The 72,089-nt window shown below is 35.5% G+C and overlaps 1 protein-coding gene across 1 annotated transcript; it reads right to left on the reverse strand.

Annotated features, from left to right (window-relative positions):
* Positions 1 to 18,227: 18,227 nt before the first annotated feature.
* On the reverse strand, positions 18,228 to 51,048 carry LOC140630716 (glutamate decarboxylase 1-like). The gene is made up of 16 exons (XM_072821782.1): positions 51,043 to 51,048; positions 47,767 to 47,797; positions 45,977 to 46,042; positions 45,117 to 45,359; positions 42,306 to 42,396; positions 39,308 to 39,420; positions 38,860 to 38,975; positions 37,205 to 37,284; positions 34,695 to 34,749; positions 34,063 to 34,179; positions 33,013 to 33,077; positions 32,832 to 32,910; positions 28,283 to 28,432; positions 22,982 to 23,089; positions 20,803 to 20,892; positions 18,228 to 18,856 (listed from the first exon to the last, which is right to left on the reverse strand). The coding sequence occupies exons 1-16, from the start codon at positions 51,046 to 51,048 to the stop codon at positions 18,683 to 18,685; spliced, it is 1,584 nt and encodes a 527-aa protein (XP_072677883.1). The 3' UTR covers positions 18,228 to 18,682.
* Positions 51,049 to 72,089: the final 21,041 nt, after the last annotated feature.

Here is a 72,089-nt window from a genome sequence, read left to right on the forward strand (position 1 = left end):
TTTTTTTTAACCTATTCCCTGAAGAGCAACTGCCCTGAGGAGAAAACCTCCCAGTGTCTGGGGCATTTCTTTGTGCCTGCCTTTTCTCCAGAAGCTTGACTCTTCTGATATGGACATAAGCCATGACAATACCAAACTCCAGCTTTTATGTGTTAGCTCAGTGTGATTGCTCAAAAGTCTGATGACTTCTTAGCTGCCCCCACCTATTCCAAGAATCATCAAATGCTCCTCAGACAGAAGTGAAATCCTCATTTTGCTCTCACATCAGTGAGATTCCTCAGGTCCTGGCTACCTCAGCAGCTCGTCAGTGCTTCCAAGGAGAATGCTTCGTTGTAATCTATCCATGGTTTTTAGTTGGTTTTGGTAGGTGTTCAAGAATATTAGTCTGGTATAAACTACCACATAGTAGCTTAACGTGGTGGTGTTTTTTCTTTAACTTTTTAAAAATAGAGGCAAACTTTCATACAGAAAATGCGCACAATGTTAAGTTTATAATTTAATGAATTACCAAGAATGGAACACAAGCTTATATCCATCCTCCATGTTAAGAGATAGATCTTGTGACATTTTAACAGTTTGTTATTGGATCCTTTAAATGAAATCCTCAAGAAACCTATGCCATTTGTGTAGGAAAAGCAAAAACATAAGATTAAAAAATAAGTCATAGCCCCTTGTGGGGAGAGGTCAACTGAGGCTGAGATGTCAAAATGCTCTCACCTAAGATGATTATCCTGTGCTCTACTAGAGATATCAGAGAAATTTAGGCAATGTGGCATACAATGAACATTGTTAGTATGAATTAAACTGGACTCTTTGTTGAGTGGGTGTCCACCTCTATGTTACCAATGAATTTCACAAGGTTTCTCTAAATGTCACAGTCATCACAACTGCCATCAGTAACCTTTTAATTAACTCAAAGGCAGAAAAATACCTTGAGAACAGCTCCATCCACTTTCTTCATGTGAGAAGTCAACACAGAGAGATTTGAAAATTTACAGATATAAGATTGAAACCTATATAACATACACAAAAGATAGCAAAAAAATTTGCCTATAATGGAGTCAGAGGTTGCCATTTTTATCAGTGCAAAATTTGGAAAGCAAATTGTACCTCATATAAAGTTTTGTCTTAAGGATGCCTGGGTGGCTCAGTTGGTTAAGTGTCTGCCCTCTGCTCAGGTCATGTTCTCAGGGTCCTGGGATCCAGCCCTGCATCAGACTCCCTGCTCAGTGGGTAGTCTGCTCCCCCCTCTCTCTTTGTCCCTCCCCTTTCTCATGCTTGCTCTCTCTCTCTCTCAAATAAAAACATAAAATCTTTAAATAAATAAATAAATAAAGCTTTGTCCTATATGTGTGCATATAATAAATGGAAGTGTTGGTGTTGATGCTGATGAACTCCAGAGAAGAAAATGTGTTTCAGATGGAAGGACAGCTTTGAGGGTCTGATAATCTAAAAATCCCCCAAACTGATCATTTAAAATGAATGAGTGAATGAAGAACAGCCAAAGAATAAAATAACATATGGGCTGTTTAAACAAACCAGTGATACTAACAAAGGCAGAGGTCCATGGTAGCTAGCTAGTATCTCCAGATGCTGATTGGGGGGGCTTTGATTAAAACTGGGTATTAGGGTGTATTAAAAGATAAACTGTTAAAAATGTTAACATTTTTAAGAGTTGACCTGAGGAAAACCCCACTGCAATTGGACAGTGCCAAACCAGAAGTGGTTAGGAGTACTCCAGCCACAGGAGCACTACCTACCCACCCGACGCCCCTGCCCAACAAAAGGAAATTATACATGGAGTCATTATATTTAGACAATTGAGGTGTTTGACCTAACTCTGATTTTGATACTTAAATATTTGACCTCCCAATACAAAATGCATTTATCACTACCTTGCCTTTTGCTGACATCTGCTGGCACTTTTATGAAAATATATTGATTTGACTTCTTTTAAAGTCATCCCAGAAAAAATACAGGCCTCTATCATCAGGCCTGACTGGGTAACTGGTACTGAGCTCACCCTAAGGTCATATTTAACTATCAAATGGGGCAGCACCAGGGCACCTGGGTGGTATAGTGGTTGAGCATCTGCCTTTGGCTCAGGTTGTGATCCCGGGGTCCTGGGATCCAGTCCCACATCGGGCTCCTTGCAGGGAGCCTGCTTCTCTCTCTGCCTTGTCTCTGCCTCTCTCTCTGTGTCTCTCATGAATAAATAAATAAAATCCTAAAAAACAAAAGGAAAAACCTGGAGTCTGTCCAAGCTTGGTTTGCCTTCTGTTGAATGGAACCCAGGACACATGTACTGTTTTCCCACAGGGATGTTGGAATTGATGGGCATTTACCATAAGTGAGTGAGGTTGGATTGGAAATGATAAACATGAAGAGCTAGTTAGCACATTCCACTGGTGATACCATCACAATTGCCTCTTTGGGGGATGAGCAGGAGTGGGTGGGAGCTGTAGTCACCTACATGACAAACACAGGCTAACTGATAAATCCAGCAAAAATGTAAAGCACATTGAACTTGCTGGGAATTACCCAGGTTGGAGTGGCCAGGGACATTGCCACTGGGCACCGAGGGGCACAGGCTGTGTGCCTGACCTGAAACCACATATCTATTCTGGTGGCTATATATATAATGTATAATATTAATACTAATATATAATATATTTAAATATTTGTAATATTTTTATTCATAATATACAATATATATTATATATATTTAAAGATTTTATTTATTTTTTCATGAGAGACACAGAGAGAGAGGTAGAGACATAGGCAGAGGGAGAAAGAGGCTCCCACTGGGAGCCTTGTTTGGGACTTGATCCTAGGACCCTGGGATCATGACCTGAGCCAAGAGCAGATGCTATACCACTGAGCCACCCAGGTGCCCCAAAACCTGAAATTTTGACTGCTAAGTTATAGAGACAATTATACGCTGAGGAGGGATGATTAAGTCAGGTTTTCTCACTCTCAGCTTAACGCCGTCAACTACGTCAAAGTGGATTTTTAACTGAAGTTATGAAATGTTTCAGTCGTATAGATGATTTCACAAATATTCATTCACCCATCATGTAGATAAACGAACTTTCTATTTTGTTTGCATTTGCTTGAGAATACTTCAAGAAATGTGACTGTCCATATCTTGTTGGATGGCCATTTTAACTCTTTCCCATCTCACTGCTCACCCTCTCTCTCAAGAAGGAAATTATTAATTCTGAAATCTGTATGTATCCAGCTTGCTCAAGTTTTCCCTTTTTTCTTACGTGATGTGTGAACTCTCACTTTCAGTTCTAGTCACCTCGGGCTTCATTGATCCGCCCCCGTGCCAGCACCCCAGTGTCTGAATTACTCCAGGTTTGCAGAAAGTTTGGTAGGGAAAGCTCTTCCTTACACCTCAGACTGCCTTTGATTATTCTTGGCTCTTTATTCCTGTGAGCAGTTTGAAATCAGGCTGTGGTGTTTTGAAAAGGATGCAAAAAAACACCTGTCGAGAAGCTGATCAAAATTGCTTTGATCTTAAAGATTAACAGAGCATTCTATTTTAAGATGTGGAGTCTTTTTTTAGATGTACATACACTGCAAAATATGATTTAAGAGTATTTTGTTTAGGATATTCGTGTCGGTGTTCACAAAGGAGCTTGGCATCAAATGTGATCTTATTATACTGTTTTCTTCTGGTTTTATTAAAATCATTAGAATACACATGTAAGGTAGATTGAGAACTGCCCTTTTTTCTCATTCTGTGATAAAGTAGTTTGTATAAAGTCAGAATTCTCTGTTCCTTGAAGGTGTAAACCCATCCATAAAACCACCAGGTCCTGATGTGTCTCTATTCATAGTGCAGCAGTTATTAAATCAATTCCTTAATGTTTTCACTTTCTTCTATGATTCTATTTCTTCTTGAGAGAATTATGGTAATATATCTTTCAAAATTGCTAGCATAGGGGTTTTCCTTTGAATTTTATTATGGCTTTTTAAAAATCTCTGTAGAATCTATATTAGAGGCCCTACTTCATGCCCAGTGTTGACTCATTCTTCTGTGTTTTATTGATTATTTTGCCTGACGTTTGTTTTACCTACTTATATCTGGAGGATATTTTATTTGACTCGAGAATTTCATTTTTGGAAATAAATATTCAACGTGTCAGCAGCAGTACTGAGGTTGAGTACTTCCAGTACAGCAACAGTACTGGAAGTTGAGTAGTTTTGGAGGTCAAAATTTTCATGTAAATATTTCCTTTATCAAAGTCTGATTTTTGAGTTTTGACCTTTTGATGGAGGCAGATTACACAAATTTCTATTTTCTCCAAGTTAGACTCATTTCTTATGTTTTGAAAATAAAAGGATGTTTTTCTAATAAGCTCCTCTAACTGTATTTAGTCGAAATCAAAGAATGAATTAAAGTAGTTTCCACTCAATTCTTTCAACTGGTCAAAATGGCTCAGGGGTAAGAGACTGAAGGGATAGACAGCTGTCTCATGGAAGAGTGAACAGCTCTCAGGTACCCACAGCTAAGTCAAAAGAGAGAGACAAACACCTATCTAGGGGACGCACTGAGGTGAGAATACAAAGAAATATATCAATTCTAAGATACATGCCTGGAGATGATCTGTGGATGAAGCTACTTACAGTGAACTGTTGAAATAGAATTTATGAGGAGCTTACTAAGTTTTTAAGAGGTATACTGACAAAGGAAGAGCCAACTTGCATTACAGACAACATGTGACTACCTGGCAATTAAATTAGCCTTGGGTGCTCTGGCATCTGTAGACAGGAAATGGTCTGAGAAAACCATTCATCTGCAAGGAAATCATAGTCTGCAATTTGTGGTTCAGCTGTGGCAAGGTAGGGAATGGAAAGATAAAAGCCTCCAATTGGCAGAGCCAGGAACTCTTGAGAACAGTAGGTTGGGGAGTCAGAGTGATGAATCAAAGGGGGACCAAATCAAAGGATATTCCCTGCCCTCATGGTAGAAGTTGCTCCTGACATTTTCACAGTGAAATTTTGGAATTGCTATGTACTAATAACAGCTAAGTGTCTCCTTGTCCTCTTTCTGAAAGGGAGTGTTCACAGTGGTAATCCTGTCTGTTCCATCATTGTGTATTGGGTTTGTTCAGGACACATAATTGGTCTTTTGATTTTATCAGTCTTTGAGTTAAGACATGCCATATCTGGTTCTTATTTATAGACTATGGCTTATCACTCCTTCGAGTACAAATTGCCACACTTTCTTCAACAATCCTGAACTTTGATCTTGATCCTGTAATGAAACTGGGTTTTGATGTTGTTGCTTAACTTCTTGGAGATAGGGTGAGCATATCTTGTTCAAAGAAAGGAGATAGAGTCTAGTTTGGTGATGAAAAGGTCAGATGTGGTAGTAATTAGTGATATTGACCAAATATCTCTGGGTCTTTTCTTTCCAGATACATGTTAATTTTATATTTAGCTGCCCTTTTTAAGATGAGGCATAACCACATAACCTGTTTCAGTCTGCAAATAGGAACTTAAGCAATGTACAACTCCAGGGAACTTTAAGGACCAGTGCATGACTTATCTCTTTTCTGCTACCGTAGTGACCAGTGACATTAGAGACAGTGGTTGTTCTGTCAGCCTAGGCCTAGAGTAAGACACTGGAGACCAGTTACCCTGATAATCTGCAATGGACATGTGGCGTGAACAAGAAATAAAGCCACTAAGATTTTGAGGTTATTTACTATCTATCCTGATTAATATAAAGGATAATTTGACAAGATACATCCTCTAATTGAAGATATAAAACTCCAAGAATCAGCACTTTCTGAGAAGAAAGTTCAGAAAAGGACAAATTTAAATTCTTAATAACTGTGTTAAAATATTGCATATTTTTAATGTACATCCAAAATTTGAGTTTATGAAAATTAAATTACTTGCTTATTAACATTTTTATGGAGGTATTGCAAAGACTCCTGCCATGGAAGATGAGAGAAAAGAACAGCTCTTAGCCTCTATGAAGGAAACTTCCAGACTAATGGTAAAGGCAAGTAGTCCAAAACTAGTAAAATAAAAATATTTGCATTAAGATACCAAGTATATTTTTATGCAAATCACTTAGAGACTCACATTAACTTTTATATGGGGCAGAATGAAAAACCCACAAAAATTGTGTTCTTTTAAATTATACAGTTATTTTTCTAAGTAATGTACAGCACTTGATCCAGAGGTAAGCTAAGCCTCTGAAAACAGCTGTCACTCCCACTCTGCCACAGATAGCCAGTGCCATCTAATGGATAAAATGAGTCCATGAGTAACAAGATGCTCTTGTTTCTAAGAAGAGCAGTAAGTGGTCTTTAAGCCGTTTAAAAAATGCTTTCAGTTGTAGCCAGAACACCAAGTACCAAGTACTGAGGACAGCAATGCCATATTTTCTGTTGGATAATCCCAGGAGACCCCACACCATTCCTTCAGCTCTTCCCAGACTAGCAAGGTCAACCCCTTATAGCTGAGCTGTAGTCTAGGAGGAGTCATTAGCTCTTCTTTTGTTGCTTGCTCTTCCTCCAGAGGGAGAGATAAAACAACCCTGAGGCAACCTTACCTGGTGGGTGAATGGAGTTATAGAAAGGACAAGGAGTGCCATCCCTTTCTTATTCTTTTCCTGCACTTAAATAAATCAATCTTTTTTTTATTTCTTTTAAGTAACTGGTTTTAAGTCTTCTCAGTTTAGTGGATACACGTAAGATATCGAGAAACAAAACAGGCTGCGATCCCTCTTACTGACCTACAAGTCATTTATATTAGACCTTTCAGTATCCTTAAAATAATTTTTGCTTGTATTCTATTGTTTTACAAATGACATGCTTCTTTTTGATTTAGGGAAAGATGTGATCGAAATAATTCTGCTACTTGTATTCCAGAATGAGTAACTTCTCTCAATATCATAAGACCTCTTGACCAATCATATATTTTTCCACCTAAAACCTATATCCACACATCAGATCGTAGTATTAACATATGAAATGCTTAGATAATGAGCACTTTGGTTAATTGGATACTATATTTAAGCTCAAAGTAAATATTTGATCTTTCATCAAATGTTGTGGTAGAGCAAGATACTGGATAAGATAAATGTGTAAATTCATTCTCTCAAGCAACTAGCCAATTTTTTGGTGGCTATTCTGGGACTAGAACTCAGTGAGGTCAGATTTTCCTATTTAATTTAATTGGTTTAAAGACCAGTGATTCAACTTTAACTGCATTTTAGAATCACTAGGGATGCTTTAAAAAAAAACAACAACACAACAACAACAACCAATATTCTGATCATGACCTCAGAAATACTGATTTAGTTCATGTGAAGTAGATCCATGCATTTTTATTATTTTAAAAAGCTCCTCTGGAAAATCACTGGATTGGACAAACATGCAGGGGTCATGTTTTACCCAGAGTAAAAGAACTATAAGAAACAATACAAGGTTCAAACAGCCAAAAGACTGAATTCCAGCCAAGTAATCTTTCTCTAAAAGGGCAGTGTAGAAACCTGCTTAAGGGTTGGGAGAATGCCATAACAACCTTGGCAAGATAACGTGTGGCAAATAATCAGATAAAGTCATTATATTTACAAATTCTGATTTTGCTTCCCTATGATACACACACCCAAAACCTTAGAATTCAGGATATTACATGACTTGTTTGGGGCCATATCCAATTAATGAGAGAGTTAACTCCTGCTTTTATGCAATTTTTTTATATCCGTAGTTGATGTCATATATGCTCTACACATTAAATTATTCTACATTCCTCTATCATTTCTCTACAGTAAACAGGGGATGAGTAATGACACATGTTGTTTAAAGAAATAAAGTAACTCAAATCCCACCATCCTCTAGTATCATCAAAATCCTGAAGCATTTCTTTTGTATCTGTGTGCATGACACTCTTGATAAACTAGGCATCAACGTATTCCCATTATTTCCCAGGACTAGATCAGGACATCATCCCTGATACAGAAGAGGTTGCTTCTTCTGCGAGAGAGCCAGTTTAAGACCCAGTGAGAGAGCCAGTTTGCCAAGCATATTGTTTCAATGTAATGTATTCAGTGTTAGCAGTCGGTAAACATACATTAATTGTATTTTGGAATTTACGTCATTAGCACCGGTTACAAAATGGTATTCAAGAGATAGTCCCTGTCCTTGTAGAGCTAATAATATAACTGAATATAAGAAGTATCTATTATTAAATGAGTCATTATTTGGGAAACATGTCCTACGAGTCATCAACACCTGCGGGGGCGGGGGATATATGTGTAAAGACATTGTTGGAAGTCATAACTCAGCAGACTGACCCCACAGGCCAGTTGAGCAAGGCCTTTCTCTTCTCCTGCAAATGAACAAGCTTCAGGAAAACCATGAAACTCATAAAAATTGTGTACAGGGCACAAGAGTAGCTTCTTCAGTGGAAGAGACTGAATGTGATCTGATTGATAATCATGTGGACCACATGTGGACCACATGATAATCTTTGTGGTCTGAAGAAATCATAGTCTGTGAGGATCACTGGATTAAGGGCAAATTAATCACCAGGCTTTAAAATCATAAAAATTGATGAGATGGTTAGGAAGACAGCTTGCACCTAAAGAGAACCAGATTGAGCCTATGGAGCAGTATTTTGCACTATCATTCCTTGTTAGTTACATCATCCTATCAAACATGTAATTTCTAAAGAGCCATCGTGAGTGGCTCTTTTACCACATCTCTGTTGTCATGGCAACAAATGTAAAAACCCCACTGAGGGATCAAGGATCACTCATTTGAAATTAAGGAGAGAAACTTGATATAAACTTCTCTATTTTCCTTTGCCCAAGCAGAATTACTCAGAAGCCCATTACATGGGATCCTTTTCAACTTCGATTTCTCCCAACTTCTTATGACTCACTGTTATTTTCATGTTATTTTCATACTTCAGATCATCTGTTAAAGTAGATGTTCAGATCTTCTGCCAAAGTAGAAATTTTTCATGTGGCTCTGGTTGTAAAATATAGGCTCCTTTAAATTATATTTTTTTGTGTCATACAGTTCTGTGGGTTTTGACAAAGGCATGGAGTAATGTGTCCACCACCATAGCCACAATACAGAACAGTTCCATCACCTCCAAATTCTCTCATACTGCCTCTTTAGATACAAGCCCTCCTCCAGCCTTCAGCTTCTGGGAACTACTTATCTCATCTCTGTCTCCATAATTCTGCTTTTTTCTACAATTCGTATAAAACTTCTTTCACTTAGTAAATGGATTTGAGAGTCATCTGTGTTATTAACATATCTTTTTCACTGAGAGGGTACAATGGAATATGTACCACAGTTTGTCCATCTATTGGTTGAAGGGAATTTGGGTTGTTTCTAGTTTTTGGTGAAAAAAAGAAATAAACCTGCTATAAATAAACATTTGCATGCAGGATTTATAAGAAAACCAGTTTTTATGCCTGTGAGATAAATACCTAGCAGTGGAATTTGCTAGGTGTTATGTGAGTCTATGTTTCAGTTTATACAAAAGAGTCAGTGTTTTCCAACATGCTTGCACTATTTTGCATTCCCAGAACAATCTCTGAAAGTTACAGTCTGTCTACATCCTTGTCTTGCAAATGTAGGATGGTAATCCAGAAAGCTAGAAAATCCCAAACAGGCTTAGGGAAAAGGCCAAAAACAAAAGTTGTGGCATATCTTGTTATGTTTCAATTCTCCTAGGGAGTCCAGCATCCTTGACATGGTATGGGAAAAAGCAGCTGAAATTTCCCAAGTCCTAAGAGTTCTGCGTAGGTGCTGGATGGATATAAGAATACAGAATTATGGACTTATCAATAACTGAAGTCATGTCAGGATAAGGGCATTAACCTTACTTGCCAATGCAAGAGAAAGGAAGGCAGATCAAATGGAACGAGCAGAGTCTAGAGTACAGCAGGTCAATCATCCTCCCATAGCAGCGGATAGGAGTGGATATAATATTTCCACTCCTAATTAAGATCACTCCCAGAACAAATTAAAGCAGAAGGAAAACTTGTCCTAGCCTAAGTGCTGTCTCACAATACTCAACCAGGAATTCTCCATCATTGATGGCCCTGGAGTTAGGAGGTGAAAGGTAAGCATAAAATGAAAAGAAAAATGATAAAATTTTTCTTCTCACATGAGAGAAAAACAAAACCACCAAAACACTCTTCACTTTGGAAATCAAGGAAGAAGCAGAGACCAAATTTAACAAAGCTATAAAACAATTCTATATAGTTGGCATTTTCACATTTTTGTCTTCCTGGGGGCATTTAGCTTTTCAATACAGTTATTATAATAAGAATCCAAAACTGTTGAATTATCATAATAAGTCATCTGTTCCAAGGAAATTTTAATTTATCACACAGCTACTGAATGCATTTTCTATAATTATACAAAAATCAATCCATAGGATTTGAGAGGGGCTGAGTAATGTTGATTTTCAAAATTATCCTTACATCACTGGAGTAGGGTGCACATGCTAAAGTTAACATGTTGAATGAGGTTGTTGGACTTTTAATTATGCCAATTATTTCCTGAGATATGTGAGCTGGGCAAGGGGAATTAACATAAACTATGAATTATATGATACCTCCAGTTCTTGACTAAGCCAAGGATAATTTGGATATGGCTTCACTCCTATTTCTATTTACCTACAAATGGTTTGACGAATGGGAATGAGGGAGCTGAGACTTGGATTGTGTTTACTATCTGTGAAAGATTAACTGTGGCATGAAATATTCTCAAGGGACTGCAGTGGTAAAATGCTCCCAGACAGGACTGCAGGGTTGCCAAGAGAAAATTTGAAACCATGAGTCAGTTCCAAGTACAAGCTCCAAATACATGTGAGGTTTCTGTAGCCAAGATTATATGGTCTGCCTGGGAATACAGGACCAACCTCAGCAAATGTAATGTTGATTGTTTTGATCCAAGTGTGTTGCTTGCTGTCTTGAAACTCCCTGGGTCTCACGTGATAAGATGCTCAACATCATTCATCATCGGAGAAATACAAATCAAAACTACGATGCCTGTCAGAATGGCTAAAATTAACAACATGAGAAACAACAGGTATTGGCGAGGATGCTGAGAAAGGAGAACCTTCTCGCACTGTTGGTGGGAATGCAAGCTGGTGCAGCCACTCTGGAAAACAGTGTGGAGGTTCCTCAAGAAGTTAAAAATAGGGACATCTGGGTGGCTCAGCGGTCAAGCACCTGCCTTCAGCCCAGGGCGTGATCCTGAGGTCCCGGGATCGAGTCCCACATTGGGCTCCCTGCATGGAGCCTGCTTCTCCCTCTTCCTGTGTCTCCGCCTCTCTCTCTCTCTCTCGGTGTCTCTCATGAATAAATAAATAAAATATTTTTTAAAAAGTTAAAAGTAGAACTACTTTACAATTCAGCAATTGCACTGCTAGATATTTACCCAAAGGATACAAAAATATAGATTTGAAGGGGTACATGCACCCCAATGTTTATAGCAGCAACATCCACAATAGCCAAACTATGGAAAGAGCCCAAATGTCCATTGACTGACGAAAGGATAAAGGAGATGTCTTATATTTAAGAAATAAAACAGATGAACATATGGGAAGGGGGCAAAGAAAAGAGAGAAAAGGAAGAAGCAAACCATAAGAGACTTTTAACAATAGAGAACAAACTGAGGGAGGTGAGTGGGAGGATGGGCTAGATGGGTGATGGGGATTAAAGGGGGCACCTGTCATGATGAGCCCTGGATGTTTTATCTAAGTGATGAATCACTGAATCTTACTCCTGAAAGAAAAGTTGCACTGTATGTTAACTTACTAGAATTTAAATTGAAATAAAAAACTTTAAATTGGTAAATAAAAAAAAAATCCCTGAGTCTCTCATAAATACCTCATATGTCTCATTATATTGGTAAATATTGGGAGTAGATCCTCAAAAATAGCTGTTATTCTTGCTGTTATCTCAGACAGACAAATTATTTTAAATACCTTTCACTTAAGTAACATTGATAATCTTTACATCTTTCTTCTTTTGAAGGTTCCAAATCATATCTTTCTTGATGGTACCATCTACCAAGTTCCACCAAAGCTTGTAGGCCCAAGTACAGACTGTTTGTTCCATATCATGCCTTTGACACAAGTTTTTGCACATGGAAAGGCAGCATGGCAAACTGGAAACAGCATGAGTTTTGAAACATAATAGTGGGAGCCTGGGTGGCTCAGTGGCTGAACATCTGCCTTTGGCTCAGGTCATGATCCCGGGGTCCCGGGATTGAGTCCCTCATTGGGCTCCCTGAGTGGAGCCTGCTTCTCCCTCTGCTTATGTCTCTGCCTCTCTCTCTGTTTCTCTCATGAATAAACAAATAAAAATCTTTAAAAAAAGGAAGAAACAGAATAGTGAGTTTGAAACCTACCTAAAAGAAAAAATAAATAAAAATACTGGTAAAGCTTGTGTTTGTGGTATTAACAATATTAACATGCATTGAGGGCTTATTACATTCCAGACACTGTGTAAAGAATGTAACATATACAAAGTAATTCATTTAATTCTCATAGGATCTGTGAGGAAGTACTATTAGTATTTAGCAGAGAGAGGGGAAAAATGAATACAGAGGGCAGAGAACTTGCCTGATTTGCCTCGCTCTTAAGGGTCAGAGCTAGGGTTTGATCCCAGGAATCTTGGTTCCAGCATCCCAGCTCTTAACCTCTTTGTTATACTCTTTTATTTTCACAGTTTGTGACCATGCCTTCCTTAGAAAACACAATCAGCTAAAAATAGTTATCCCAAGGTGATTTTAAACTGGAAAATGGCTGTCAAAGATCAGGTATTATTATTATTACCTATTATCACATTTTCAACAAATGTTCACAAGGGATATTCTTTTTTTATTTGCACATAGTTGATACACGGTGTTACGTCAGTGTCAAGCGTACAACTTAGTGATTCCGTACGTTCATGTTATGCTCTGTTCATCACAAGTGTAGCTACCATCTGTCCCCATATGGCCTACATCGCTAGCACAGTATCATTGACTATATTCCTTATGCTGTGCTCTTCATTCCCATGACTTATGCATTCCCTAACTGGAAGCCTCTCTCTTCATGAATTTTGCCCAACCCTTAGCCCTGATCTCTCTGGCAACTCCCAGTTTATTTTCTGTATTCATACGTCTGATTCTGCTTTTTGTTCTATTCAGTGTTTTGTTTTGTGCAGATTCCACATATTAGTGAAACCACATGGTATTTGTTTTCTCAGTGTGACTTATTTCACTTAGCATGGTACCCTCTATGCCCCATGTTGTCTCAAATGGCACAGTCTCATTCTTTTATGGCTACATAATATTCCACTGTGATTATACACCACATCTCCCTTATCCATTCACCTATTGGTGGACACTTATATTGCTTCCGTATCTTAGAGACTGTAAATATGCTGCAGTAAATATAGGGGTGCATATATCTTTTGAAATTAGTGAATTCAGTTTCTTTGGGTAAACAGCCAGTAGTGTCATTATTAGTTCATATGATCTTTCTACTTTTACCTTTTTTTAAGTAAGCTCCATACCTTTTTCCACAGTGACTGTACCAATTTACATTCCCACCAGTGGGGTTCCTTTTCCTCTACATGCTTGCCAACACTTGTTGTTGCTTATCTTTGGTTTTACCTATTCTGACAAGTGGAAGGTGATATTTCATTATAGTTTTGATTTGCATTTCCCTGACAATGAATAATGTTGAGCATCTTTTCATGCATCTGCTGGCCATCTATATGTCTTCTTTAGAAAAATGTCTATTCAGGTCTTCTGCTCATTTTTTAATTGGATTATTTGTTTTTTTTTTTGTGTGTGTGTGTGTGTTGAGTTGTATAAGTTCCTTATATGTTTTGAATAGTAACTCCTTATCAGATATATCACTTGCAAATATTCTCCCATTCATTCAGTAGGTTGCCTTTCTGTTTCACTGATGGTCACATCATGCCTTTCAAGGAACAGTTCTGCTAGAATGTATAGACCAAAGCTAATTTAATTATTTTACAATTAAAAACATGTTTTTTTCCTTTTTCAGGAAAATATAAAGTTGTTTTTAACAGGAAATTTCAGAATACTGAGGGGAAGTTGAGAGATAAGACTGAAATATCCAATGTGGTGCAGAATTGAAGGCATGTCTGTGCTTGTTATAAATGGTTCATTAATTTGAGAGTATGTGGATGTGGCTGAATGAGATATCTATTATTCTTATATATAATAACATCGACATAGCTGCTATCAATACTTTATCAAGGAAACTTCTTAAAAAATGTTTTATTGGTGAGAGTACATTCCATGTTAGGAGTGAAGATCAGAAAAATTTAATGTCCATCAACTACTATATTTGCATCTCACATGAGACTGGAGGAATAAGTTTCAATATTCTTGTAAAATACCTGTTGAAGTTGTGCTCACATTCCCATTTGAGTGGGGTTTGGACTAGGAAAAAGATGCAGGAGGAGATACCTAGGGTTGAACCATTCAAGTTGGTACACTTGGGATGGAGAGAATCTAATACCATTGAAATGAACATGAACGATGAAGGTGACAAGTGAGGATTGGTATTCCTGACCTTTGATGTGGGCTGAAGGTTAAGAGTCTGACAAACGGGCCATGAGGAAAAGCAAGGGGCTGATTGTTTGGTCAGAATGAACACTAAAAGCTGTGAACCTAGAGAGAGGACAAATGTCAAAGTCAGATTTTGGCGGGGGGAGGGGAATCCCTCAAACTTTGACCCTTCACTCAAAAGGAGTTAAATGACCAGCTGAGCTGAAACTAAAGCCAGACAGAAAACTGAGGAGTGCAAGCATCTAGAAAAACATGATTCAGCAAAAGAGAAGTTGTTTCTAATTAATGTAGGGCCTCTGCGGCTTTTCTCTATTCCAGGCCCACCCCTGCATCACTGTGCTGGAAATATTTAAGAGCTAACTAGACCAGAGTCTTCAAATATTCCTTCTCAGTCTCTTGGGTCTGATAATCACTGAGATAATACAAAGGATCTGATTGTCAGATCAGACTCAGACGAGCCAAAGATTCTGTCCAGTACAAAGCCTTACTAAGAATCTGGAGGACAGAAGTAATTAATGAAGCACAAAGTAGGGAGAGGTATGGAATTATCCAGAGGATTCTCAGATTCTTTTGTGCTGCATCAGGATGCTCTGTGACTTGCATTAACATATAAAGTCTCTAAGTAATGTATGCTTCTCCATTAATTATGTAGAGGGGAATTTAGTCAATCATGAAATATCTCCACTGTATACTCAGATAGTTACATAGTTTATGTGATATTTTCTAAAGAGCTTAGTCCTCTAAATCCATAAATTAAGGTTATTTACTGTATGCAAGCTAAATAGACCAATGACATTGTGCTAATAATAATAAGGCTCTGCCTTTTGGATTTCTGTGCTACTAAGACCTAAGCAGTCTCTTAAGCTAGAAACGAAATTGAAGGCTTTTTGAATTTTTCTCTTCCCAATACATTTTGGTAATTTACTTCCTAAATAGCTTTCAATTCCCTATTGGTTCACACTGTTAGACCCTTATCCTTCCTTGGATTATTGCAATAGCCTCTAAAACGAGGGTTCTGAGTTCAAGGCTTGTGCCTCCTCTAACACATCCTTGAAACTGCCATCAGAATAAATGCCTATAGGTTGTGCATGATTCTATAGCAGCACCTTGAATCAAAACTACAATTTTAAGAGATGCATTAACTTCTTTTGTTGGTCTACCCCACTGTACCCTAAATTCTGGAGATATAGTCTCTTTGGTAGTCATCTCTGTTGGTTCAAATGAATGACATTCATTGTGTTAAAAACATATTATGTTTGGTAAAAGCTCCAAAAAAATCAACTTGTTAAAATTCTTTTAAGAATTTCATGTTAAGTTAAATCACTTAGCAGCAAAAAAGGGCCCTTTCTTTAGAATTTCTGTAAGTTGTAGAAGGCAAACTCACACATTATTTCATGTAATTCAAGCCTAATGTCGGATGCTTGAGAGAACATAGCCATGGGGAAAGTGGGTAAGTGTTCTGTGGCTAAAATAATTTTGATTGACTTTGAAATAAAAAATAATCCAAGGTCAAGGAGGTAAGGCATGACATATGTTAATGACTACTGTCCTTTAATTTAAATGTCACAAATTTCCAACACTGCATAAAATAGGTATCTGAACCATTGAAAATGTCACATACCTCAAAACAATAGAGAACACTTCATATTAAGTTAGTTGTTATTAACAGGGCACTACTGAAAAAATCAGATTGTGAATCTCTAGAAATGCTACAGAAATATTTGCTTAATTCATAGAATTGATATTAGAAGAAAGCACTGTTCTAACTTGTTTATTTAACCCACACAACATGCACATTATATTGAAACAGTTATGATTTACTTTATTCTTTTTCCAAGTATTTATTAAGCAATAAAGCCAGTACCTACAATTGTAAATATAGGGACAAAGAAACTTGGGGTGCACTCTTGAAAAGGAAATGTTTAATCTCTCTTTGATAACCTTTATGTAATGATAGGCGATCATGCATAATGCATAGGGAAGAAACAGATTTATGTTTCTGAGCCTGACAAACCCGATAACATTTGGAACAAACCCTCCTGTCTAGAGCAGTAATTCTTATCAAGGGATACATTGCACTTAGATAATTAAACTGCCATTCCCTATATCTCACAAAGACACAGCCTATCAAAGTCTGTAGTATAATCAATTTTATGTTTCCTCTGAGGAAAACTTTGGATCTGAAATGTCTTATATATTTGGTAGAAAAACAATTGAAAAGAATCTCTATCCCAATTCATGTGTTTTTCTTCATTAAATACAGAAGTTCTTACACTTTTAACTTGAACAAATGCAACCCAGTTTGGAAAACAGAAAGGTACAATGCCCTCTATCATAAAGAAACGTGACAATATTTGATTGTAACCCTGAATGATTACAATAAAGATAAAACCAATGTTACAGAACTTGATTTTTACTTAGTATATTTTTTAAGTCTCTGGCTCTATTTGACATACTAAAAATGAAATATGCAATACTGACATTAATTATGTGCCAAGCCTATAACAGGCATGCTATAGGTCTCTTACTGGGTCTATCTTCTTCTTTGTCTGTGGGGGAAAGGTAAATTGTCAGACTATAAAGAAGAAGTTACATGTACACTACATTACACTTTTTCCCTCTTTATATTTTTCTGTAGATTCAATACCATATTTCCCTTCATTTTCCTCAGTATGTGATATTGTTTTAAATTTTCAGCTTCCTTTGAAGTTACTGAATCATTTGATTTTTTTTCTTTATTGAGAAAATATCTTAATTTTTCCTGCTTGATTGTGGTATAATTGACCAATTAAATTGTAAGATACGTAAAGTGTCCATCATGATGGTTTGGTATATGTATACATTGTAAAAGGAGAAAACTAACACAATTTTTAAAAATATTTAACAAAACTATTTATTCCAACAAAAACCTGTGGTGTAGCAAAGGCACCATTATTATTCCTATTTCAGAGAAGAGCAAAGAGAACTGCTTAAGTCAAGTCATTTGACAAACGTCTCAAGTGGCAGGTAGTGAATGTTAATTGCAGCAAGGTATTGGGTGGATTCATCGTCATGCACACTTGAGAAGAAACCTACCTAGCTTCAAATTTTGGTTTCATTACTTACCAGCAGCATGATGTTAAACACATTATTTAAATTCTTTAAATCTTCGCCTTCTCATTCGTGAAATGGAGATAATAGATCACTTGAATCATAGCATTAATAGAGAACTAAATGAGACCATGCAAGGTGAAATGCTTAGCATACCATTTGATGTACAGTAAGTGCTCAATTAATGCTAGTTATTATTATCTCCAAAATGGAGCTGAAAAAACGCTAATGACACCATCAATATAGAACGGCCTGATTCCATTTTATGAAATATGGCTGATACACTTTTGGAGAACTGTAAAAGATGTCACTGCAGTGGATCTTTAGAGACATTAAAAATGGTGTTGCAGGAAAAAAATGAATTAAATTATTTCATAGAAACATAGTAGGCCCACAGTCCCTTCTAAATAAAAAGACAAGGATCAAAGGGGAAATAGGTCAGCTGCTGCCATTCCTGACTCTCTGCTCTAAAATACAGAACACTTTATTCATCTGACTGTTTGAAAAAGAGAAACAACCAAAAAAGAAAAAGAGAAACATGCTACGTATGATTTTATTTTTGACAGAGACAATACTACCATGTGATATCGAAAATTATTTCAATTCAGGAAATCTTTATTCAGTTAATTCCAACATGTAAATATATGCTAAGTTACTCAATGCCCACAATGGAGCTTCCTCCTTTACAAGAGGAGGGATTTTTGTCTTTCTTATTTACTGATGTACTCTGAATATACCAAAACAAGTAGCTGACATTTAGCAAGCAGATTTTCAATAATTTTGATCAAATTAATGAAAATAATAAATACATGAAGGAACTTGAATTTAATCTATTTATCTTTGGTGAATTGGCTTCCCTTTCATCATCTTAGATAGCAAAGGATAAAAGAGAATCATAAGTCCTGAAAGAGAGGAAACTGCTTATAGTATTCCTCTCTTATCTTCAGCAGCAGATTTTTTAAGTTGCTATTCACACTTGTATTCAAGCTCATATTGAAGTCTCATAAATCCTTTCCAAGCCTTTCAATTTCATCGATGAGATAGTCAACATCTGCTCGTCTTGTGGCAGGGTTAGAAAAGACCATTCGAAAAAAATTTACTTTGTCCCCACATGGCTGGTAGCTTATCATGGCTGTGCCTTCCTCTATCATCTGTGCTTTAATCTTTGGAGCAATCTGTGTGCAAATGTAAATATTATTAAAAGGTAATTTTACAAGCCTGTGCTCTCCCACACTCTAGATGGCTACATAGCTATCATTAGTACAGAGTAAAAATAGCAAGCAATTTAAAACTATCAGGGATAATTTTTAAGATGTTTAGTACAGGAAAAAAATATATACCCAGCATGTTCTGTATTCATACTGTAGCTCTTGTTACTTCATGATTCACAATGACCCAACTCAAAATAATATGAATGTGCTAGAATGCATTAAAGAAGGTTGTATGACATTTTGCTTATATTTATATGCCAATTCAAATAGAAGCATCTGAGAAAGAGGTAAAGGGAAATAGGCAATGGAAAAATAGTAGCGCAATTTGGCATCATAACTTTCATTGTTTAAATTATTGTACTACACCTTAAGTTTTTCTACTAGGTCACTGTTTTGCAGCAAAACATAGTTTCTTTGTGAGTTTCTCAGAAACAAATCCTGTATGTGTAAATGACAGCATATATGTGGGACCAGATCACATTAATACATTCTTGGGTTATTATTATAGGGCAAAGAGGCACAGGCATTAGGGAAAGCCAGAGGAGGGCATTCTATAACTACTCAACCTGCTGCGCTTCTTGAAACTTTTGCTTCTGCACACAGTTTACTTCTAAAATGCTGCATATGCTATCCATTACTTAATTTCCCCATAAATCTTATATGATGGCAGTGTAGAAGCAAATAGATATATTTATCTACCTTAAAGACACTTCATGTAATGTCCTTCCCTATTTAATATTTTAGTTAATCAAGATGATCATAAAACAATAGATATTAATTATTGCCTGCGGTGTTTTTAAAGAACTGTTTGATGGTCTCCCCCTTGCCTTCTATCCAAGAACATGTCCCTAAGAGGGACAGCTCTCTGGTAAATGCGCTGTGTGCACCTCAGGAGCCAGCTTGCAAGTCTGCATAAAAACATGTGCCTCACTAGCTCTCAACCGTAGTAATTGCCCTAGTGGAAGATCACACATATACTTAAAAAAATATAAAGAGTTTCACTTAATACTTGCCTCAAACCACAAAATATTTAAACAAGTGGTATTGTGAGAAGCAAAAGACAAAACAAAAAAATCTTTATTTTTCACTTAGGACTTACAAGCCCAGTGAAATTTTGGTGATACAAAAAGTTAAAGCTCTTAAACATCGATATCAGATGGTTAGTACTCAGTGTATGCCAGGGTACCTCATAAGGGCACCAACATAAGTGGTTGTGATGTTGGCATAACTCAAAGTAAAATGTGTATATGTGATGCTTGCTTAATACTGGTTAAAAACTTATAAATATATGTGATAAATTGCATATGACGGTAGTGATCTTCTTTAACAATGAAATATGAGCTATCCCCCTTGTTATGAAATTCATTTGGAATTTTTTCCAGTATATTGTTCTTTGTTCTCTAATAAAAGCCCATATCCATGCTCAGGTGATCTTTTGGTAAGTATTTCAAATTTTGTAACAGTTCTACAACTACCTCTTGTATTGTTGTTAGCAATTGTGAGTATTTATATTTTTGTCTTCTCTCCTACTCAGCATTCTTAGCCAACTTACAACTTGGATTCTAATTCATTTTATACCTCGAACTTCTACTGGAATACCTAATATGTATTAACTGATGAATGGATTAAGCAAAGAGTAGGAAACTGAGCATAATGTATATTAAGCACTCAATAAATATTTTTCAATTACATATATTATGACTGGATTAATTTGAAAAATGACTGACATGTTGAGATTGAGTTCATCTCTATATTAAAGTATTGAATCAATGGCTTGGGACCACGTGAGTACCATGTCCTAACAAATCAAACTAACCAGACAGACACATTATTTAAAAGGCGATGTTAAAAACAGCGTGCGCGCGCACACACACACACACACACACATACACGCACACACACACACTTACCTTTTGGAGTTCTTGATCTCTTTCACAACCTTTTGGGATATGTTTAAGTCTTGGTGGGAAATACCAGAAGCAGACATTGGTGAACTCAGGCTAAATTGAGCATAAAAATTTTACAAATATCTTTAAAACTCTACCTAATTTCTTAAGCATTTCAGAGGTATTTTAATGAATTTATATTTAACATATTACATTTATGTATAATATATATTTATAATATACTTATAAATATAAATATATTTAATATTAAATATATTAAAATATATTCTATATATTTTAATCTTTCTCTCTCTATGTATATATATATATATTTGAGAGAGAATGAGCTCACACAAGCAGGGGGAGGAGCAGAGGGAGAGGGAGAAGCAGACTCCCGACTGTACAGGGAGCCCCCTGTAGAGATCAATTCTAGGACTCTGAGATCAAGACTTGAGTGGAAGTCAGATGCTTAGCCAACTGAACCACCTAGACGCCCCCACTTTTAACATATTTAAAAATAGCTTTTAAGGGTATAATACGTGTCAGACTCTAGAAACAGACACAACAGAAATCATCATTGTCCTTACAGAGTTTCCAGTCTGGCACGGCTTTTGCTGTCTTTCTTAACTTCTCCTACCACAATTCTTAATGATGTTCATATCTATGTAAGTCATCCTTGCCGTGCTCTGTTCTCTCAATTTCCTTCAGAGATCTTCAGCTATCCATTCCATGACCATTCCTCAAAATATTTTAAACAATAATGCTAGTTCCAGTTTCATATTTGAGAAAGATCATTTGGGTTGCAATATGGACAATGGCTTAGAGGAGAGAACAAATGAATAGAGAAGAATATTAGATATTAGTATTAGGCTATCATAGTAAGTCAGGAGAGAACAGAGATGACTTCGCTAAAGCAGTGGCTGTGGGTACAGATAAGAGGGTTTACATCTCCAAAATTTCAACAGATATAATTAACCTCTGCTGGTCTTTCAAGATGAATTCAAGTTTTCTGGTTTCAGTGAGTGGCTGTTCTCCACATAGATAAAAAATACAAGAAAATTTTACATAAATTTGATTTCAGGGAGGAAAATAAACTAGTAGAAGATGTATAGTTTTAAAAACAGACTTTGGGGCACCTGAGTAGCTCAGTTAAGTGTCTGACTCTCTATTTCAGCTCAGGTGTTGATCTCACAGTCATAAGATCTAGCCTCATCTGGAGCTCCACACTGGGCATGGAGTCTGCTTAAGATTATCTCTCTCTCTCCCTCTATCCTTCCCCTTCCTCTCTCTCTCTCTCTCAAAAAAAAAAAATTAAAAATTAAATTAAAATTTAAATTTACTACAATTTTCCATTTAAAACTGCGAGACTCACCAAAATTAAGACAATAATGTCGTCAGAGGAAGACAATTTCGAAGACAGACGAAGCACATTTTTTTCCTAACAATTGTTCTTATTAGCATGGCTTCATGCCATTGGATGGTTGACTGGGACTTGGAGAGGAAAATTGACATAATGCTGGCAAAAATCTCAATTTTTTCACTAATACCTACTTAGTGGGTTAATAACAATCTACCAAAGATTATGGTAATTTTAAGTCTACCTTCTCTTATGATCTGCTGTCCAGAAACCCAGCTACATATTATAACATACAAGAAAAAAAGCTAGGAACAATTAAATTACTCTTATTCTGTGCCAGAGAAATCAGAAAAGCAATTTAACCAAATAGTTCTAACTGTCCTAAAAAGGAAAATATTGAAAATCATTATCAATTAAAAGTCTTTTGGACCCTTGGCTTGTAAGACACAGAACTTAAAACAGATTTTAAAACCTGGATGATTTGCATTTAGATAAGATGAACTATTTATGAGAATTGCTAAGCATACTTTTTTTTTTTAAAGGAAAGGTTTTGTTTTTTTTTTTTTAGATTTTATTTATTTATTTATTCATGAGAGACAGACAGACAGAGAGAGAGAGAGAGAGAGAGACAGGCAGAGGGAGAAGCAGGCTCCATGCAAGGAGTCCGATGTGGGACTTGATCCTGGGTCTCCAGGATCACACCCCAGGCTGCAGGCAGTGCTAAACCGTTGCGCCACCGGGGCTGCCCCCTAAGCATACTTTTAAAATTATCTCAGGTAAGAATACTCAGCAAAGTATAAATTCATTAAATTATAAAAAAAAAAAAAGAAAGAAAGACATCTTTACCTCTGCATCAAACACGAGCTTAAAGTTATCTTTTTTCTTCAGAACCTTATAGAAGTATTTTGCAAGTTCCATATATCTGTCGATCTGTGCCTCAAAGCCACAGGTTCCCTGTAATCAAAAAAAAAAAATCAAAGTTTCCATTCAAAAGTAAGTTCCTTTAAATTATATCGAACAAGTTCCTGAAATTGATTAAAATTATTTAAATGTACTTATATAAATAAATAATGTGATTATTATCTTACCACTAGTAGGTGTTATCCATTATCACTTTATTATTTCTAGATCCTCATCCCACTTTGATCCCTACTGTCTGTGAATGTAAGGCCGATTTCTTGGCCTCCTGCACTTGAGTGCCTAGATTTACACACATTTGCTAAATATATTGACATGTGATTCTCATCTGTCTAGTACGTAGAGCAAATTTTTAAAAGTTACATATAATGTTACAAGGAATGAGAGAAATACTATAAATAAAGCCCTTGGCATGCTCGCAGGCAGAATGTAATTTTTTACTAATTAATTAATTTATTTTTAAGATTTTATTTATTTATTCATGAGAGACACACAGAGAGAGAGAGAGAGAGAGAGAAGCAGAGACACAGGCAGAGGGAGAAGCAGGCTCCATGCAGGGAGCCTGATGTGGGACTCGATCTGGAGACCCTAGGACCATGCCCTGGGCCAAAGGCAGGCGCTCAACCACTGAGCCATCCAGGGATCCCCAGAATGTATTTAAACATTAACAACCATTGAAATTCTGCTCCACCACAGGCATGTAGTTCCGTACTGTATACACTTGGTTTAATTTCTCTTAGAAGAACCCTATAAGGTGGGCAACCGAGGCACAGAAGCATTGCCCAGTCTTTGTTTCCACCCACCTTCTTTCCCATGGTGATTTCTGCTTGTCTCGTGTTATTAAGCACTACACGGGGTGACCCTCCCACTTATATTTTCATCTGAGAACTTCTCTTTGAATCTCAGACTTATATACTCAACTGCTCACTCAAATCTCCACTGAGATGACTAATGAACATCTCAAAATGACATGTTCAAGACTCAACTCCTGATCTCTCTACACAAACTTATTTCTGCCACAGTCTTTCCAATCTCAATAATGTATCGATTTGATCCTCTAGTTGCTAAATCCCGAAACTTTAAAGCTCTCATATTCTTGATCTTCTTTTTTTCATAGTCCACATCTAATACTTTGGTAAATTTCATTATGGTTATCTTCAAAATGTAATTAGACTCTAATATACCTTAGCCTATATCCACTGCCACTCTGCTGGCCTAATCACTCTCTCCCACATTATTAAAATTGCTTCCCCACTGATCTCTTTGCTTATGTCCATGCACCCAGAGCCCAAGCTGAGGGTATGCATTCACAGTTATTCTAGGCTTCACAATCGTACTTTAGTGGATTCTCAGTACATAAGCCTTTGTAATTAGAGTTGGCTTCATGAGCATACAACCTGCACAATCACATGGGCCCTATACTCAGAAGAGTTTTCTGCTTAATTTATTCTCTGCCATTGCTATCCTGAAATTCTTTAAAATTTTGCTTTGGACTTGTGTTTGTGAGTCAAGTAAGTAAAGTGTCCCTAATGAGACATGTGAGCTAAGGAGGTATATGCAACTTGCATGTCTTGCCACCCTATTTACGCACAGCATTTGCAATGTTCAATGAGCACAGAATTTCACGGCCCCTATGATATGTGGGAGCTCTGGGATTCTCAATACAATACGGGTGAACACAACTGAGTAAAAAGGGTGCTAAGAGCCCTAAAGGGGACTTTATCTCAAATCAGAACTTGTTTCCAACAGAATTTGTTTCCTTCACTCCTTATCCTTTTCAATGCCTTCAATGTCTTTCTCTACAGGAAATTAACATATATAGTATGTGTTATGTTTATAATATGTATATTTTATATATACACATATATTTGAAAAAACGATTATATGAATACATGGCTAGAACCAACAACTCTCACAATTTTGAACAAACATTCATTTGGAAAAGGCATTGTTAGTATTTGAAATGCTTAAGAATTGGAATGATGGACTAATTTCTTGTGATAACCACGTTATCATCTGATATGCCAGAAGTTTCTCTTTGAAGGCAGTCTGGTTTGGAAGAAGCTATAAACAGTTAAAAGAGGAAGGAGAAAGGCTTGTGGAAAAGTTAATAGAAATTATTGATGAATGATCCTATTTTTGATTCCAGAGAAATGAGGCCAAGGATCATTGAAGTGATTGCCATAGAGCTTACTACTTCCCAGGAATTTTCCATATAGAACTTTTAATGGCATTCATGCATATTGAATTGGCATTTAAAAATATCAAGGTATGTGTCTATATTGCAAATGAATCTTTAAGTTCTGTGAAAAGAATCTACAAAGATTGAATATTAAAGACAATGGCACTTCTAGTTTAAGCTTTAGTGGACTCTGTTCATGCTTTTCAAAAAAGCAAACATCACAATGTGATTAAAGGTGCCAGGATTTTATTAGTGGAAGTACCTGGGTGGAAGGAGGAGCTGGTTAGAGTGGGAGAAGTATCAGACTGTAAATGACTCTGAGCCTAAGTGAAAGAGAAAGGGAGGCTAAGTGGGGTGGAAACTTCCTAGACTACCAAGAAGTCCAAGGAAAATTCAGAAAGGTCACTGAGGAGACCTCACACCAAGTCAGCTGTCAGAAGAGCCTTATGCCTCTCAAGAGTGGGGATGCTTTAGAATCCCTGACAGGCTCAGTCATTGGCTGGGAGAAAACTTTGGGAAACAGCCCCGGGACAAATGCAATTATGAAGTTAAGAAAAGCAGATGGGGTTTTTGGACAATTAAACTCCCTATAGCATTCTCATGGCCAAAACAGATTCATATTATGAATCCACAACCAGTCCAACCCATGTAGAAAATCTACATAAAAGGAAGGTTCTGTATTATATTTGCTTTTGCATATATAGTCAATGCTCGTAGCATCTTATACTATTATATGATTTTTCTTCTTCTTCTTTATAAAATACACAGTATTTTATGTAATTGATTATATTTATAAGTAATATGAATTTCATTAACAATGGCTCCTCTTTCTATCATCAATGAAGTTTTCATTGTGTAATTAGAGCAAAGGAGGACTAAATAGAATTTTTCAATCTTGGAAGTCAAAACCTCCCTGTCGAACCTGCCATGGATATTTCCTGAATTTGATTTCCAGTGTAAGACATGTTTTTTTTATGGGAAAAGCATTTCCATGCCAGTGTATACTAAGTTTTTATGTAATCATCTGCGCCCATTGAAAGGGTAATAAAATATTCCTTATCTCCCCAGGAGTCAAGTGATTTTCATTCTGGGGTAGAATGGGATAGAGACTTCCTTTTCTCCACCCAAAGAGGATTCCTTAGCATTCAGGAGTCAACGTAAGCTCTCTCTCCTTCCCTCCCTCTCTCTCAGGGTGGGTGTGCCAGCTGGTATAAGATTCCTGTTTCCTAATTGCAGGGTCCCTGTCCTGTGATAGAAATCTCCTTTGCACATGGAGGGTGCTGTGATGTGGCCTTGCTAAGTTGCCCGAATGGGGAGTAGGGGAAGGAGAAACTGACACCAGAGATGTTCTCTAAGTAAATAGTTGATCTTCCTCTGATTTGAAAACCTCATGTTTACAGGAAGGACAAAGTAAATAAATATAGATACGAAATATTCATTGGTCACATCTGCTTTATAGAAGGCCAAACAAAGTGTTTCTCCGATGGTCTGGCTTAATCCAGGCCAAATGTGCTTATCTGTATCTTTTGACCTGCAGTTGATAGGTCATTAGCGAGTAATAGAGCCAGTGAAGTGGGTCAGATCAGCTTTTCTTTCAAAGAAAAGAGCAGAAAAGAAAATATTAGAGAATTTCACATTATAAGATCTTTTCCTAAAACTTTTGTTTTAATTACGTGTGTGTATGTATTACTGGGCCACAGCATAAAATGTATTTCTTTGTGTTAAAAAGTTTAAATGTCACCCCTTTATTATATAAAGGAATAGATGAACTATGTGATCCTTTACATAATCTTTTATATATATATACATATATATAATTTTTAAAAATGTTTTGATACATATTGAGCATTTGTGAGTTCAAGGATGCCCCCTGTCAACAAGTATCTAGGTGTAAATACTCATGTAAGGTAAATCGAGGTAGGTATATGCTGTGACTGGCAGCTCAACTTTGGTAGAACTAACAACCTCTTACAGAGTTCAGGAGGTCCCTGAGAATATTTACATAAATAAAATCAATACAGAATCACACTGAGAGATATTTGGATTATAGGTGTCTGAGAGATCTGCACAAAATTTTGAGCTTCGTGTTTGCAAAAATTGGAACTTTGAATAGTTTTAAAGCAAGCTTAACAAAATTTCCAAACTGGATATTTAAAAACCTCCCGGAAAAGAACTTAGAGAATGCCTATCTTTGAATGAAGAAAATTATCAATGAAACTTCACAATGAACTAAATAATGGCTGATTATCTTCCTGAGTCACCAATGTTCTTTTATCAGAGTGTTGACTATATGACAGGATGTTGCTAGGTGACTTTGATGACAAGTGGTGTCTCTGGTTTTGTGGTAATAGATTTCTAACAACAACAAAAGACTTCAAATTAAATAGCAGGGTCAGTAATACATTATAGATGGTGTTAGTTCATGTCATAGCTTTCATCGGCACAGAACCCAATGTCCATCTTTTTATAGAGGACTGGAAATGAAGTAATAGAAACTTATAAATAAGGGGCAGGCAAAGGGTACAGAACATGTTTTATGTTGTCATAATCTTTGGAGAGACCATCTGCTGACCTTAGACGCAAAGGTAGATTGCACATCCATGTAACAAATAAGGGTTCACATCTGAGAATCTCTATCAACTTCAAGTCTACTTGACTATTAACAATTCTAATTAGTAGAGGAAAAAAAACCAGTTTTTTAAAAAGTTGCAGACTAGCTTATTTTCTTAACAGATTTTTAGTCTTACAGTTTGGTAGAGTATATAGTAACAGTGGAACATGCCAGATTTTTTTTTTTCCACCCCAGTTGGAATTTAGACCTGAGAAGCCAAGGTTGTCATCTGTAGTTAGAAATATAGCAGTTAGATAACAACAATACCGTTGTTATCTGTAGTTAGAAATATAGTTTTCTTGAGAGATATTTAGGAAAATAGTGAGACAAAAACTTTGGAAAAGACACCCAGATAGAACTCTAAAGAAAATGGAACAATCTATATATTCTTGATCCAGACAAAGAGGGCCTAATAAAAGGAATGATACATTCCTACCTTTGCTTTCCACATTAACCATAGCTTAAAGACATCAACATGGCGGCCACACTGAATAGTTTTATCCCCTGTATCAAAGTCCACATTGTAGAGTTTATCCGGCTGGAAAAGATACCCAGCTCTCATCTGGTTGCATGCTTCCAGAAGACCCTAAAGAAGCAAGAATATATCTACATGTAGGTTATATACATTTCAATAAGAAACCACCATTATTTATTTCAATTAACTTAGCATTTCTATTTTATATGCACTTTTTTGTTACCTTCATTTATTTATTTTTTTTTTAATTTTATGAAGTTTTGTATTTTAATTCCGATATAGCTAACATACAGTGTTATATTGGTTTCAAGCGTACAATATAGTGATTCAACAATTCTATACATTTCTCAGTCCATGCACTTTTAAAGAGAATTTTGTTTATTTTATATAAACACATGTTACCTTTCTAGGATTTTTGTATATCCAGTTGTCCTTTGGGTTTATCTGGGACAACAGATGGTGTAATTGGATTAACACGATTTCTCTATTTTTCCTTAACTTTTCTCAAAGTCCTTGAAGTTTTGCTGCTCTTTTGAAATCATTTGCTACTATGTATTGAAGTTAATGAGAACTGAGGGCCTCGTTCGCTTAAACTAAACTATCCTATGAATCAGCCTTTTGGGTGCCAGTCAGCAAAGTACTCTGGGAGTCACAGTAGGTAGAGAATAAAGTAACCAGTTCATTTAATTTTGTGTTTCTCACATAAAAGATGTTGAAAACGTTCCTCTTAAGTGTTGAAGAATGGAGAAGCATTTGCTTTGGATGGTTAAGAAGTAATCGCTAGAGAAAAGAAGTGTTTCACCAAGTTAAAGAGAAGATTTTCTCAAAGGATGTGTGCCAAGAGAACACAAGCAAGGCCAAATGTGCGTGCACTGACGGGGTACCGTTTAAATACACACCAAGCATAACTGTTGCACAAGAAGCAAATAACTATATGTTTACTATGTATTTTTTATCAACTGGCCCCTTCACAAGTAGTATATCATTTGAGCCTCACAGAAAACTCATAGCATAGGTACTATTGTTGTATCATGTTTGTAAATTGAGGAAATGGATACTTTAACATACTGAGCAATTTTCAAGGGCACACAACCAACCAGTGACGAATCTGGGATCCGACAGAGGGGCAGTTTGGCCTGGAGTTTGTGGAAACCCCATTTCAAGGGAAAAAAAAAATCACACTCTTTTTTTTTTTTTTTTTAAGAAAGGCTTGTAGATCTAGGCTTAAAAGTGCAATGTGGTGGTAAGAATTGAAGTATTTAGGGAGAAAGGAATAGAAATGATACATTGAAATGAGTACTTTATGTATCTATATCTTAGGAATCCTATTTCTACGTGTAAATATTTTCTCTTTAGTTTACTCCAAACTCCCCTTCTTTATTTTTTTTTTAAGATTTTATTTATTTATTCATGAGAGACACACAGTGAGAGAGAGGCAGAGACACAGGCACAGGGAGAAGCAGGCTCCATGCAGGGAGCCCAATGCAGGACTCGATCCCAGGACCCTGGGATCAACTACTGAGCCACCCAGCCACCCCCTAAATTCCCCTTCTGTTATGTTAGACAGAGTTATAATTAGTATAGGTTATATCTACTCTTCTGATGTGATGATTAAGCTAGTCACATTTACCCACAATCTGTCACACATCGTGCCCAGGCAGTGGATTTGTGGCAAGCAAGGGTGGAAATGCTCTGCCCTACTGACTTTACAATCTGGGTTACAGGAGGTTAGGTGGGTTAGACACTAAACAAAATACGGCATATGAGTGTGAAATTGTACCCAAGATAAACTCTGTGGAGGAGTTTCACAGTGTTGGAATATTGTGCTCTAAGATCAAAGATTTCACTTAGTCTGAAGGTCTAGGAAGGCTTCTGGGTAAAAGTCATTTTCAAGTTCAGTAGGATCTAAACTAGAAAGATGTTGGGGGAGGGTGTGGGGGACAAAGTGGAGCCAGACCCTCATAGGCAGAAGGAGAAACTCCTGCCAAAGTCATAGGGGATGAGCTGCACTGCTTCTTCTGGGAAATAAGAGCAGGTCAAGGGATGTCAAGGGAAGAAAGCAAAAGGAAGCAAATGGTGAATAGGAGAGCAGAGGAGGGTATGGGCTGTACCTCCCAGGCTTTGTAGGCGATGTCAGGGATTTTAATCCCCATCCTAAAAGCAACAAGAAGCCACTGAATGGGTTTCAATTTTGCATTATGAAAAAATCCTTCTGGATGAAAGAGATTAACATGATTAGCACTTCACCTCAAAAACACATGGTATTTCCTTTCCTTTAAAAGATCAAATGAAAGACATTTAAAATTAATTTTATTTATTTTTATTTTTGTTTATTTATGATAGTCACACAGAGAAAGAGAGAGAGGCAGAGACATAGGCAGAGGGAGAAGCAGGCTCCATGCACCGGGAGCCTGACGTGGAATTCGATCCCAGGTCTCCAGGATCACGCCCTGGGCCAAAGGCAGGCACTAAACCGCTGCCTCACCCAGGGATCCCTAAAATTAGTTTTAATTGTATTTTGTGTACAATTGCAGCAATACACACACACACACACACACACACACACACACACATCTATATATATAGTGCCTAATGTGTTTTTTTAGCATCATAAAATATATTCATTCAATACTTAACATACTTGGTTTATACTGCTCATTAAGGCATGAGTCAAAATGGTCTAATGGGCAACCTTAGACACTCAAGTGGTTTAATAGATAGAACCAAATGTTCCTCTTAATTTAAGGCCACACCCAAACAGGCTTATTTTCCAGAGATGACCTTCAAATTAGTGAAAGCTTAGTAGTTTGAGGGTTCTGTTCTACCACCATTGACCATCTATATGTCTTTTTTATACAAAAAAAAAGTATAAAACAAGAAAACAGAAACTTCTTGGAGGAACACATGATATGTGATAATAGAATAAAATGTGCTATTTCAACATACTCACTATGGGTGAAGAAATCAAGGAAGACTGCAAAAAAAAAAAAAAAAATTGTATTTGAGTCCTAAACATAAAGGTATCAGAAATCTGAATGTTGAAGACAGACCTGTTAGCAATAGGAAGAGAGAGCAAACTCAGAAGCTTCTTAAAGAAAACAAATGTTAGCCAAATTATAGTTTCCGGGTATTGGACATGCAGGAGTGGACAGGAAGGGGGGACCTGTTAGCCTGCAGGCTTCAAACACAAGGTGGCTGCCATTTTATTGAATATTTTATTGGATATTGAAGGAATATGGCTGCCATGTGACCAAAGAATAGAATCTGAAGCAGAGCTAAGAAGTGTTCCAGCTTGTGTTGCTGAGAATTGCCTAGGCTAGGGAGAATAAAGGCCCTCTAAAAAGAGATAAAGTGGTCACTGAGTGAGCACTCAAGAGTAAATGAGTTTCCTAAATTCCACATATGAGTGAGATCATATGGTATTTATCTTTTTCTGACTTATTTTGCTTAGCATGATACCCTCTAGCTTCATCCATGTTGTTGCAAATGGCAGATTTCATTCTTTTTTTATGCCTGAGAGAGGGAGGGAAATCAAGAACACCCTCAACTCTAGAGAACAAACTGATGGTTACCAGAGGGTGGAAGGTAGGGGGATTAGTGAATTAGGTGATGGGGATTATGGAATGCACTTGTGATGAGCACCAGTTGTGGTATGGAAGTGTTGAATCACTACATCATCCACCTGAAACTAATATTACACTGAATGTTAGCTAGCTGGAATTTAAATAAAAGTAAATTTAAAAAAAAAAAAGAGTAAGTAGAGTGCCAGTTAAAGCAGTTTGTAGTAAGAGCACAGACACTTTATTTTTATATCCAAACTCTTTGGATTGCTTGTAAGAGAGAAGGAAAACAAAGCTATAAATGATACTACATAAAATTCATTTGCATTTCTGACAAACATGGAGATAAGAATTCTTAAGCTAAAGTTCATCATTATATTTCTCCTTGGAGAAGACCATGGCCTTATCTCCTTATGTAACGTTGCATTTACTATTGTTGGAGATAAAATACAAAAACATATAAGAAGAAAATAATTTCATACAATCCATAAATTTGTGCTTTCTATGCTTAAAATATATTGCAGTTACTCAGACTTATCTACATTTAAAATGAGCAATATTTTTGGCCCTACGCTCTGAGATAACAAATGGGTCAGTGGACCAAATTTGATCCCTAAGAGACATTTTGTTTTTTCGTGGTGTTTTTAATGAGTGGGGCATGAACGGTCAGGTTTTCTATTGATCTCATCACTGCCCATTGTGTCATCCCAGGTCTTATCCATACATTGAGTTACCACTTGTGCTTACAGTCATTTGGTTTTGTGGCACCTCAATGACCCAGTGGCTGCTACTTAAAGATCAAGAGAGAAGGTTCTGTGTAATAGGGCAAACTGTGCTGCACTATGCTAATTCAATGAGGCCATAATTATATTGGTTTTAAATATTCACAATGAAACTAGTCATTACCAAGACATCCATCATGGCACTACTTAAAAATAGAAATCATTTACTTTTTCACGGATCAGGATAGCAGAGCACTGAAGGGGGACACCCATGAGTTTATGTGGATTCCAGGTCACAGAGTTGGCTCTAGATGATAAAACAGCTCCAATTAGTGCTCACAGTCTAATAAAAGAGAATAGAAACCCAAACAGGTTATTTTGCTTTCACCAGCAATGGTGCAGATCTTACCTTTCAATGCCACTGAGTTTAGAGGAGTAGTTTCTGGACAGCAACAATCCACCTCCCCAGGCTGCCTACAGGTACAAAAGATACGTGTTCTTCTATTCTTTCTTTTTAAGTAGCAGAGGCGACTTTTTCCCATGTTAAATTTATTTCAAACATTGATGAAGCTTTAATTGCTGTGTTAGATAATTATAAACTTGGCTATCATTATACTACTTATAAGAACAATGCATTTTAAAATTTCTTCCTATGAATTCTTATTGCCTATTCATGACACAGTAAAGTTTTAGGTTTCTAATTAATTCAAACACCTTCTGTATAATTTCCAGGGACAGATGAAAAAGTTGGCATCAGATTTGGCAATACCACAGAGAAATTAACATATCTACCATATTGTATAACTTTAAATTTATCCAACTTTTACCAAAGCTGAAGAAAGTTTTGCCCAAGGTCACTGTAGTAAATTAATAGTATCAAAAATTATGATTTCCTTAATAGGTATTAATTTTAAAATTTTCATTAGAGTAGTGGGCTAAATCTTTTGATTTAAAATCAGTTTGAAGGGGCACCTGGGTGGCTTAGTTCATGAAGCACCGACTCTTGATTTTGGCTCAGGTCATGATTTCAAGGTCATGGGATTGAGCCCTGAGTTGGGGTCCACTCTCAGTGTGGAGTGGGCTTGAGATTCTCTCTCTCTCCATCTTGCCCCTCCCCTGCCTGACCTCCCCTCTCCACCCCCACCCCACGTGCATGCATTCCATTTCCCAAATAAATAAAAATCAATCAATTAATTAATTAAAATAGAGTATAACTATTTCTTCAAATCGATTTTCTAAATTCTTAGTTGAATAGAGGTTTAGACTATTTTAAACCCCTTGATACATTTATAGCTCTTTCCAGGCTAATATATTGAGTCAATTCTATTCATTATAAAAATTAGTTTCCAGAGAAACTTTCATCTGGCCTACAATACCAATTAAGTAATTTTATGGATTGTTCATGGGATACATTTTTTTAAAGGGGAAATTAGGAGTTAGACTAAAGGATGTGACTTACATCCACATGCATCCAGAGTCTGTGTGTCTCACAAATATCCGCAATGGCGTGGAGAGGGTCAAAGGCCCCAAATACTGTGCTGCCAGCTGTGGCTACAACGCAAAAAGGAGTCTGGCCCTGATGATGACACAAGCTGAATCGTCAGTAGAACCTCAGGAGGTCCCATGGGAAGACTATTGTCACTTCACCATTACTTCTGGGCATCAGGAACCTGCATGACTTGGATAAGAACCTTAAATACCTAAGAACTTCATATATTCTGAGGTACCTCCAGGACTGGGGAGAGTAGTGTAACCATAAGATGAACTCGTATCACTGTCTCTGAGTTTCATTTATTATAGTTCTCTCCAGATTTATTTTTGCAAAATAATACCACAAAAATGGAAATGACCAAATTCCTTTGTTTAATCCATGTGCTGATAAGTGTTCATTTGTTATTTGACAGAAAATTATTAAAGAAATACTGCAGCATTAACTTAATTCTTTCACTTTAATTTTATGAGGAATTTCCCACATTTAGGGATTACTTTATTTCTCTTAGAAATTACCTTAACAGTTGTTTCCCACTAGTGAAAATAAGTAAAGAAAATAAAAATGAATCTGCATTTTAAGTATGGAGTTACAGAACATACCTTTCTTTTAGCTTCTAATATATTTTTCTCTAACTCAGCTGGAATCATCCTTCCCCTTAAAAATACAACAAATTAATTACTTTAAAAATATACATACCAATTCTACCAATGAGAGGAATAGATGATATGTAAAACTAAAAAAAAAATAGTTTTTAGTTTCTCCCTAATGTATTTCTTAGGTAAATATTTAGTTATTAGGTAATGTTCAGTAAACAGATATTAGGTAAATGTTCAGGTCCCCAAAACCAATGGTAAATATCACGTTGAATTAAAGAATCCTTAGTGTGCTATTCAGTCATCTTAAAATTTGTATTACTTTTCTAAGAAAGATGCAGAGGGATAATCTCTCAAGTTATTAAACTTCATTTTAAAGTAAAAATCTCTTCTCTGGCAGATACCCTCACCTAACCCTAGATCTAACCTTAAACCTAGCCCAAGATCTAGGAAAGGACAAAAAAAAAAGAAAGATGTAGTATATATACACTATGAATTATTACTCAGCCATAAAAAAAAACAAAACAAAACACTGAAATCTTGCCATTTGCAAGGACATGGATAGAGCTAGAGGGTATTATGCTAAGCAAAATAAGTCAGTCAGAGAAAGACAAATATCGTATGATTTCACTCATATGTGGAATTTAGGAGACAAAACATATGAACAAATGGGGAGGAGGCAAACCATGAAACAGACTTCCAACTTTAGAGACAAACATGGTCACCAGAGAGGAGATAGGTGGAGGGATGAGTGAAACAGGTGATGGGGACGGCCCTAGTTGTAATAAGAACCAGGTGATGTATGGAAGTGTTGAATCACTGTGTTGTACACATGAAACTAATATTATATTGTATATTAACTAACGAGAATTTAAATAGAAACTTTCAAAAAAAGTAAAAGCCTCCTGACATCAAGGAATAAAAATCAGGAATCCACTTGATGAGGGAGGAAAAAGGGTGGCAAATTTCAGATGGCCTTCACATTTCTTCATAGCAAATATCTGAGAAAAAAAAAGTCAACACTTTTTTACTCCATCTGGGTATCAGATTGCAACCTAGTATGCCTACAGATGATTCACTGGAAGCATTCCTACTAATGTCAGGAATAAGATAAGGATGCTCACTACCATCAGTGTTATAGTATTCTTCTGAAGAAATTATTATTTAAACGTATGATAGAAAGAAAGAAAAGAAAAGGAAAAAAGGGAAGAAAAAAGAAAAGAGGGAAAGACCCTAATGGAAGTATCTATGACTGCATACCTAGAATACCTAAATTTATGCATTAAAAAGCTTTTGAAAATAATAAGAATGCTTAGCAACTGGGTGCTTACAAAATTAAGTCATGTTCCTATTTTTAAAAACTAATTGTTGTGAATAAATAATAGAATATCCCATTCATAATAATAAAAAAGATGTAAAGTATCTTGGACAGGGATGATTCTCAGGAGATGCACGCAGAATATATAAAGAAAATCAAACAACTTGTGAGAAAGTACTGAATAATAAACATAAAAATTTGTAAGATATTTTATATTCATTTATTTTATATTTCAGAATTTCTAAATATATAAAGATGTCTTACAAGCCAATAACAAATAATAAACAACCAACAAAAAGTAGGCAAAGAACATGAACAGATAAATCACGGTAATGTACAATTGGCTGATCAGAATTTTCAATTATAAAGGTATTGATAATATTCAGGTTTAGCATTGTATTGAAGAGCATCAATTAACTTAAAAATGTTTGAAAGGCAAATAAAAAAACTTTATGATACTGCAAATCCAGACATTCTTTGAATCAATAATCTAGTTTCTAGGAATTCATGTGAGATATTCAAACATAGACTCTCAAATGTTTTTATACAATTATATGCATTTAATCACTGCTATTAAATACTAACATCTAGGAGGAAACCCTTAAGTGTCCTTTAAAATAAGATTTGTGAAATTCTGCTACATTTATAAAAGGAAAACTCTGAAGTAATTAAAAAGAATAAAGAAAGTCTTATAATTCATGGGATAAGATTTCTAAAACATATTCTAAAACCAAAAAGCTAAAAAAATAAATAAATAAATAAAACCAAAAAGCTTATGAAAGCAAATTATAGAATACAGCACAGAACTGATGTGTGAATAAGTTTGATATGCATAGAAATGATCTTCTGACTATATGTAATATTTGTAATCTTACTTATTTCTAAAGCATGATATTCAAGGAAAATAGAAAAATATTTTTACTTTGTAGAGTGATAAAGCAGTTGATATTATTATATTTTTATATTTATTTATATTATATGTAATTCAATATATTTAAAATAGGGAAGATACGTGATAGTCCGATTTGGCAAAGAAATTTTAAGAGTAGAATAGGAAAACTTTGGCGCTTCTTAATTACACCAGCTAAAATTTATTGAAACGGGGAAAGTATTCCCTCTAAAAATTGGAATAGGAAAGGATTTTAATCTATGAAGCATAATGATAATAACAATTTTTGAGAATGTGTTAGAAACATACCTTTCATCACATTTTACCTCAATTACATTGTCAGTTCCAATACCAAGTATCGCTGCAGCTTTTTTTACTGAATAATGACCCTTGGGCAAAAATGAAAATAGGCAAGGCATTAAATTCTCTGAAATCAATGATCATTTACACGAGTGCATTTGGACACACATACACATAGTTTTGAATGGGTTTGTGCATGTATAAATGTATATACACATGTACGGGTCTCAAGGCATATTTCTAGACCCTCATCATGACATTTGTTCAGATGAAGAAGGTTGTGACACCTCTTTTAGAAGACACTGTCACACAACTCTTTGCATGCAGTAAGAGTTTGAATACCCTAGTTCTCCATGTACATAGAAAGTTATGTCACTTATAAATCTAGCAACCAGATTCCCCAGTGATAAAATCCTTGCAGGTTCCAGATAGCTGTAACTCTTGCATTATAGATATGTATTTTTTTAAACCATGAGGCTTGGAGAAATGAATTGATTCTTCTGATGCCTGCAATTCTTAATTTTGACTTTGATACCAACCTTGATTTCTTGCCTTCTAGATAGCTATTTCCTTGTGTCATGCTACCTGGTGTAAATAATATCAGTGAGATGGAGGTATTAACCAGGTCAAGATATGAACTTGGACCTAGTTATTTTTAGTTTCCAAGAGAAAATCAGATATATGAAAGAAAAAATGCAGAAATGTAAACCCTAACTATGCTCCATTTCAATGAAGAATGCACCAATTAAATAGGACATGATTTTTTATCTACATTATAGAATTTCAGCATATTTGCTCATTATATGCAAAAAAATTATATGTCAAAAGATAAAAATGACATTTCTAACAAAGTAAGCATCTTAAGTTATGTTAAATGTTATAGCAAATGACATTAAACATGCAGCAGTGGTCTCCAACTTGATAATGTGCATATATATAATGCTAATTTGAGCTTGGTCATGGAAACATACTGCCAACACAGGGACATTTCAAAGAAAACCTGGTGTTGGCAGGCAATTTAAGGTAGAATTTTCAAACTGGTACTACCATTACAAATGTTTTAATATTACAATTGTTGCTGAGGAGAAAAGAAAAAGAGTGACCAGACTTATTATAGGGACAAATCAATTTTTTTTTTAAAAAAGCATTGATGCTGTGCACAAGGTTGGAGCATTAAAACAAAAGGAGACATCAGTGGATACAGTCTCAATATCAGAAACATTTGGCCAGAACATAGTCTATAAAAATAAGCCTTTTCTTTTTAACTGATTCTTTTGATCCTCACTGGAAAAATAAAATATTAATCACATTCTTCTCCTCATTCAATGATAAAGAGAATCGTTAAATTAAGAGTTTAAAATTTTTATACTATGATATTTTTGGTAAAGATATAAGGCTTTATATTTATAATCACATTTTTTGTTAGTTTCTCATATTTTGGAATTAAATTTTAATCCTGAATCATCTGTATTGCTAATCTCTGGGGCCTATATTGACTGGAAAGTTGTTTTTTCTCTTATATCAATATGCAGACCTAGACACAGAGATTACTGAATATATATATATATTGTTAGAGTAAAGCTAATGTTCTCAGACTTACAATTACCTTACAGTTTATCTTAGAAGGTTCTTAAAAGTTGGAAAACTCTAGACTCGATACTTACTTGTTCAGAAACAAATAACACAATACACGGAAGTGCAGTCATGCCTTGTCTTTTTATCTCTGGATATTGTTTATAACGAGCAACTAGTATACCATAGAGATTGGATATACTTCCACCTACACAAGAGAAATAGTGACTGTTAACCTAATTTCAAAAATCAGAAATATTTATTGAAATCATGACAATTTGAGAGCTTTCTGAAACTAAAATGGTGCCAAATCACCAACTTTATTTTTATTTTTAAATGTCTTTCCTTGAAAGTGTTGAGAGAAATACCAAACAACACGAATCATAACTTTTAGATTTATAGAAATTTTGTTTATAACTAACACAATGGCCTATGAACATCTATCTCCTAAAAATAATATCATTTGTTGAAACACGCTTTGAGTGTCTCCTACTATATATTGCATTTAGTTTAGAGAAATTATTTCTTGCTTTTTCTTACCAGGTGCAAATATTCCATCTGCTTCTGTTTCTCCCCAGCCAATGATTTCATACATTTTCTTAAGAAGAATTGTTTCCATGACAGTAAATACAGGAGCTATTTCGTAGGTAAACCTATATTACATACATAGATTTCCACTGTGAATCATATAAATTGGAAAAGGATAAATAAAATCATATGCTAGATAAGGTTATACATTTTTTGTATTCTATAGAAGATTGTACAAGAAAGAGTTAAAACTTATATGCTCCAAATCACCCCTTCCAGATTAAGAATATATTCGTTCTATAAAGAAAGTATCATGTATCATGGACTCCGATGTACTGTGCAGTAACTGGGAATTTCTTTCCCACCGAAAGGAATTCTGAAAGCAAGCCTTAGCCCCTCAGTACATACACAATACTGTTATGACCAGAAAATGCCCAGTTATGTGTGTGTGTGTGTATATATATAAATATGTTCTGCAGAACATTGTCTGTAGTTCTAGAACTCTTTCTAACTTGCCATATATACAGCTACAGACAATGTTTCGCAGAACATGAAATAAGTAGAAAAAGCTTTTTCTCAAAATCAATTGATAAAGATTTTCTACCTAAAGATTCTACTTTGGGCAAACAACCAAAAAAAAAAAACCTTAAAACTATTATGTTTTCCAGTAGTAGCTCAAAGCAAGTAGATGGTACAAAGCAAGATCCGTATGAGACTCATGAACAAGAATTGAAAGCATGGCAATGGGGACTCTCCTTTGAGTCAAACTGTGAGATTAGAGTCCCTTCCACAAAATGAAGCAGCTAAGGTTAAAAAGAAGGCTAAACACCTTTGTCTATACATACCAGGTACAATAAGCAATGAAGTATTTAACAGTACATTCTGAAATCAGAGTTGGTTCAGTTATTTTCAAGAAATTCTTTTATTTGTCCTCAAAAACCTTTTTAAAGAACCCTGTACATGTTCTCGTATAAAGATGTCAGTATCAGACACCAGTTGTGTGCTACTTTAGATGCTCTCAGCTTGCTCTGTCTCTAAAGCCTGTGGATACTATTCAGTCCCAGCCATTGCTGTGAGCACTTTCACTCAGACATACCCACAACCCAACAGAGAATCGCCTCCCACCTACAAGGCAGGCACTGACCTCCAGCCTAGGGGTCTCTTTTTGCATCCAGGCAGGACAAGCCATGGAATCTGCTGGGAGTGCCAGAAAAGTCCCCAGCCCTGGGGAAGTTAACATCCCATAGTGCAGTCCTTTGGCCATAAAAGACCTGGTGGGAAACGAGTGGACTGCCCTTTGAAGCAATTGTTTATAGGAGGGCACAGCATCCCAGAAGATGAAGCCTTTGCTTCTGCTTATCCTAATGGTCTCCAGGTCTAGTCTCATGTTGCTCTTCTTCCCTGTCCTGACCCCCTTCACCTATCCTCAACCCTGTTCTTCAGAATGCCATGGCCTATTACCGTAGTAACATATGTCCTCTTGCTCCAGAGCTCCGCACCGAGATCCAGTGAGGAAATCCATTCCATACAAGAATTAAGATTCTAGTTCTAAGAGGAACAAAGTAAGCAGCAAGCCTTATATGCTGATATTTCAATCAGGCTCATTTCTGCCAGCACATGCTGTGCCAGTTTCAAGGTCTACACTACCTTTCTGATCCTCTCCCAGTTCCATGGGGTAGGTATTATCATTTTCAGACAACAGAGACTTACTAAACTTGCCAGCACTGTAGAATTAGAACTGGAATCCGGTTATTTCCACTCCGCATGTTCCCACTAGCTCAGATTATGGTAAGAGATCTCCTTTCATTAAAAAGGAAGAAACTGAAGGTAAAGAAGACTCTGAAGTCCCTTCTCTCTGCATCTCCCATGTGTTCTTTTCACTCTATTTCTGCTTAAGCAAAGAATCTGTATTTTCCTCACATAGAGAATGATTAAGTCTCATAACAATGGGATTCTAAACAATGGAATAAGATTTATAAATTGAGTTTTCTGTAATCCATTTATATAGCAAAGAAACATATTCTCTCAAAAGATAAAGTTTTTTTTCAAGTAACACATTGCTCTATGCCTATTTTAAGGGCCATAATCAAGCAATAAAATTTTTAAAAAAATTAAAAATAGTGGGTTGTGTAAGCCATTTATGTTTGCATTTCGTACCTACAAAATGCTGATCACTACCACGTACCATGCATCATTAAAACCCCAATGATAACTAAACAGTTAAAGTAAGCCTTAGTTTTTCCACACAGCAAAATAGTCTCTCCTCATAAACATTTAGTCGTTGGTTTTAAAGTTTAAATTCCTACCAGCTCTCTCTTTTGATTGCTAGTTAAATTATATTAACATTTGACACAGACTGTTCCTCTCAATTTCACACCTAATCATTTCTTTCTCTGTCCTTTTAACCTTGAAAAATAGTGCCCCCAAATTAACTTTACTTCCAAACACTGCAGCAGTAGATCTAATTTTCGTATGACAACAGTTTTGCTGTGGCAAAGGTCAAATTTTTAAAGAATCACATTGGAGTTGGATTTAGATTTCCTTTAAAAGTTTACTTTCTTCACCTCTGATTAGATTTAGGTTCTAATTTATATTCAGGCAACTTCCTATACACTTGTGTGTGGGTTTCAGGCTATTGTGTGCAATGGGCTCCATGGAGTAGTGTTTAAAAGATTCCAACACTGGAACTGGACTCACAGTTTGCACATTAGTAATTCAGACTAATCAACTATTACTACTGACTGGGGAATTCTGATCTTGGAAGTTTCTAGAGATGGTCCAGAAGAAGGGATAAACCTCAAACATGTCGCCCAGGGAACATGCAGCAGATTCTTTGCATTTCTCTCAGGGTATAGACTACTTCTTTTTGATACAGCAAGCAAAAATATACAAACTACACCTCTAAAAAAATAAAAATAAAAATAAACAACAAAAAAAACCAAACTACATCTCTACTCTTGTTTACGGGTGTCTATGAGGCTCACCCTCCTTGGCCCAGGAAGATACTCACATGTTGGTATTGGCGGTGGCGGTCAACCATTCCCCAGCAAGTCCAACCACATCTAGCCCACTGGAGAGCTGGTTAAAAAAGCAAGGATGTCCTAGAAAAAAAAAAAGACAAAATTGCAAATGAGCCAAAATAAAAACAGGGCTAAAACATGGTTTAATTTTATTAGCAGTTTTTTTGTTATCAGGTATTCAGGGATCAATCACACATAAACTAATTTTTTCATTCAATAGACATTACTGAGAGCTAATGTATGGAGGGACAGTGCTCAACACTGGGGACATAGTAGTAAACAAGACAGACAGAGCCACTACTGTGTGAATCTTACTGACCAGTGGAAGAAAAAGGTATTAAATAATGACACACATGTGTTCAATTGCAATTCTGAAAAGCACCACAAAGGAAAAGATCAGGATGTCAGTAAGGCCATTCCTCTGAGTCCTAAGGCAGTCTGGGGAGCAGGAGAAGCAATCTTTAGAGAAGGTTTCTTGTAGGATGTGATCTTTCAGGTAAGATCTAAAATTTGCTTCCAGCCAGAGAGTAGAGGAGATGCATCATGGTTATGAGGAGTAGCTTGTGAGAAGTCACTGAGTTGAGAAATTAGTTCTCTCCTTAACTCCCTAACAGATTGTTCTTCGCACTTCTTTTAATACCTATTTCTTTTTTTTTTAAGATTTAATTTATTTATTCATGAGAGACACAGAGAGCGGCAGAGACATGGACAGAGGGAGAAGATGGCTCCCTAAGGGGAGGCCAATGAGGAACTTGATCCCAGGACCCCATGATCCTGACCTGAGCCAAACGCAGAAGCTCAATCACTGAGCCACCGAGAGCTACCCAGGTGCCCCATTTTAGGACCTATCCTAATGATGACTTGCATCACAATTCTTTGCAAACCTCTTTTCCCTCTGGTCACTTACCCCTGTTTGCAGCACCACTCCTCCCATAGCACATGCATAGTTTTTAATGAGTAGGGGCTCAGTTAATGTTCATTAAATCGGGAGGAATGGCATGTCTGGAAGTTGTGGGTTGTTAGAAATGCTTCTTTCTATCATTTACTTTTCGCTTTCTCAGCATCTTTGCTTTTTCCCCTCTGTGCTTAGTACTGGGAAATGCAAATGGAGGGAATGGGTCCCTAGAGATTGGCCTACATTTGCAATGCTGACTAAGGGAAGGATAAAGAACTTGATTTACATCTGTCAGAGTCCTTCCCAATTGCAATGCTGTTTTTCAGAACTTCCTTTTGCTATTTTATTTCCGACTAAAACTTACTTCAACTTCACATTCTCTTTCTATGGTTGAATTTAGTCTTGAAACATGCCTTCTATTTCGGAATCCTGTGAGACTTTTTGTCTTATTCAATATTTTTCTAGTTGTAAATATACTACATGTTACAGAAGTGCCTGAATAGAAGATGATATACACAGAACAGTAATTTTTATGCATATATGTAGAGAAAGTATCTACATAGTTATCCAAATATTTATAATAAATACATTTGGAAGATATAATTTAAGAAAATATTAATTATAAATAGGTAGTTTTATATTTGTGCATGTACATATATACACTTTCAGAGTTTAAAATATAGTTAAATATAATTGATATCATATTGAGCATGTTATTTTGTAGTATGATTACAAAATCATGATTTTATAATGATTAAAATTTTTTATAATGATTTTTATAATGATTAAAATGATTATAATAATGATTTTTATAATGATTAAAATTCTGTGAAAAATTCCTTAGGACTTTAAATGATAGCATTGCAGAGTATCCTCTCAAGGATATCCAGTTTATATAAGATAAATATCAAAATGAGTATACTTTTTTTGGTTCTTGTTATTAAAATTAATGCAAAAATGAGCATTCTTTAATAGAAGTCATTTTTGTTTGTTGGCTTGTTGATGTTTGATCTGAAGATAAAATATTTGTGACGCTTAAAGTTTCTGGGATGTCAAAAATACATGGTCTATTGGATGTCTATCAAATACAAGGCAAGTCATCATATACAAATGATTTCCAGTTATTAAAATATACATGAAATATTTTCACAAATCACATAATAAGAAATGAATAATAAACTGGATATAGATTGTATTTGAACTCTTTTTTGTATACCTCTTTCCAAAGATTATGTTTTACATATGGAACATTACATGTTCCAAATGTAAGTATACATTTGATTTTGGGAAAAGGGTCGATAGAGTCTATTCAAGCAGTATTAGCTCCTGGAAGTATCACTGCTTTAAGTGGTTAAGAATAAAGTTATGATACAATTAATCAGAAAATACAATTTCTAAAATTATGTACATATACATAATTATACATATAATTTTATGTCTATATATTTTATTGATGTAAAAGGATAATCAGGAGAAGCCCCGGTGGCTCAGCAGTTTAGCACCACCTTCAGCCCACAGCCTGATCCTGGAGTCCCGGAGTCCCACATCGGGCTCCCTGCATGGAGCCTGCTTCTCCCTCTGCCTGTGTCTCTGCCTCTCTCTCTGTGTCTCTCATGAATAAATAAAATGATTTTTAAAAAATGAGTATGACCAAATAAAATAGATAAATGGAAATAAGTAAGTTAAAATTATAATTAGTTGCCATTGGGATATAACCTCCCAAACCCAAACTATTTTATTTACTTCTCTTTGTTAATTAATAAAAAATTCATACGTGATAACACCAATTTGAAAATAAACTAGACAAATGTTTTAAACAAAAATGAGTAAAACGACCATTTTCAACATACACATAAACTCAAGACTATTCAATCAGTTTCCATTTCAGATGCATCAATTTGAATACCTGTTTTTACTCCATATTTTAAGGTATCTGTGCAGTCAACAAGTAACTGCTCCAAAGATTCAGGGTGGTCAGACAGTTCTAAGTTAAACCCATCCAAACCTTCAAGAAGTTGATGAGGATGATGAAAGTCCAGTATTTTAGTTTTAACATCAAAAGTTTTTTTGATGTAATGAAGAAGGATATTTGCCACTTGTAGCAAAAAACATTTTGTTAAATCTTTACTGTCCTTGGATGGCAACAAATCTAGAGGGAAAAAAAAAAAAGAGATAAACAGCCAGGTCAAGTAACTAGAGTATCAAAGAAAATGACCATGGGGATAGAGTTTTGATCATTGGAAATTAAAGTTATTAAAAGGTTATGTCAATTAACAAGCAGAATTTTCCCAAATCTTTCTCATAATCTTCATTCAAAGTCACATTGTATAAAAATTTTCATCAAAGGAAAAAAAAAGCCATTTTAGTTTAATGCCACTGGAGTAATTAAAACTTTAAGATTCCCAACTGGACCTTATTATACTGTCTTGTCAAAAAATGAGCTGGTAATTGTACTTTTAAAAGTAAATTAAAGCAGTGAGGGGTGCCTGGGTGGCTCAGATAGTTTTAAGTTTCTGTTTCTTGATTTTGGCTCAAGTGATCTCCTGATCTGCTAGGACTGGAGACTGCTTGAGATTTTCTCTCTCTCCCTCTATTCCTCCATAAACTTTATCTCTCTCTCTCTCTTAAACAAAACCAAACAGAACAAAACAAAACAAATGCTAAAGCATCATCCTAATGAAATTACAATTTCTTCAATAAATATGTAGATGACAAAGTTTTATAAAAAAGAATGAAACAAATAACATTTGTTACTAACATCCATACCTGAAGCATAAGCATTTGATAAATCAGTCAACACATTCTCAGTCTGAGCATCTTTTGTCACATTTTTCTCAGTTGATTGAAAAGTATGATCAGATTTTTTTTTCATCTGTTCCTTATCTAAGTTAAAAAGGCAGTATTTTGTCATTATTAAAACATGCTGATAATATGTATTTAGTGCTTTTATCTGAAATTAAATAGATGCTTTCAAGAAATTCATAATGATTGAAATTCTTATTTGTATTCATCCACATGCTATCTCTGGTGGGTAGGTATACACGAGAGAGAAAAATTAAAATTACTGAAATTATGTAAGGCTTTTTTATAACCATATAGAGAACAAATGATACAATTTGTGATTGTTTGTTTCATGTCAGTTTAGTGTACAGGATTGGGAATTCAGTAATTAAGACCTATAATGTTCAAATACAAATAACAATGCCTACTTCATAATAAGATCCTGCTATTAACATTTAACTATATATAATAATTTCTACTACATATTAAGAGTCTTAAGTTTCTTGCACACTTTCATCCTCACAATAATACTACAATATAATCCCATTTTTCCCAGTATGCAGATGAAGAAATAAAGTTAAAGAAGCAGTAGTAATAATTAATACTTTTTGAGCTCATATGATGGCTTAGACACTCTTCTAAAATCTCACATGTATTGCTCTACTCAGTCCTCATAACACATGGCTATGGAATAGATGCTATTATTATTAATAAAAATAGTTTATATGGTGGAACTAGGATTTATAGATGGATGTTTGAATCCAAAGACCATTAAGTTTAAAAATCAGCATTTAAAAATAGTAAGTAATGAGATCCCCTTCAATAAAAATATTAAACTAAACATCCAGCAAATAATCCAGCAAATAAGTCATTCTTAAGTATCTTTTAATGTTCTGGGCAATGTAGGGGGAAAAAGGAAGTATAAACATAATTCATAACATCAAGGTGTTTACCTATAGCTAGACGGGATAAAATATGAAGTAATCAGAAAATAATTTCTAGCTAAATTTTATTGTTTTGACTTTATGAGGTTAGTGGTATTAATTGCTTCCAGTTTTAATGGATTTTTCTTAAAATAAAATAAGTCATTCCCTATATATTTCAGACTGCATTTTTAGATTATAGCAGAGTTAATTTGGTTTAGTTTTGATACAATGCTTAAGCATTTTAAGTGTTTATGTAAGAGATAAAAATGTTATATTAGAGCTTTTTCCATAAATAAAAACCTGATGCATGAAAAAAACTATATGAGACAGAAATTATAGAAATGTGAGATAATTTGCAAAGCATGCAGTGTACTGAAAAACAAGTTACCATATTACATGTTGACCCAATAGACATATATTAGCTTAATTCTTTAAACATCTTTTTTTTTCTCAAAGGAAATTGCTTTTTAAAGTTTCACTGCTATACACAATGAAGAATAATTAATAATGTAAATAAATGCTAAAGTAACTAAAATTTTAGAAGCAAAACTTGTTTTAAATAATTAGTGGACACAACAATTACAAGAAAAAATAAAATTTAAAAAATCCTACACATGGAACACTATTATAAATGTTGATGAAGAAATTATATAAAAACCAAAAGATTTGATATATTGGCATAAGAATTATCCTCCATTAACAGTTCAACTACACATTGAACCTACAACCTAAAACTATATTACATTTATATTTAATAACAAAATTATTGTTTTAAATATATAAGACAAAGATTATTAATATGTTTTTGCCAAAATATGTGATATATGATAAATATATGTGATTAATAATCACATAAAATAAGACTTTTTGACATTCTGTACTTTTTGACAAGTGATACTCAAAATCCCACTTCTTCTCACAGAATTTCAACTTACTTGCCAGGCTGTATCCACACTCCTTGACATCCATGTTCTGTGAAAAAGTAGTATCTGCTTTAAAAGAAGACCCAGAGCCAGGGTGTGCTTTTATGTAATGGAAAAGAACCTGACCAGGAAAGGTGTGTAGCTGCTGTAACTTATGACATAGACTCTCAAAGTCCTTTTGATTGGTGGCACAGAAATCTGAAGCAATTCCATTATTTGTAAAAAGGGCAGGGATACTTTTATTTGTTTAGAGAATTAAATGAAAGATGATTGTAATGTATTTGTATTTAAACGTTATGGATTTTTAAAAGTATGACTTCATGTCGAAAAACGAATGGGTTTCAACTTCCCTTTTGACAGTTACAACTCTTATCTGCAGGGTGAAGTGTTAGGTACTTAACATTCTAGCGTAGATATGAAAAAAATGCACGGGGGCAGGTTAATGATACAATTCACACCTTTGTAACAGTTATTACTTTTTGCCTTTGGATTGAAAACCCTTAACATTTTAAATAATTTGAAAATACATAATGGTCATCACTTCTGAGCCTCATTTCCAACTACCCATTTTCTCCAGAATTAATCAAATGTCCACTTATCCCTTGGGATTTACAGCTATTGAATAATGTGCTGTCAACGTTATTTTTCTTTATTAAGCAAGTTTAAGCATGTTAATGAACGAGCAGGAAAACACTGATGATTCACATCATAAAATCACCTGGAATACATTATCCACTATTCTAGGCATTTGGGTGCAATTTACAAAAAGATTAAGTAACTCTTAATTCATTCTAATAATAATGGAAAAAACATTGTGGTTTACCAAAAGCCATTTACAACTTCCAACCCAATTTGAGACAGTTACTTCAACTTCTTCATTAAGGAGTTCACTTAGAGCCCATAACAAACAAAAATATATATATTTAATGATTTGAAAATCATTTCCCCCTTTCATTGCTTTCATTGGGATTGACTGATATGATAGAAGTAGCAGAAAAGTGGGAAAATAGAATAAATGAACTCCAAGGAGTCCACAGCTGTCTTTCCATTTCTTTCAACAATCAGCAGAACTTCTTTACTCTAATAGTGTCGTGACATCCACTAAGGAAGATTGTCCTATTATCTTCATTCTGTAAAGTTGAACCCTTCCCATGTCTACTAGACTCCCTCTCATCTGTCAATAAGCCCACCCACGTTCACCCACTGCTTGTGCCATGAGTCATCCCTCACATGCCAAGTTCATCCCCCTGAAGCCCCTTTCTTTCTCACACATAATAACCACCAGCACTCTGTTCAAAAAGATTCAAACAATCTCAATTCTGAGGAAATGGATTTGGAGCCGTGAAGTACCCTCTAGCTATCACTCATTTTTTTCCTTTCATGTCCTCTCTGTGGGCAATTAGATCTGTATTTATAGACATGCTCAGGACAGAACTGACCCTCCTCAGCCCAAGGAGAAATTAATATTGTTGTTTCACCTTACCCTAATTTTATGCATTTGTAAAACACATATAAATTAGAAATTAAAACTCACCATTTGTCTCTACAAAGCATGTGAAAGCTTTCTTATATTTTACTACATTATATAGGATTAAAAAGGGGGATAAAAGGATAATACTCCCCTCTTATGATGGATAGTAATACTAACATTAACGCCTATGGATTTCTTTTACTGAACCCTTGCTGTATTGCATACAGTGCTAAATATTTTTTCATACCTTGAATCCTCTTAGAAGTTCTATTATTTTGGTATTATCATTGTCTTTTTGTTTCACATCTCTCCTTACTTCCGTTCCACTATCAATAAAGCGGGCATTTTAGTAATACCTACTCATGGCTTTGTGTTATCAAAAGAGAAAATGCCTCTTAAATGCCTTAACAAGTAATTCTCTATGTCACTATTTTCCCCCTTAGCAATCCTGACAGACAAAAACAAAAAATATTTTGAGAATGCCACTTGCTCTGACCAAAAGTTTACACTGACTTCCCAACAACTATATGATGAAGTCTTTTATTGACCATTTCCTTGTGTTACCACCTACCACTCATTTACAGACATTTTCTGCATCTCAAAAGTAAGTTCATTCACTCTTTTTATTACTTCCTCTCATTATATTTTGTGAAATTTCATCTATTTTATTTTTTTAAGATTTATTTATTTATTTATTCATGATAGAAAGAGAGAGAGAGAGAGAGAGAAAGAGAGGCAGAGAGAGAAGCAGGCTCCATGCTGGGAGCCCGACGTGGGACTCCAACCCGGGACCCCAGGACTGAACCCTGGGCCAAAGGCAGGCACCAAACCGCTGAGCCACCCAGGGATCCCCAATTTCATCTATTTTAAATGCCTTCCTTCCTCCTTTCTCCCACCCCAAAGGTCACATTTAACACATATATCAAGTACTTCCTGTGTGCCACTCTTCCACGCTAAATCTGTATTAATTCATTTCATTCTCCCTGAAAGCTTATGACACAGCTGTTTGTTTTCTCTATTTTACAGATGAAGAAGCTAAAGCACCAAGGATTCATGTTATTTGCCAAGAATCATATAGCTACTAACTGGAAGATCCAGGATTCAATCCCTAGCCATTCTGGTTCCAGAATCCACTCTCTTAACCCATCCTGAATTCTATCTTAGAAGGTCCAACTCACATCTTAGTAGCTCTATAAATATTTTCTCATCTCCATCACTGAGATGACGTGTTCCTTATTTTTCTCTAAAGTATCACATCAAATATCAGTCAATTTTTGTATAGTTTATTTGGTAGTTCGATGCATTTATTAGAAGTTGTGTCTTGGGGCACCCGGCTGGCTCAGTCAGTAGAGCATACAACTCTTGATTCCCGGGTTGTGAGTTCAAACCCCATGTTGGGCATAGAGCTTACAGTAAAGAAAAAAAAAAGAGAGAGAAAGAGAGAAAAAAAGCTCTGTCTTGATGTGGGAGGGGAAGTCAACATTCAATATTGCCCTTAAGGAAGTTATGGCTTAGCAGAAAAGTGAATAATGGACAGAAAACAGTGTCACATTTTAATAATGGGAAATGTGCTGCATCTATAATAAGGATGATATTCATAGATTCTAGAAGAGACATGGGACAGGATGGTACAGAAAAGGTGCTCTGCAAACATGAAACAGGAGACTAGCAGGGAAGGCCTTTCTGAAGAGGACAATATGTCAGCTTAAATGAAGGATAAGTATCACTTACCTGCATGTTGAGGGAAGAGAACATATTCAAGGAAGAATGAAACAAATACACAAGATGTTGAGATGCCAATTGAAGAAATAAGAGAAAACCAGAGTATGGGACATCCCAGGAAACCAACGGGGAGAAGTAATCCTAGGGAGGTGGGAAGGACACATTAATGTGTTTGGTGCTTATTTGTAGAGCAATAGAAAACCAGAGAAGGGTTTGAGATGCACAGTGATAGGACTGTGGTTTCCTTATGGTTGTAGAAACAATGGTGAAGGGGTGGTGGTTGAATGTAATAAATATATTAGTAAAACTCTGAGCAAGAGTTGCTTATCATCTTTGAGGTTAACAATTATAGAATATGAACATACCCCTTCTGACGAATTTTCCACAGTGAGTTCCAATTTAAATGCATGAGATTGAAAGATGATGGCATTATATTATACAAATATATAAAATGACATAGAATTATAAGGGGGTAAAAAATTACATTGAAACTGAGAGACATAATAATGATAATAATTTATAGGCATTGAGCCTATAGTCTTAGGCATGATCTGTTCTAAACTTTAATGAGCCTTAACTCATTTAGTCTTCCCCAAACTCTGTGAAGTAGTTTATTAGTTAAAACAGTATATGCTGCTTTAACAGAAGCCAAAATAATGGTGACTTAAGACAATTAGAAGTTTTATTGCTCTCCTACATAAAAATCTAAGCAGGTAAATAGCTCAGGGCTGTTGTATTATTCTGTCCAGGAGGTCAAAGACTGGGGTCTTTCTGTCTTGTGGCCATTCCATCCCTTAGACCAGTGCTCTCTGAGAAAAATGTGTGAGGCACACATGTAATTTTTAATATTCTATTAATCACATTTAAAAAATAAAAAGAAACAGATGATATTAACTTTAAAATCGATTCAACGTATCCTATTATGTCCAAAATGTTATAATTCAAACATGCATTGAATTTCAGTTAGAAAAAAAAAAAAAATTCAGTTAGATGTTAAGTGGATGCTTAATTAATTACATGTTAATTGGGAAATACTTGTTCCATTTTTAGATTTCATAAAAGTCTCAGTTAAAAAATAGATTAATTTATGTATGTTTCAAAAATACTTAAAAATTCTTTGATAACCAGAGTATCAATTTTTAAATTTAAATTAATTAAAACCAAATAAATTGGGGATCCCTGGGTGGCTCAGCAGTTTGGTGCCTGCCTTTGGCCCAGGATGTGATCCTGGAGTCCCAGGATTGAATCCCACTTCGGGCTCCCAGCATGGAGCCTGCTTCTCCCTCTGCCTGTGTCTCTGCCTTTCTCTCTCTCTTTGTCTATCATAAGTAAATAAATAAATCTTTAAAAAAAAAACATTAAAAAAATAAATAAATAAAACCAAATAAATTTAAAATTCATTTCATCAGTCATGGTAACCACATTTTAAGGACTGAACAGCCCCATGCAGCTGGTAGCCACTGATCTGGACAGCACAGGTCAAAATTGTTGCTCTCACTCACTTTTCATCCACAAGGCTAGCCTGTTAGCACTGTATCTAGATTCTAAACCAATGAGGGAAAGGTAATTACGAGAAATTCGACTATTGCTTAAGGTGTGATCTAGACCTTGTGCTCGTCCTTATGGCCAGGACTCAGTCATGTGACCAGAGAGTTGACAGGGCCATATAGGGCTGCTAGGAGGTTAGGATAGAAATCATAGTCTTCTGCTGGATGGACATCTTCCCTGCTAACACTTTGTAAAGAAGTAGGCAGAGAAGAGGAAGTTTACCATTACTAAGACAAAGATGAGATCGATATTAGGAAGCACTGACAATCTATGGCACATGCAGATACTGTAGCACTAATTTTCAGATAAGGAAAAGGAAGCACAAATGTGTGCCTTGCCCACATTTATGCATATATTCTATTAAAGTTGAAAAAAATTATATTTGGACCATGATATAAAAAATGTTTGGAATTTTGACATGTTAAGCATGTAAGTTAGAGACAATTGTTACCTAATATTTTATTATTTTTTAACCTACCTATGCTGATACTGTAGATATTTTATGTATAAAATTTGAAAATGAGAAAAAGTATAATTCAATTTCTTTGAATTCTACTTTCATGGTGCTTTATATTATTCAGTGTTTTACACAATTATATAATGTGTAGTCACACTGTAAAATTCAAAGAAGGGTTAAATCATTCCGTTCACCTAGGTCATCTTTAGTAGCTTTCTTTCCGTATAATTTCTGATTATATGGGTTCAAAGAGAAAGATAAATTTGAAGATAAACAGCTAAAGCTGTGGAACAAAAAGACACGATAACTCAATAAACACCGAGAGATATATTGATACGTGTTTACTTTGTAAGATTTGACTTCATCTGTTTTTGTAAGTCGCTGATCTCTTTTGGGAACATTTCTTTTCATCTCTTAAATATTGTTTTTGACAATACCATGAAGCATGATATTCTAAATACACAAAGGACAGAGAAAATCACTCATACTTTTTTCTGGTCTTTTACATTCATGTAATTCTTTCATCTTTCATTTCACGTTAATTTTCCCATAAGCACTGGCAAACTTATTGTTTATGCATATTGAGAGGAGAAAAGATCACAATTATACAATATACTTGAAACCATATATTGTTCTTTGTACTTATTGTGGATAACTACAAGATATCTTTCTTTTATTAGCTTGATCTTTGAAGTTGAAAAACAGTTTTGTTTTTGTAAATCACCACTGGCATTATATAAATATGTAATTCATTATATAGATATATATTTCTAACCAAATATCCACAGTGTAGAAACCTTCATAAAACTTAAGAGAGGTTGCTCAACAAAGTACAAGTAGCCACTGTCAGGGCAGAGTTTTGATCCCCTACCAAAAACTAGATCTTCTAACCTTAATCGCTTCATTTTATGAAAACAACATAACATATTAACTATTCCTGCCCATCTAGTGACTAAAAAATAGGTCCTATGATCTTACCAAAATTTGAAATTGTTTTCAGGTAATGTAGGTTTTTACTTGAACATAAACTATTAATGTGTAAAGCAATATTGCTTCTTCATTTTCAACATTAATTCTTCCATTTATCTGTGTTAGTTGAGGCATTTCTAAATGGATATCTACATTGAGGGAATTGAATTGTCATTTATATCTCCACATTCTATTTCTTGATACATGTAATTAATATTTTTCTCAAAAGTTCCCACATTTCCTCAAAGTCTGCATTATGAAGAATTATTTTTCTTAAGATTTATTTGTGTATTTCACAGAGAGTATACATGAGTGGGGGGAGGAGTAGAGGGAGAAGCAGAGAGGCAGACTCAAAAGAGGCAGTTTCAAAAGAAATCAGGGAATGGCATGTAAATGTGGCTTTAATAAATTCTTTAAATTTTAATAATTCACAAATTAATAGATAATGCATCATTAGTATTTTAAAAATTAACAGTATAAAATTGTTGCCTATTAGATTGGACAAAGAGAATGATTTACTTACTTAAAAAATAGTCCTAGGACAAAAGGCTACTTTAGACCTAACAATGCTTCTTAAAAACAAGACTTGAAAGGATAAGGCTGACCCACAAGTAAGTTAACTACCTACCAAAACTCAATACTGTCTGAGGGATGACATCTAAATACAAAGTGACAAAAAATTCACAGTGTCCACCATCCAATAAAAATTACAAAATATAAAAAGAAGTAGGAAAAACGTGACTTGCAACCAGGAAAAATATCAGTAAATAGAAAAGGAACCAGAAATGACAGAAGTGATGAAATTAGCAGGTAAGGACTTTAAGAAACATCTGCTACAAATATGTTCAAGGATTTAAAGAAGATATGCATATAATAAAAAAGATAAACAGAAGCAATAAAGCTAGATTAAATAGAATTTCTAGGGCTGAAAAAAAAATTATGAAATGAAAAATTCACTAGGTTGGCCTAATAGGAGATTAGAGGTTATAGGAAAAAAAGATAAGCCTAATGAATTTGAAGAAAGGGCAATAAAAAATATCCAAACTGAAGCACAAGGATACAAGATGCTGAAAACAATCTGACCAGAATCTAGTGATACATGCAGCAAAATAAAGCAATTTAATATATCTTTAACTGGAGTTTCAGAAAGAGAAGAGATGGAGGAAAATATTTGAAGAAATAGTGGTTAAAAAAATTTCCAAATTTGGACAACATTATAAACCCACAGATCTCATAATGCTCTGCAAACTTCAAGGTGAATAAACAGAAAGAAAACTATACCAGAAGACATATATTGAAAGGCTAAAAGTGATTACTTAAAAAAATTTACGACAGCCAAGAAAAGATTCATTGTGAAGAGAGGACTGATATTAAGAAGGACCAGACTTCTCATCAGAAATAGTGTCAGAAAGCAGTGAAAAGACTTCTTTAGGAGCGCCTGGGTGGCTCAGTCATTTAGGATCTGATTCTTGATGTCAGCTCAGGTCATGATCTCTGGGCTGTGAGATGGAGCTCTGTGTTCGGGCTCCTCGAGCAGCAGAGACTGCTTGAGATTCTCTCTTTCTCTCTCTCCCCTTCTGTCCCTCCCCACACTTGCACTCTAAATAAATAAATAAATAAATAAATAAATAAATAAATAAATATAAATAAATAAATAAATAAGACTTCTTTAAAGTACTGAAAGAAAACAAGCAGACACTAAGTCAACATTATCTAGAATTTTGTGTCATATTCTCCATCATAAACAAAGAGGACTTTGTTGATAGTATTACAAGACACATTAAGGATGTTCTCTGGGCTAAAAAAAATGATAAAAAGTTTTTTAAAAATTTGGCTTTAAAAAAAATTTGGCTTTACACAAAGGAGTGAAGAATGTTGGAAATGATAAATGTGTGAGTAAGAGTATTTTTCTTATTTTAAGGTTTTTAAAAACAATTCATTATTTAAAGCATATGTATATGTTGTTTTTGTTGTTGTTTTGTTTCCCCTCAGATGCAACAGAGAAAACCAGTAATATAAAAATATAAAGGCAAGGAGTACTTGCTGGATTTGGCAGTATACAGAATATTGGTTGTCCTTGCCAAAACAAGTTGTAATGAAATATTAAGAATGGAAGCCAGTCTGGTGGTTTGACAAGCGAATGGTGGTATGATTTTTATTTTTGTCTTTGAAAATAGAATTAATTTTATAAAACAATGTTATTAATGTTAATATATATGATTGTTAATATATAACTATTATTTTAAAATAAATTGATAAATTATTTTTAAATTTACCAATTTTAATTTATAATATTTCTAATACAGCCAAAATTACTAGTTATACCCCAGACAAAAAACAACTCTTTTGGTTTTCTTTGAGGTTGTCAATAATTTTAAGCATATAAAAGGATTCTGAGAAGAAAAAATTTTAAAACTACCATGTTATAAAATGCTACTCTCATAAGCAGAGATGTTGTAGGTACAAAATTATTTTGAAGTAGAAAATAAGATTCCCAATGGTATTGTCTTACTGAAAAGAAAGCAATAAGCAAAATGCTTTATCTTATGGTGCCTTATTATTCATTTTTAATGATGTATAGGTATGACAACTATGCCTAGTGTTTGCATTTGAATCTCAAATGATAATTACTAAATGCAAAGAGGGAAAAAATAACATCTGGATATCACAAAATAAACCAATAACACAAATTGGCTCAGGAATATTTAATTTGCACATTAATTCATCTACTGAGATAGAAGGCTTGCAAAACAAATGAATAGACTCATAAATATTCCTTGAATTATTTATCTATTTGATCTTTTGTAGGTGTATTATGCAAAAATTTTGCTCCTTAAATAAATGACATTTGAATAGTTGAAAAAAATGCTCTCATTATAATCACTGGACACTGCTATGCTAATAAAAGCAAAGATGAAAGATAGAGATTTACATAATTGAACACCATTTGAAAATGAGATATTATTTTGAGTCTTGTTTACACATTAGAAAACTTTAAAACTGATATAGATGGTGATGATTCACTAGGAAAGAGCAGAGGATAGTACATTTATCTCTCATCTCTCTAGTTTTCTGGGAGTGAGGTAGAGTTCTATCTACCCAATTCACCCTCATTCACTTAGTGTGCTGCATGATCTATATATACTAGATGATAGGGTTTTGTGTATATGTCCAAAATATATTTACTTCCTTGTGAAACTTTACTTGCATGAATTAAAGATTAAGATCTGTTACAACTGCTGACTCAGTTTTGCATGCCTTCCCCAAATTTCCTTTATTATTTGAATCCTATTTATTCTTACAGGCCTCCTATATGTCTTTCTTAATACCTTAAGGTGAAATAAATTTGTTTCCTCAGTATTAACATAGAGTATTTTGGGCAGCCCAGGTGGCCCAGCAGTTTAGCACTGCCTTCGGCCTGGGGTGTGATCCTGGAGACCCAGGATCGAGTCCCATGTCGGGCTCCCTGCATGGAGCCTGCTTCTCCCTCTGCCTGTGTCTCTGCCTCTCTCTCTCTCTCTCTCTCTCTCTCTCTGTCTGTCATGAATAAATAAATAAAATCTTAAAAAAAAAGAAACATAGATTATTTTAAGTTTTATTCTGTTTTTACTTTAAAGTGCTTATCAAGTATCTTGGACTGTAATTATTTATATACACTTTACATCATTGACTACATTATCAGTTCCTTGAAGTAAACTAGCATTGTGTCTTCTTCACGTTGTGTCTTACTCAGCTCTGTCTGTATTGATTAGTGCACAGTACAGAACTTAGTAGATGGTTATTTTGTATTAACTAAAGTGAATTAAATAACCTCATCAAGTTCTTTCAGCTCAGCTTGGATCTTCTGGTGTGACGACCAAAAAATAAACCTGATTCAGGGAAAGTTAAGTGTCAAGAGTACCGTCTTCATATTTTGTATTATTATTGAATAAGAATGAAAGAATACCATATTTTCTATTACAAAAGAAAAAATATAAGACCTATGTTCTTAACTCTTGGGATAAATACTAAATATAGTATTTGATTTTTTTCCTCTAAATTATATCAAAGTCCTAATTACTAAATATTAGTTGTTAAGAGAGATGAGGTGCTAGAGATGTGACCTAGAATTGAAACAGCATGTGCCATATCAAGGTTCACTTTGAGGAGTCAACTTTTAATTACATCTTTGCCTCATTCATCTTCTAAATTGCCAACAATATCTCAGTAGCTTCCTTACTGAATTTCTTCTTTTTGCTCTTGTTTTCTTCTAATCCTACGAACCATAGCCAGTGAGTGTTACTTATATTTCTGCATTGATTGAGTCATAGGACATTTATTGATGCATCAGTCAGGGAGGAATAATAATATTCCCTCTTCCTTTCTAGGTTCTTGGCTGAGACTTTCATAATAAAAGACAGCTTAATAGGAGAAAAATGAAAAGTTTAATAATATCCCTATATACAATGGGAGCTATCCAGGAGAAACTGAGTAGTTCCCCCAAATGGTCCAATTCATCACCTCAAATACCATCTCCAGCTAAAGACAGAAGAAAATGTTAGAGGGTACAGGGAGCTAAGACCAGTTATGCGGGGGTTGCCAGGGAAGCACAATAAGCAAAGTTACGGTTGTTTTGCAGATTAAGTCATTGCCTTCTTTATTGATAAGAGTTCCTAAAGATTTAGTCACTTTCCTTTTCTGGTACAGAGATGGAGACACCTTTATAAATGGAGATATCCATTATACATAAAATGTCTTTTACAAAAGAGTAACTTCTATCCAGTTTTCAGAGCTTCTCCTGAGTTTGCCCATCCTTAAAAATAATCAACCTCAAAAAGTCAGTATACAAAAGAGGCATATTTGGGGATGGTATATTTTGTTCCACTTCATGTCAAACACATAGGTCCTGAAGGGCCAATCATATCCCCTAAGACTCAATCAATCACACATCCTATGACTATTATCATTCATCCAGGGTTGAGCATGTAACCCAAGCTAGAACAGTCAGAGCTCTTCCCCAAGAATTTTCTAATTGAAGCAGCTGCTGAAGACCTCTTTGCTTCACTAACATATCAGTGTCTGACCCCAGACTGCTGGTAACTTTTTTCTCTGCCACAGAGTGAATGAAACTGATTATCAGGGAACGTAAAAAAACAGGCATAAAAACCAAATTCTGGATCCAGCCAATCTCTAGTTCAGTTTCTTGAGGGACTCTAGAACTGTTAGTATAAGCAATTTGTTAGGGTCTAACAAGACACCCCAAGGGTCAGCAATGAGAAAGTCATGGCCAGCTACTGGAAAATCCAAGGCCTATCCTGGCAGCACACCACAAGAAGCTGGATCAAACCAGACAGGTCCAAGATGGCTGGTGGCATGACCAGAAACCCCTGACCAAATTAAGAAGGAAAAGCTCGAAAATGTTTTCCTACCCCAAGTAATGAATATTCCACGCCCAACTGTCAATAAAAGAAACCTGACCCTTAGGGTGTACATCTCACTCATAGTCTTGAGCTCACTGCTGTCCTATTTTGAGAGTTTATTTTTTGCTTTAATAAACATTCTTGCTTCTGTTATTCATTAGCTGTGCTGCATGTCTGTTCTTGAATTCCTTCTCATGACAAGACCAAGAACCTTCAGTGACTCTTTTGGGTCTGGCTGGGTCTCAGCCCCACAGCCCCAGTGTCTCCCCACTTCATTCAGCAGCAGAGTGGCCCTGTTTCCTAGAACACTTTCTTTTGTGAACTATTCCAGTATTATTCCAACCCCCTTTCTTTCTTTACCTTTTTATTACTAAGCTAGTTCAAACAACACCGCTATGCTAAAGAAATATAAATTATCTTGAAGGTCTTTTTTCTAACAGCTAAGAACTGAAAGGGGATAAAGTAAAACGTTGGTATTTGGAAGGATCACTTTGTCACACATATCTTCCTTTATCATGTATGTTACTCAATATGGATAATAAAGAGTAATACAATATTGCAATACAAAATCTGAGAAAATTAAACTGAAATGAAAATAAAATGTCAACTTCTCATTCCATTTTCTAAAACGAATAGGTGAAATTCACCAGTATTGCATCCACAAATCAATGAGATGGCAGCAAGTTTTCTCCATATAATATATAATTATAAATAAAATGTTATTTTTAAGTAAGCATATTACATGTAGAGTATAAATATGTTGGTATATTTTTGTCAAAATGCAAGGTTTAAGCACTTTGACAGTCTTTGACAATCATCTGAGCCTTGGTTATTGTACCCTTCATCGCATCCTTTACTCACTGAAGTACTTTGGTGGAAATGCTTGTTAAGAGTTTTCTAGGATATAAGAAGCCATTGTGGAGTCTATGGTGGTATTGATATTATTAGATTGGTGTTTCCAAGTTCTCAGAGTTGCAAGTGTGTGTGGTAATAAGAAAAAGCACTTAATAATTGCTATTATTAGAGAAGGTCCTGGACTCCATTGCAGGTTCTCTTAAGAGTGATAAGCCAATATGCCTACAGCAATGTTGTGCAAAACTTGAGAATTTATCTAAATTTTTCTTAATGTTGCACAGCTGTAGCTTACTCTTCTTTGTTACCACTGCAGAGTATTCTACCTAAAATATTATATATTTAATTGCATACTATCTCCCTCCCCCAAAGAAATATAAGTTTTTTGAAAGCCGAGCTTTCTTTTATTTGTTGCTGTAGCCTTATTACTCAAAATCCCTGCTTGGCATATTCCAGATTATATGTATATGTAATGCATACAACATGTATGTGTGTGTATATAATGCATAGAATAGGATAAGTAAATAATCAATGAGCACCCAAAAAATCCTGATAAATTCATAAAGCAAACAATTTTGAATATTTCTAAAAGTAATATAGAGCTCAAAGCACACTTTTCATCTCACTTACTTTAATCAATTGTGGGAAAGTTTTATTTAAAAAAATCTTACTTAGAAAGCAAGTCTCTATTATTTTCTTTTATTTTCTGGATAAAAGGTAATCAAGTTAATTATAATTTCCCCTAAGGGAAAATTCCCCAATAATGAGAGAAAGACTTGAAAATGTTGCAGTAATTTAAAAGCTTAGTCATGTATAGAACATTATAATGAACTTAACAACTATATAGAATAAAAATGAGAACAAAGATATAAAAGAGAACTGAAGAGTGGAAGAGTGCCCAGATGCAATATTTTAACAATCTTACATCCCTATGTGCTACTTTGCTGTGAAAAAAATAAACTCCAACTTATTGTTTAAAAAGAAAAGAAGAGGGGCACCTAGGTTCTCAGTGGGTTTAACATCTGCCTTTGCCTCCGCTCATGATCCCAGAGTCCTGAGACTGAAGCCCCTGTTGGGCTCCCTGCTCAGCTGGACCCTGCTTCTCCCTCTCCCTCTGCCAGCAGTTTCCCCTGCTTGTGCTCTGTTTCTCTCTCTCTCTCTAAAAAATTAATAAAATCTTTAAAAAATTGAAGGAAGGAAGGAAGGGGAAAAGAAGGGAGGAAGGAAGGAAAGGAAAGGAGTCATAGTACTATACCAAGTGACTGCATATTCTGGAACATGTTACTTCAACCTTTTGGGGTCTATACAGTCTGTGAACTGTGGTTATTTCCTCCTTGCCTGGGTAATTGGGAGGTTCAGGCATGATAAGGAAAGTGTATGAAAAAATGTTGCTATTCATTCCCTCCTCTGATCATTTAGATGCACATTGCCAGGTATAACCATTAATTTCTTAGAAAGATAAAAGAAGTTTTATTATTCTTTTGGAGGAGGTCAATTAACTAAACAAATAGCTATCTCAATTCCCAAGTGAATTTTGTACCTGCTTTGCCATATAAATTGCGTAGAATTTTATCCCAGTTCTATAGTCTTTATGGCCTACCTACATGCATGTTCTCTCTTATGCTTATTCAATAAGAAATCAGTTTTATTTCCATATTTATGTAGAGGGATGTCTCTTTGTTAGTAGTACTTTTAATTCCAACAAGATAAACGACTGAGGAAAAATGTTTGTTTCATACAGAAAAAAAATAGATCAAAATATGTTCTTTGTTTTCAGGGAAACTTTAATTTTTAAATTCTCTGTTATAAAGTGTACTCAATCAATAGAATATCAGCAGTGGTGGCCTGTGAAGGCAAGAGACTGCAGGAGTCAAGAAGTAGCACTAATGGAGCTGTTCTAGGAAACAGGCATAATTGGGAGAAGATCTAATAACAGGAAGTTGAGCAAAATAGATGAGGTAAGATGGCAAACAGTCCTTTTATGTAGCAATCCAGCCGGTGGCCTGAAGTGTAAGAAACAGGATCTAGTAACCTTGAAGAGATGAGACACATAGGAAGGAGTGCAGATTCAGGGGCGCCTGGCTAGTTCTGTCAGTAGAGCATGCACCTCTTGATCTCAGGGTTCTGAGTTCGAGCCCCATATTGGGTGTAGAGATTACTTAAAAATAAAATCTTAAGGGCAGCCCGGGTGGCTCAGCAGTTTAGTGCCGCCTTCAGCCCAGGGCCTGATCCCGGAGACCTGGGATTGAGTCCCACATCAGGCTCCCTGCATGGAGCCTGCTTCTCCCTCTGTCTCTGTCTCTTTCTCTCTCTCTCTCTGTTTCTCAATAAATAAATAAATAAAATCTTTTAAAAATAAAATAAAATCTTTAAAAAAGTGTGCAGATTCAGAAGAGTTGCAGACCACTGGGGTTATAGTAAACTCAATGAATTGTAGTCACTCCCATTATTAAGAGTAATGGAGGACTATTGATTTAAGAAACATCAAGACAACCTAGAAAATCTTCTATTAAAAATCACCTACAAATTCTGGATAAAATACAACAATCATACCTTTAATTGGATATGAGCTCATATAAAAGTAAGAGAACCTTCCAGGAACCAAAAGAGAGACCTTGTGGAGATAAAACTGACTTTCAGATGGCCTGGAGAAGCTCTCCCCTCATCTCAAGAGGAGTGTGCATGTCTGATTTTTACTCAGAACCACAGTCCTAACTATGTTTTGGTCTAGGGTATGAATTCACTTGACAGCAATAAACATACACACAAAAAGTTTACAGTAGAAATCCTCAGACAAGGATGTAACTGGAAAGGACTTGACAGAAGCAAATGCAAAGCTCCTAATGATGGAGACAGCCTCATTCAGAAGCACATCTCCCAAATTAAATCCTCATTCCAGCCATGCAATATTCCCAAATTAAGTCCCAGGGAAAATGAGCCTCAGTTTCAAATTGCAACAAATGTGAGGGAACAGCCCATCATGAATGGCAATCTATAGATACAACATATTAAAAGATTATATTCTGAGAATTTTAATAATTAAAATATTAAAGCTTTTTAAAGGAGGGATAGTCACTCAATAGTTCTTTTTTTAATTGGCGAAAAAGGACACTACCAAAACAACCAGATTTCCATTAGAACCAAATATTATTTCTAGAAATGAATCTACAGTCATTAAAAATCAAGAGGAAAAAATTAAACAGCATAGATAATACAGTTCTGCTAATGATGAGTGATTCTCCCCCAACACGGACACATAAAAGATAACTATGTGAGGTGATGGATGGATTGATTTGATTGTGGTAATTCTTTCACGATGTATATGTATATCAAACCATCCTGCATACGCCCTACATACACTTTTTTAATTTGTCCAATATACCTCAACAAAGATAGAAAAATGATGAAAAAAACAGTTAACAAATTTCAAAACAGATGTGAAGAAATCACTCCAGATGTGTTACACAGACCCAGAAGTGAAAACTACAGCAGAGATAAAGAGGTACCAACAATAGCTTGTGAGAGTTTAAATATGTCTAGGAAACAGGCCAGGAGACTAGAATGAAGAGAAAGGCGAAGACACTATTGGAAGAGACCATGGCTGATGTTCCAGAAAGGGAAGGAAGCTCTGAGCCCTCATACCAAGGAACATGTAGTCCTGAGCAGAACTCAAATACACACACACACACACACACACACGCACACCCGTGCACACATACACACACATACACACACACAGCCCACGATGCACCAAACACCATACAGAGCAGCAATTCTCAAACACCTCGGCCTCAGTACTCTGCAGTGTTATAATTCCCTGGAGAAAATAAAATAAGCCTCGTCCATATTAACACAAACATTCATATGAAAAATAAATATATTTTCCAAAACCACTAAGAGTGCCGTTGTTTCACATTTCTACAAACCTCCTTAAAAAGATTTAAGAGAAATGGATCCTCACATTTTGTTCTGCCTTTGTTGCCAGTTATGTGGTCTCTGAAAAACCCACGCTGCCCACTTGTGAGAGAACAAGAGGGAAAAGGATAATGTTATTATCCTTCTATAGTATTATTGTCCTCTTAAAATATTATGAACATCCTTTCAACTCATGAATCCTCTCACTGCTGACAAGGTGATACTAAAGAACAAAAAAGATAAAGGTAGATCTAAAAACTAATCTGACCATGAAAAAACAAAAACATATGGACTAAAGTCATCAGCCAAAGAGAGGGATTGGAATACATAGGACCTTCTGGAACCTTGTGTGACCTTCAGTTAGGCAAAGAGCTCTTGAATATATAACATTAAAAGTACAATATTCTTCAAAAGGCACCATTAAGATGAAAAAAAAAAAAGCCACCTACTCTGATAAAATATTTGCAAATCATATAATTTACAAAGGACTTATTTTAAAACATAAAACACTAACAACTCAAAATAAGACAAACCAATTTTTAAAATGGGGAATATATTTGAATAGACATCCCAGCAAAGGTATATGAATGGTAAATAAACATGAAAAGATGTTCACTATTATGAGTCATCTGAGAAATTCCAGTTAAAACCACAGTGAGTTATTATTTCACAAATAGGTGAATGGCTATATTCACAAAGCAGACAATAACAAATGTTGGAGAACGTGGAGAAGGAGACCTTATGTTGCTGGTGGGAATGGAATTCAGGGCAGTCACTTCATAAGACAATTTGCAGTTGCTCCGCCAAGTCACCTATGTAGTAGCCAAAAAGGCATGGGTCACAAAGTGCGCAGGCCAGCTGGGGTCAGAGGTCATTTCAAGGTGGTGGATTCAAGGATGAAGAGGGACCAAAGAGCACAGCAAAGGAGAGAACAGAAGAAAAAACACAGACGGAAGTGAGCAGAGCCACCAAGGGCCTCTGAGGAGACCGTGTGAGGACACGGAGATGTGATTCTGGCCTCCCACTACCAGCTACAGACTTGCTTGCATCAGTCTGCTGGAAAGACAGGGGCAGCGCGTAAAAAGCTCATGGAGGTCCTGAGTGGTAAGGGAAGATGTTCGCCTGCCTGAAGCAAGGCCTCGGACATCTCCTGTTGGTGCTGTAACAGACCCCCGAGCTCTTCCAGTAGGATTGTGGAGGACTAGAACAGTCAAACAAACCTTTTTGTAAGTCCTAATGGGAAGGTCGGTGTTGGGGTGGCATTCACTCTACTCTGGGGCAAGTGGGCCTCTTGGGTCTTCCCTGCAGGGGGAAGACCTTCTGTTATCTTAATAAAACCAGGGTAATGTCTTTTCTGACATTTTAGTTCCCACTGAGTGTTAACTCAAGACATTTGGGTGTTCACACCATGTGCTGCACTGTATATTTAATATGTACTCACTGTGAAGCACAAATGACAAACAATCCGCAGGTCCCAGTAGTAAAACATTTACTAGAGCAAGCAGGAAGGAATGCACATCTTAAAGGAAACGTCACAAAGTCACAAAATTCGAAATATGTATATTTCTTTTCCTTTTATAAACAAGATAGAACAAAAATCATCAAAATCATTTCAGCAAAAGATTTTTCTACCATTGTGGCAAGGTAAAAAAAATACAGTGAAATAGAAGACACTTAAAAAAAAAAAGACAATTTGCAGTTTCTCAAAAAGTGAAACAAATTTGCCATCAGACCCAGCAATTGTACTGTTCTGCATTTTCCTAAGAAACGAAAGCTATGTCCACAGAAGCTTTGTAGGTGAGTGTACATTGCAGCACTACCAGTAACAGCTGATGGGGATCTTTTAGGGCGAAAGAAAATGCTCTAAAACTAAGACTTTGGGGATGCTTACATAATTCTATATATTCACGACAAAAAAATGAGGTGTACACCTAAAGAGGTGCATTTTATGGTTATATAAATTATATCTCAAGAAAACTTTAAAAAAGACAGTGATTAATCAAATTGGATAAAGAACATACTCCAGATATACGTTATTAACAAGAAACACATGTAAGGGTATATAAGGATACCAAAGATTAAAAGTCAAAGAAAGAAAGGAAAAGAAAACCTAGGTCAGGACAATTACAAATAAGCTGTGTAAGTTAAATTAGTATCAAACTTGGCTTTAGAGTAAGGGAAAAAAATAATCAGGGGTATTTCTAGAATGGGTTTTATGACTGTGTGTGTTCAAAATGTACTTAAGGTCCTAGACCATATAGTAAAACAAAATAAATAAGTTCTAAAGATTACAACTTCCACTACTCACATACGATATCATTGTCAATACAGAAAATCCAATCAAATATATAGGAAAACTATGAGAGCTAATACAGGAGTACAAGTTTATTTGATTTAAAATCAGTCTACAGGAATCAATTATGTTCCTATATACCACAAATGACTATTAAAGATTAATTTTTAAAAAGACATTTATAATAACAAAATTAAAGGCTACCTAAGAAGAATGATGCCATTAGTCTACAGAGAGTATAATAAACAATTATTGGAAGCCATAAGGAAAGATCAAAATAAATAGAATGATTTGCCTCATTCATAAGATGACCTAGTTTCATGATGATGGCAAATCTTCTCAAATTTATCTATTCATTCACTGGAATTATTAGCAAAATCTTAACTTGACCAGGGGTAGCTTGGTGGCTCAGTTGGTTGAATGTCCGACTCTTGATCTCCTCTCAGGTCTCTTGTTCTCAGGAACAAGTCAAAAGAGGGGCCCCTGGGTGGCTCAGTCTGTTAAGCATCTGACTCATGATTTCAACTCAGGTGGTGATCAAAGAGTCCTGAGATAGAGCCCCACATCGGGCTCTGCACTCAGTGGGGAATCTGCTTGAGATTTTCTCTCCCCTCTCTCTCTGCTCCTCCTCCTTCCCCCCAAATAAAGAATAAATACATCTTTTAAAAAAACAAGTTAAAGGAAACAGTCTGTTATAATAATGCAAATCAGTGGATTCTTCTTTAATTTTTGAAGAATTACATCATCATCCTTTAAAAAAATTTAAGGTGATCTTGTCTTCCTGTTTTATCCCATATTGGAGTTCTTGGGATCTGAGAGCATGGATTGTAAAATTGCTTCCAATCTCCTACTACGATTATGATTACGACTATTCCTTTGCAACCAAAAAATATAGGTTTTTATTTGTTTGTTTGTTTTTACTTTTCTCATCCTGCTGTGATTCTTCTGCTTCATCTTCCACATCCTCCCATCGGAAAGAGCTTCTGGTCTGATACTAGCCTGTTAACAAACTTTCTGAGCAAATTCTCACAGAAAGTAGCTATCAGCATTTCAGATGAGAAGCCAACCTGGAGTTTATGCAAAGTGGAGCAGCTATTTTCCTCCTAACAAGCTATAGATTTGCAAAAACAGTGATTTGCTCTTTGATTTTTCAAAATCTTAAAGTAGATAACATAAAATATGTAAAGTTTCCTGCTGCAACCATAAACCAGAGACACTGTAATCAGTTAAATAGTGAAATTTACATTTATACTGATCTTCTTTGATTACATACTTCACTCAATCATGGAACCTAGACTTTCCCACCCATATTGCTTTTAGATTAATTGTGGCTTTTATTGACAGCCAAGTTTAATTATGAAACATACAAAACAGTTGTAATAAATATAATTTAAATGATTGTGCTATAAATGCACCAGTGACCTTTTTTCCATATATATAGGAGAGATTTCCATACATGGATAGTATTTTATATACTTATAGGATAAAATCATAATTTATTCTACAAGAGGACTCATCAGCTTGATTTTATTCTAGATTAGTTTCCTGCAGTCTCGTATAGTGTCCCCAACAATTTTTCCCTTCCTGTTATGTTTAATCATTTAAAACTGAGTCATCTTAAAGATTTTAAAAATGTATCTAAACAGCCACATACGGATTAGTTTTTTCTTTCTGGAGAAAAATCATGGGGGAAAAAAAATCTTACCTATTTAGAGCAGATGTAAATTACGTTTAAGCAGTTAAATGTCTCCCTGTGCGTTTTTATTCATATTATTCCCTCTGCCTGGAATATTTTCCCTTTTTTATATGAAGCCCATTTGCTCATACTTGAAAATCATAATCTTATCATATCTGTGAAGACTCCCTACCTCTCCCAGAGTTACTTGAACCTTACATACTTCTTCCAAGAGACCTTTGAACCACAACAATCGAATAACTGGTTGAAATCATACCAACCAATATGCACAAACCTAGTAATGTCTCCAACTAGAATATGATCTTTTCAGGGTTAGGAATAGTGCTTGTTCTATTCTGTATTGCTGGCCTCTAGCATATGCCTCCTACATAATAAGTGTTCCATTAAAATGAATAATGGAATTTCAAAACGAATAAAAAATTATTTCAGCCTCAGAACTGAATCTCTGACAGTAAGAATCTCTTCCCTTCAAAGAAGCTGTTAGAGGATCCTATTTTTATTGAGATGAGTTTTACCTGGCTTTCTCCATCTATCCCAAAGCACATTCCACACCCTGCCCCCTGCCCCAATTGGTCACCATAATGTAAATGTGCATGTTTCCAGATTAATCTGGGCCTGAATTCTAAACTAACATTGACCTTCAAAAGTTACTTAACTCTGAGGCTCAGATTCCACCTGTGTCCACAACAGCAGTCAGATTTTCTGTATCCCTGTATCCAAGGAAAGGCTAGAGAAAGGTGTCAGGAAATGACAGGAGGAAGGGATATGAAAGAAGGTGGAAAATATAAGAGTGATGCTCTTTGAGAAAGACTCTGGAATAAGAACGAATGTGCAATTTATTTATTCCATTTTTAAATAATCAAAATAATTTATTTCTTCTTTTCCACTCTAGAACAGCTGAAGCAGGAGTGGAGCTGCTAAACCAATAGATTGAGGAAGGATCGGTATTTCATTACAGAGTTTTGTGAATTTATATCACATGTAAAGCAGTGGTGAGCAGTAAGCGGGGGTGGTAGGAGTGATGAATAATCGGGGTGATTTTATTGTATCTCATGACCCATTAGTTATACTTTTTGGAAAATAAAGGCTCTGGTTTTTACAGAATGCCTCATTTGACACTTAAATATTTAATAAATTCATCTGTTACTATTCTTGCTTTAAAGGTTATGAATTTTAACAGACTTTAATCATAGTGCAGTACAAATTTATGATATAGGGAACTGTTAAACATTTTAAACTACATGCAGCAAACTTAAAAGAGACGCTTTATCTCTCAGACACAATTGTGATTACTCATCAGTTCTCATTTGATTTACTTTGGTGGCCTTGCACATGAGATGGTCCCTCCCCCACACCATTCTTTCCTTTTCCAGACATTTCTTCCAAAATTGTTCTTCTTCCCTCCACTTGGAGATGCACTCTGCAATCTATTCTTAGCAACAATTCTCATGTTATTAGTCATGAACATTTCAACCCTCAGTTCTATTCCTTCAAAATAAATATTATATTCTTTTACCCCAGGGTAATATCTTTCAAAACATCATAAGATAGTGAGCAAACTGCCTTATATTTATTTATATTTATACCTAATATAAAAGGATGTACTGAATGATCGCATTAACCTCTATGAAAGAACAAGCAACTTTATTATATAGAAAGTTTAATATATTTGGAGAAAATGAAACACTGATAGATTTAGCTAATAATAAATGTTAGAAAAAATAGCATCCTTTAGGTTCTGATTTTTCAAATTAATCCTAATCCTAGGCCCTCACCACCCTTGTCAATACTTTCCCATTAACGTCTTCCAATCTTCTGTCCTTTCTTGAGTCAGCATAGGCCCCATGGCTTACTTCTTGCCAATAGTTTCAACCTCTTGTTATTGGTTTCTGGCCTCTACCACTCAGCAAATCTTCCTCTAAACTTAACCTCAACTACTACCATACTTCCTCTTCCTACAAAGATAAAACTCATCAGACTCTAATTTTTCCATAAGCTTAAATTTGTCTGTATCTATCTACTTTACAACTCTTATTATCTAAAGCAACTTCTCTCCCCTATGGCTAATCGTCCTCTGCAGCCTGTTCTAGCCTATGTCCTGCAGGGACTTCATTCTGTCACAGATCCTCTCTTTCTTAATTTATGACTTCCACTTCCACTTCCACTTCTTCCCCTTTACTGGAAACCGAGCTCCAACGAAGTATGTTGTAGGTTGAACTGTGTCCCCATAAAATTCATATTGTGGTCCAAACTCCTGTTAAAATAAAATTTGGAAATAGGTTTCTAAAGAGGTGATTGAATTAAAATGGGATCTCTAGGGTGGGTCCCATCCAGCATGATTGGCATTCTTCTAACAAAAGATTAGGACAGGGATGCCTGGGTGGTTCAGTGCTTGAGCATCTACCTTTGGGTCAGGTCCTGATCCCAGAGTCCTGGGATTGAGTCCCACATTGGGCTCCCCTCGAGGAGCCTGCTACTCCCTCTATGTCTCTCTCTCTCTGTGTCTGTCATGAATAAATAAAAAGAAATATTTTTAAAAATTTTAAAAAGAAGAGATTAGGATGCAAGAACACTTAGAAAAACAGCAAAGTAAAGACACATAGAAATATGGTCACCTACAAGTCAAAGAGAAGGGTCCCAGAAGAATCCAATTTCACCCAAATCTTGATCTCAGACTTCTAGCTTCTAGAGCTGGTAGAAAATAAATTCCGGCTCTTTAGGGTATTCAGTCTATGAAAATTTGTTATAGCAGCCCTAACAAACTCATACAGATTTCATTGGACCTTATAGAAATTCAAAGCTTTTCCAATTTCAAAAATTTCTCCATTTTTGAACCCATATGCCTCTCTTTAATCGTACAATATCTTTATTTTCCTTAAGAATGATTCTCCTTGACTTTTAGATCATTTTCCTTGTGTTTTCAAATAATTTGAATCCAATATTCAAAGTAGAATATAGATATACCTCATTTTATTGCACTTTGCCTTACTGCACTTCACAGACATGGTACTTTTTATTTTTTTTAACAAATTGGAGGTTTAAGACTTTAGTGAAGGAAGTACTACAGATGTTATGGGAATAGCAAGAGAACTAGAATTGGAAATGGAACCTGAACAGGTTTGGTTGATTTGCTGCAATTTCATGATAAAAGTTGGACAGAGAGGAGGTGCTTTTTATGAATGGGGAAGAAAGAAGTTTCTGGAAATGGAATGTATGCTTGGTGAAGATGCTGGGAAGACTTGAAATAATGACAAAGAACTTAGAATATTACATAATCTTGGTTGATAAAGCAGTGGCAGGGTTTGAGAGGACTGACTCCAGTTTTGAAAGAAGTTCTACTGTGGGCAAAATGATATCAAACAGCATTGCATGCTATAGAGACATCATTTGTAAAAGGAAGAGTCAATTAATGTAGCAAACTTCATTGTTGCCTTATTTTAAGAAACGGCCACAGCCAACCCAACCTTCAGCAACCACCACCCTGATTAGGCAAAAGCCATCCAACACCACCAGTAAGAACATTGTGACTTCCTGAAAGCTCAGATGATGGCTAGCATATTTTATTTTAAATATTTTATTTATTTATTCATGAAATACAGAGAGAGGGAGAGAGAGAGAGAGGCAGAGACACAAACAGAAGGAGAAGAAGGCTCCATGCAGGGAGCCTGATGTGGGACATGATCCTGGGACTCCAGGATCATGCCCTGGGCTGAAGGCAGGTGCCAAACCACTGAGCCACCCAGGGATCCCCATGGTTAGCATATTTTAGCAATAAAGTATCTTGCAATTAAGGTATACATATTGTTTTTTTTAGACATAATACTACTGCGCACTTAATCGACTACAATATAATTTTATATTTGAGAAACCAACAAATTCATGTGGCATGATTTATTATGGTGTTTGCTCTATTGTAATGGTCTGAAT

This window comes from Canis lupus, chromosome 1 (genome assembly GCF_048164855.1).
Source record: "Canis lupus baileyi chromosome 1, mCanLup2.hap1, whole genome shotgun sequence".
In the NCBI taxonomy this organism is placed as follows: Eukaryota; Metazoa; Chordata; class Mammalia; order Carnivora; family Canidae; genus Canis; species Canis lupus.

Coding starts and splice junctions, on each gene's coding strand:
- LOC140630716 (XM_072821782.1), bottom strand. Junction 42,397..45,116: donor AAAATATGGAGTAAAAACAG/GTATTCAAATTG, acceptor TTTTTTTTCTAG/GACATCCTTGCTTTTTTAAC. Junction 38,976..39,307: donor AGATGGAATATTTGCACCTG/GTAAGAAAAAGC, acceptor TCTCTTGTGTAG/GTGGAAGTATATCCAATCTC.